This window comes from Carettochelys insculpta, chromosome 8 (genome assembly GCF_033958435.1).
Source record: "Carettochelys insculpta isolate YL-2023 chromosome 8, ASM3395843v1, whole genome shotgun sequence".
NCBI classification, from domain to species: domain Eukaryota; kingdom Metazoa; phylum Chordata; order Testudines; family Carettochelyidae; genus Carettochelys; species Carettochelys insculpta.
Genome location: NC_134144.1, coordinates 27,193,005 through 27,260,606, shown reverse-complemented (window position 1 = coordinate 27,260,606; position 67,602 = coordinate 27,193,005). Strand labels below are relative to the sequence as shown.

The 67,602-nt window shown below is 49.8% G+C and overlaps 1 protein-coding gene across 1 annotated transcript; it reads left to right on the top strand.

Annotated features, from left to right (window-relative positions):
* Positions 1-34,212: 34,212 nt before the first annotated feature.
* Positions 34,213-66,690, top strand: DUSP19 (dual specificity phosphatase 19). Its single transcript, XM_075001110.1, has 4 exons — positions 34,213-34,616; positions 35,261-35,307; positions 37,427-37,579; positions 50,447-66,690. Exons 1-4 carry the CDS (start codon positions 34,391-34,393, stop codon positions 50,666-50,668), a joined length of 648 nt encoding a protein of 215 aa, XP_074857211.1. The 5' UTR covers positions 34,213-34,390; the 3' UTR covers positions 50,669-66,690.
* Positions 66,691-67,602: the final 912 nt, after the last annotated feature.

The window sequence follows — 67,602 nt, the reverse complement described above, 5'->3', positions numbered from 1 at the left end:
AAGGGGATTCTCTCCGGGCCGAGTGTCGGGGCGTAGATGTTGACAAGGTGGAGAGGCAGCCCCTCCACCCGCACCCGGAGATACAGCAGGCGGCCCGGCACGACCTCGACGCTCCCCAGCACCTCGGGCTGCAGGTCTGGGGAGAACAGGGTCGCTACCCCGGCCCGCTGGGCCGAGAGATGACTAAAGTGGACCCCGGTTCCCCACTCCAGCCGCCACTTGGCTTCGGCGGCCGGAGTAGTGTGGGTCTCCTGTAGAAAGGTGACCGAGTACCCGCCCTCTCGGAGGAAGGAGAGCACTCGGCACCTGCGGAGATCCGACCCGCAGCCCCTGACGTTTAGTGTGGCAAAGATGAGCGGCGCCATTTGGAGGGCTGGGGAGGATCCTCGCCAGAGGGAGCGCCGGCGGTTCCAGTGGGGCCATGCAGCAAGCCGTGAGCCACGCCAAAGGTGACGAGGGCGTTGCGGAAGCCACGGGCCCGTTGGTAGACCGCGGCGTCCCTCTTCCTGGTCCCCTTACCCTCCCTCAGAAGGGCCCTCGCGGACTCCAGGGCAGAATGAAAATCTCCCCAGCGCTGGAGGGCGAGAGTAACCTTGTTCTTGGAGCCGCGAACGTCCTCCAAGAACTGGCGCATCTTACCCGCCAACGCGTGGGGTGCCGAGGTCTCGGGCTCTTGAGAACCCGTCGGCCTCGTGTTTTTTGGGCCCCCTGGCCAGAGAAGAGGTTGGGGGAGGGACTGGGGCCTGAGTTTGGGAGGGATGAGGGCGGCGGAGGGAGAGCAGCCCCAGAAGTGCTGGGAGAGGGCAGTGCAAGAGGGGCCTCCTGAGGGGTTACGACCTCGGGGGCAGGTATGAGTGGGCAGGGGTAAAAAGGAGGGGGAGGGATGGGGGCACGGGAGGTAGAGATCAGTGGGGGAAGAGAGGGGTCATGGGGGGGAGGGAAAGGAGGGAGTGGGGGGGAGGAGGAAGGGGAGGGTTTAGAGTGGGGGGGATTGCGGGTTCTGGAGCGGGGCATTGGCCGGGAAGGGGTATGGCGGGGGTGGCAAGCAGTGAGGCCAAGGTGGGAGCAAGGGCGGAAATATGGGCCAAGGAGGTCTCCAGGAGGGGGGCTTCCTGAGGCAATCGCAGGGTAGAGGTTGAGGTGCCGGCACACTCAGCGGGAGGCGCCGGCAGGTCGGGGGAGAGGGTATCGGGGTTTTCAGTTGCAGGGACGAAGTGGGGGTGCAAGGGGAGCCCTAATTCCCCTAGGGCATCCGGGGGCTGGCCGACCTCCGCCGGGGGATTGTCCCTAGTTGAGGGAGGGGTTGCCCCTTGGGACAGCTCAGGGCAGAGGGAGGTGGCAGTCAGGGTATCACTGGTGGGAGGGGTGGGGGAAAGTGGGAGGGGTGAGGGAGAGTCCATAGGCGGCCCACAGGCCTCTAATAGCAGGCCTTCCATGTCCAGGGCCACCGGGGTGAGGCCCAGGGCCTCGACCTCCTGCGAGAGGAGGGCGAGGCCGGGAGCCACCTCCTCCGGGAGCTCCGTTACAGCCGCCTGGGTAGCGGCCGGAGGGGTGTCGGAGGAGGGCGCGGGCACAGGAAGGGCCGTCTCGGCCTCTTTTGGCTCTGGCTCTGGGGCCGAGGGGGTGTTAATGTCCTAGGCCGCCGCCGCGGCAACCTCCCTCGCCCCCGGCAGATGGCTGGTAGCCGGGGGTTCGGCGGGTGGAGTGGGGCTGGCGGATCTCTTGGGTGCCTTGCGCGGCACCTCCACCCCGTCCTCCGGTGGGGTGGGGTGCCGGACGCGCGCACCCCCTTTTTTCCTTTTCCCCCCCACCAATACCCAGCCCTCCGAGGAGGCGGGCTGGGCAGTAGAGGAGGAGGGGCCAGGGGATAGGGCCGACAAGGAGGGAGGGAGGGAGGAGGGGGGTGGGGCGGCGAGGGAGCGGGGCGACCCGCCCTGGGGTGGGCCCTCTTTTGGTCCTGCCGCCGGCCCTGCCTCCCTCTCCTCCACGGGCCCGGCTTTTGTGCCCGCTCGGGCGCCGGCGCCTGCTTCTTCTCTCCCGGTACCATGCTGCCGGGCGCCCTCCGACGCCCGAGCGGCGATGGATCCGTCCGGGCCTAAAAGAGGAGGGGCGGTCCCAGGGCCTGTCGCAGTTGGGGCGCTGCCGGTCTCGTGGCTGACGCCCCCCGGGTCGGAGGAGGTCCCGGGCTCCTCTTCTTCGTGCCGGGCCAGGGGGCAATCCCTCCGGACATGCCCCGCCGCCCAGCACCCAAAGCACCGGGCCTCCCCCAGGGTGTAGAAGACCCGGTACTGGGCCCCTTGATAGGGCACCAGTATAGTCCCCTCCTGGGCCACGCCGCCCTGTGCTGCCGCCGGTGGCAGTTGGACCCGGGCCTGCCAGCGGAATGAGAGCACGTGCCGGAGGGCGGGGTCTTTGCAGCCTAGGGGGAGGGGACTCAGGACCGTCAAAGGCCGGCCCAGGGCGGTGAGGAAAGGCAGAAGGGCGGCGTTGGGAAGGAAGGGCGGGACGGACGAGAACACCACCCGCATGCCCAGGTCTTCCAGTGGATCCAGGGGCACGTGCACGCCCCCAACCGCCAGGCCCCTCTCCACCGCCTCCTGGGCGGCGGCCTCCGAAGCCAGGAAGAAGACGATCTTCCTGAACATCCGGGAGGCCGCCACCACGGCCGCAGACCCCACCACCCGTGCCAACGCCCGCACGTAGGTTTCCACGTGGGGCGAGGCAGCCACCAGGAGGCAGCGGACCCCGTGCCTCCTGGTGAGCGCGGGGAAGGGGCCGCGACTGTCGGGGATGGTAGTCCTGGCGGAGGCGGAAGGAGCAGGGTGCGGGGCGGTGGCCGCCGCCTGGGCGTACGACCTGGGGGCCGAGATGTCGGGGCCCCCAGGGGTGGTGGAGGGAGCAGGGGGAGGGGGAGAAGGGGAGGCTGCAGCGAGTGCTTGGGCAGCCGGGGGGAGAGTCCCCGCCATGGGGGGTTTAGCCTTCCGGGCGGGGCTCTTGCCCTTCCTTTTCCCCTGGCCCTTCCTGCCCTTTTGGGGGGGTGGGTTCGGGGCCAGGTTGCTGGAGGACGCCGCGGCGGAGGTGGTGGGAGCCCCGGAGCCTGTGCCCGCGCCCTCAGCCGACATGGCGGCAGAGTCTTGGGCAGCCCTGGATGAGTGGGCCACCGTTTCGGGGGTGGGAGGGGTGACAGTGGAAGACGAGGGGAGGAGGGGGTCACTGGATGACCCTCCGGCGGGTGTGGGGGTCATGGTGGTGGGTTTGTAAGATGGGGGAAGTTTGTTGGGTGCGGGGGCCTTTAAGAGAGAGCGGGGGAGGGGAGGAGAGTGGAGGGGAAGGAAGGGTGCAGGCGTGGCTGCCCCTCTCCCACCGGCCAGGCTGAGGACCCAGTCAGATGGGGGAAGGGCAGAGCAAGGGCAGTGAGGTCAGGGGAAGGTGAGACCTAAGATGGCCGCTGCTCCCAGCACAAGATGGTAAAATGGCTCCTTTTCTGCACTGGGACGTGAGGGATTAAGGTTTATGCGTGTGTGGTGGGGCTCAGGCGCTTAGGTGAAGTGAAAGTAAAAAGGGGGGGGCGTGGGCACAGCCAACCTGGGGGAAGGGGGGGGTGGGGGTGGGGGTGCCCACGTGCGCCTGAGGGGGGGGGCCCACAGCAGCTGCTGCAGAGCCTTCAGGAAACCAGTGGGAGAAGGAAGGGGCAGCTGGTTAGAAGGGGGCCTAGGTGGAGGAGGGGCCCCCAGTGGCGGCTGGGTGTGGGTGGGGGGGCAGTAAGGGGGGGGTGGCTGCAGGGGTGGGGCAGGGGCACACCCTAACACCCCACCCCTGGCTATGCAGCCACCCTTCTGGAGCCCCGATGGAAAAGAAGGGCTCTGCCCAAACTCACCCCTCCCAGGCCACTCCACAGGAGGAGGCCTGTGGAGGGGGCCCAACCGCCACTTTAAGAAGCCCCTTACCTTTCCTGGGGGGTGAGGATGCAGCAGCTGCTGGATGAGGAGGTGGGCTGCTCAAGTGGCGGGCAGCAGCAGTTCCCCCACACCAGAAGATGGAAGGAGGAGGGGACAGGGAGCTGCCTCCAGAGGCAGGAGAGCAAGCGAGCTTGTCCCTGTCTTTGGTAGTGCAGGGAATGTGGCAGAAGGAATGCAGTGCTGCTGAAGGCCGGGAGGAATGAGTCTCCCAGAGGTCATCTGCATGAGAATGCAAAAGGTGTGCATGTGTGATACCTTTTCAGGCAAAGCCTAATGGGTAGCAAGTAAGTCATGAGATTTGGTCTATTGTAAACGTAGTTGTAAAATCACAATTTAAGCTGACACTTAAAGCGGGAGTTGTGAGATCTCACCAATGCTCTGGGTTGTTGTGGGGGACAGGGCAGTCGCCTTAGCTGTGTAAGACATTGATTACACAGGGCTCCCTGGTTTAAAGCATTGTGAGAGAGAAGGGGAGGGGTATTGGTTGTGCCAGGTTGCTGAGTGCCTTGGCCCTGCCTATGCCTTGGCCATATAGCTATAAGCCTGGCTTGACTAACCCTCCCTACCTGTTGAAAGAGAGAGCTGGATACTAGGGTGTTTGTGAAACCCCACACTAGAGATACCAAGAGCTGAAATCACAGAGCAGCAGTTGAGGCCACACAGAGCTGAAATCACTGGGTTCTGCCTTAGGGCAGTCCCAAGCAGTGGGATTAGGACTGGCAGACAACAGCAGGACCAGTGGGTGGCCGGTAGGCGTGGTGGCGGACGACGGCGACCAGCGGGTGGCTGGTAGGAGCAGCGGCGGCGGACGATGGTGACTGGCAGACGGCTGGTGACAGCAAGGGGAGGCTACAGACAAGTCGACAGCTAGTATTGCCCTGGTGATGTATCTGTGGGCTTTGAGTTTGGGACTGCACTGCAGAGGGTACACCCTGTAACTGTGTGTGGAAAAGGGCCAAGAGCCCCAGCAAGAGACTGGGTTCTACTGCATATGGGGATGGTATCTGGGTAAAAGGGGTTTTGTTTCTTCTGTGCTGAGATATACTGCATCTGTCGCTGTAAACTTGGGGTAGGTTACGGTCATTAAACAAGCCATTTCTATCTCAGACTCTGTGCTTGCGAGGCGGGGGGAGAACCTCCTTACAGGCACCCAGCACGGGGGTGAAATTGTCCCAGGCCACTGGGTGGGGGCTCGAGCCGGTTGGTTGTATCCTTGATAGGAAAACCCCACAAGAGTTGAACCCGGCCCTTCTGGCAGGCATCTGGCGTTAACAGAAGGGTTACATAAGTGGGGGCTCGTCCGGGATCTCTTTTGCTGGGTAGTACCCCTCGCAAGCACACATATATATATAACATTGTAAGAAGCAGTTGTTGTTGCGGGATAAGTTAGAGTTTATACCATGGCTGGCCGTATGCTAGAAGAGTGGTGTGAGGAGTTGGGTATTGACCCTAGAAATTGTCTGTTAGTTTTAGGGATACCTGAGGGTATGGAAGATGGCCCGATTGAGGCCCTTCTAACAAAAGCCATTGATTCTCTAACGAGGTGTCGCATACGGGGGCGTAGACCTCAAGTAGACGACAAAGCATTTGTGGTGCTGTGTGAATTGCCAGTAGCTGTGGACTCTTTGCAGATCCCAAGTGAGATAAAGATTCCCACTGGCACTTTGAAAGTTGTGATCGCCAAGGCCTTTGCAACAGGCCCCGCTTCACATGCTGTATTTGAGGAGAAGATGATAGCCTTCTTGGCACAGGAAGGAAAGACTATGGCTGACGTGTCAAGTCTACTGAGTGCTGAACCATCGGCCGCTGGCCCTTCTATGGATGTATGGGCCAAAGCTTTGGGACAAACATTGGAGAAGGTCCTGCAACCTCATCATAAATCTAGTTTATACCGTAAGTTACGCTTATTTTCGGGTGGTGCGGTCCCAATACCCGGGGAAGAAGCGTTTGAACCCTGGTTAGAACATACCACTGAAATGCTCCGAGAGTGGGCAGCACCTGAAGCTGAGAAGAGAAGGCGACTGATAGAGAGTCTCCAGGGTCCCACGCTGGATGTCATTCGCACGTTGAAGCTGGGTAATCCGGAGGCTAGTGCAAATGACTGCTTAGAAGCTCTCAATCATGCCTTTGGGAGGACTAAAGATTCAGAGGAAGTTTATTGCAAATTCTTGAGCACCAGACAACAGAGAGGCGAAAAGTTATCAACCTATGTTCAGAGGTTGGAGAAACTACTGCAGAGAGTTGTCTTGCATGGAGCATTCACAGCAGAGCAAATGGATCGAACTCGAGTGTCCCAAATTGTGAGGGGAGCGCAATACCAGCACCCAATCCTATTCCACCTTCGGTTAAGGGAACAACTGGCGGCTCCACCCAGCTATTCGCGATTGATTAAAGAGATCCAAGAAGAGGAAGAAAGGCAGGCCACCAGTGAGAGCGGGGACACTCAACCATCCAAACATGGCAGCACGGCCCCCTCGCAACTCCCCAAAACATTGATGGTGAACGGTGGAGAGGAGCTTGCCCAAAGAGTGCAAGACCTGATGGTGCAGGTGGACGAACTGAGGGGTGCTGTAGGTTCAGCCCGGGCACCAGGGAGTGGTGAACAGCTAGCAGCAGCGGTCCATAAGACTGGGCTCAGGACAGCTACTTCTGCAGGCCGGCCAAGTATAGGATCCTTCTTCTGCTACAAATGTGGTCAGGAAGGACACACTGCAGCAAGAGGTCGAAATAAGGAAAATCCAACACTGGTGTACCAAAAGCTGAGGGCCACCTGGGAAAAGTCGGGAAACGGCTACAGGGTCTGGGAAAGGAGCCGCCCACACCCTCGGGAAGCGAGGGCTCCCCTAGAAGAGACAGACCCACGGCTTTCCCACGAGGACTAATAGGACCTAGAGCAGAAGTCAATGTGAAAATAGAAGGGGTGGAATGTACAGCCATCCTTGATACAGGGTCTCAAGTGACGATCATATTCCAGTCATTCTATCAACAAAGGCTTGGGCACCTGCCTATCCAGCCATTGACAGGTCTCGGCCTGTGTGGGCTCAGCCTGAATGAATACCCCTATGCGGGGTATATCATCGTGCACCTAGAGTTCCCAGAAGATGTGGCGGGGGTAAGAGAGGAGGTGGACACAGTTGCCTTAATATGCCCTGACCCCAAGGGGATCTCTGATGTGTCGGTGCTCATAGGGACCAACTCCAGTCTCTTTAAAGTACTGGCAGAATATTGCAGATGACGGGCCGGGGACCAATACCTGAGCACCCTGATGATTCATGCACTTTGTGCTGAAGCCTACAAAAAAATTTGAGGATTCTAAACAGGAGTTGCCTGAACTACCAATGGGTACCTTGAGGTATGCTCCCATAGTAGTGCCTGCAAGGACAGAGCAAGAGGTGCTCACTACGAGTACCTGGCTAAAGAGCAGCGGAGGGACTCTAGCTATGGTAGAGCAACCAGCTGATGGAGGCCTTCCTGAAGGAGTTCTGGTTCCCAGTGGAGTTATAGCCTTACCCGCTGAAGCCCAGGAAGAGGTGACTATACTAATCGCTAATGAGACGAGTCGTGATATTGTTGTAAAGCGAGGGCAAAAGATAGCAGACCTTTTTGAGCCCGATGCAGTGGTAAAGCCCCAGTGTGGTACTCCGGCCCCAACGATAGATCCAGAAAAATTCAACTTTGGAGATTCACCACTGTCTGAGGAATGGAAGACGTGGTTAAGGGAAAAGCTTTGCAAGAGAACAAAGGTATTCTCACTGCATGAGTTGGATGTGGGATGTGCAAAAGGGGTTGAACATAACATCAGGCTGCATGATTCTCAACCCTTCCGGGAGAGATCTAGGAAGATCGCCCTTTCTGAGATGGAAGATGTGCGACAGCATCTTCAAGAGCTGGCAGAGAATGGCATCATTACAGAGTCGCGCAGCCCATATGCTTCACCCGTTGTTGTGGTCCGTAAAAAGAATGGAAAAATCCGGATGTGTATTGATTACCGCACCCTAAATAGCCATACGGTGACTGACCAGTACACTATGCCTCGGATCCAAGATGCCTTAGACTGCCTGCTAGGAAGCCAGTGGTTCTCAGTTTTAGACCTTCGAAGTGGATACTATCAGATTCCTTTGGGGGCAGAAGATAAAGAGAAGACAGCCTTCATCTGCCCATTAGGGTTCTACCAGTTCGAACGCATGCCGCAAGGGATTTCCGGGGCACCAGCCACATTCCAGTGTCTCATGGAGAAAGTTGTAGGAGACATGAACCTACTGCAAGTCTTGGTTTACTTGGATGACCTGATCGTATTCGGAAGAACATTGGAGGAGCATGAAGAAAGACTTCTTAAGGTCCTCGACCGGTTGGAGGCCTATGGGTTGAAACTTTCTATTGACAAATGCCAGTTTTGTAGAACATCGGTGAAGTATGTTGGTCACATTGTGTCCCAGGAAGGTGTGAATACTGATCCAGACAAAATAGAGGCACTGGTCACATGGCCACATCCCAACAATTACCGAGAGCTTAAAACCTTTCTTGGATTTAGTGGATATTACCGTAGATTTGTGGAACATTATGCGTCCATTATCAAGCCTTTGAATGATCTCACTCGTGGATACCTGCTCAACAAGAGCAAGGCTAAGACCAAGGGTAAGGGGGGGCCCTCAAGACTGCCAGGGCAGAAGTGCCGTGGCACTCTAGAGCCTTTTGGATCACAATGGGATGAGAGGTGTGAGAAAGCTTTCCGAGAGATCATTAACTGCCTAACTCATGCTCCAGTCCTTGTGTTTGCTGACCCAAACAAACCCTTTATCTTGCATACAGATGCCAGTTTGAAAGGGTTAGGGGCGGTGTTATACCAAGACGTGGACGGCAAACATAGGCCTGTGGCCTTCGCTAGCCGAGGATTGTCTGACAGTGAGACCCGTTACCCCATGCACAAGCTGGAGTTCTTGGCCTTAAAGTGGGCCATCACTGAGAAGTTTCGTGACTACCTACATGGTGCTAAGTTCCAAGTATGGACAGACAACAATCCATTGACATATGTATTGATAAGTGCTAAGCTGGACGCCACTGGGCAGAGAGGGGTGGCTGCCTTGGCCAGCTACGAGTTCAGCCTACAGTACCGATCGGGCAGAAGCAACATTGACGCCGATGCATTGTCACGACGCCCGCAGCCACCAGAGATTGCTGAGATTCCTCCAGATGGAGTAAGAGCCATTTGCAATGGAAGTTATCACAAGTCCCAGGCCCCTGAGAGTTGCATTGCTGAAACTCTAGGTTTACCACCCGAGAGTGTGCCGTCGGCCTCTGTGAACTATATTGCGTTGGATCAATCACCATTGCCTAGGCTCAATGCGCGGACTGGCAAAAAGCCCAGTTGCAAGATGCCGACATCCGTGACACCCTACTCGCAAAAAGAGAGGGGCAAGACCCTCGAACCATTGTTCCCTCCACTCCGGGAAGTAAAATACTACTAAGGGAGTGGAACAAACTGAGACTGATACAAGGCGTGCTGCACCAGGTCACCGTAGATCCATTGCAAAATCGACGAACACAACTGGTACTACCAACCGAGTACAGGGTTCTGGCCATGAGGGCTCTGCATGATGATTTTGGACATTTGGGTATGGAAAGAACACTTGAGCTTCTCCGTAATAGGTTCTATTGGCCCCGGATGGCTGAGGATGTACGCAGGAAATGTGAGACCTGTGCTCGATGTGTTCAACGCAAAACTCTGCCCACTAGAGCAGCCTATCTGCAGAGCATCACGACCAGCAAACCCTTGGAACTGGTATGCATTGACTTCTTGTCTCTGGAATTGGATAGGAAGAATATTGGAAACATCTTAGTAAACTGATCACTTTACCCGATATGCTCAGGCCTACCCCACACAGGATCAGAGAGCCACCACTGTGGCACGGGTATTGTGGGAAAAGTACTTCTCAGTGTTTGGACTCCCAACTCGGATACACTCTGACCAAGGGCGAGACTTTGAAAGTCAACTCTTAAAGGAGGTGCTAAGAGTGGCAGGAATAAAGAGGTCCAGGACAACCCCTTACCACCCGCAAGGGGACCCTCAGCCAGAACGGTTTAACCGAACCTTATTGGATATGCTGGGGACATTGCGCCCGGAGCAAAAAGTGGCCTGGAGTCAACATGTTGTTTTTTTGGTGCATGCCCACAATGCCACAAAGAATGATGCTACGGGAACCACCCCGTATTTGCTAATGTTTGGATGAGAGCCCAGACTACCAATAGACTTATGTTTCGGGGTGTCAGGGAATGGGGAACGCTATCAGACACATCTGCAGCATGTTTCCCGACTAAAGGAAAAGCTGCGGGATGCCTACCGTTTGGCTATGGTAGCTGCCCGCAGGAACACAGATCGTAACAAACACCGGTATGATGCAAGAGTGCGCCCTCAGGAGCTCCAACCTGGGGACCGAGTTCTCCTGAGGAATCTAGGGGTTGCTGGTAAACACAAGATTGCCGATAGATGGAAGGCAACACCCTACCTGGTGGTGGAAAGACTTAAGGACCTACCTGTTTACGAGATTAAACCTGAGAGCGGATCAGGGCCAATGAAGACCGTACATAGGAATCTCCTCCTGCCTGTGGGAGAGTTGGTTGGTGCATCTGCAGAGATGGACTATGACACACGACCAGGTGCAAGGTCACATCCATTACCCAGCACAGGCAGTGGGTGCAGTGGAGATGATCTTCCCTTATACAGCACCTTCAAGAGTGATTCTGAAGAGAATGAGATTCCCATGGAACACCCTAGAGTGGGAACCAGATCCCAGAGTCTATTGCAGGAACCTGGGGAAAAGGCAACACCTTTGGCACTGAATCCCAGAGCAGAAGTGTTTAGGCCCTGGCCTGGGGACCCTTCTTCCACAACAAGACTAGTCTGGGATGATGAACCTGCCCCAACTGCCGACAGTTTGGAGGAGAACCAGGCATTAGCTGACGGAGATGTTTTTGTCCAGGATATCCCAGTCTGTGAGCGAGAGACACAAGGACCAACGCGGGTGGAGGGGGAGTCCCCGGGTGGATGCCCCTTGCCCCTGCTGCCAGAGGAGAACCCTGCCCCTGTTATCCCCCATCCTCAATAGGCGAGATAGAGCCATAACGCCCATAAACAGACTAACTTATGAGAGACCTGGAGTAGTTGGGGAGGATGTAATACATCTGGCACACAGACTTGTAGAAGCCATAGTGAGCTTTCTCAGGCCATTAGAGGGGAATTCATGTGGATGTTATAATCGAAACAGTGTTTTGCCGGGACGTCAAATTCTCAGCTGGGGGGAGGATGTAGGGAATGTGGCAGAAGGAATGCAGTGCTGCTGAAGGCTGGGAGGAATGAGTCTCCCAGAGGTCATCTGCATGAGAATGCAAAAGGTGTGCATGTGTGATACCTTTTCAGGCAAAGCCTAATGGGTAGCAAGTAAGCCATGAGATTTGGTCTATTGTAAACATGTAGTTGTAAAATCACAATTTAAGCTGACACTTAATGCGGGAGTTGTGAGATCTCACCAATGCTCTGGGTTGTTGTGGGGGACAGGGCAGTCGCCTTAGCTGTGTAAGACATTGATTACACAGGGCTCCCTGGTTTAAAGCATTGTGAGAGAGAAGGGGAGGGGTATTGGTTGTGCCAGGTTTTTGAGTGCCTTGGCCATATAGTTATAAGCCTGGCTTGACTAACCCTCCCTACCTGTTGAAAGAGAGAACGGGATCTTAGGGTGTATGTGAAACCCCACATTAGAGTTACCAAGAGCTGAAATCACAGAGTGGCAGCTGAGGCCACACAGAGCTGAAATCACTGGGTTCTGCCTTAGGGCAGTCCCAAGCAGTGGGGTTAGGACTGGCGGACATCAGCAGGACCAGCGGGTGGCTGGTAGGAGCGGCGGTGACTGCTGGGCGGCCAGTAGGAGCGGCGGCAGATGATGGTGACTGGCAGATGGCTGGTGACAGCAAGGGGAGGCTACAGACAAGTCGACAGCTAGTATTGCCCTGGTGATGTATCTGTGGGCTTTGAGTTTGGGACTGCACCGCAGAGGGTACACCCTGTAACTGTGTGTGGAAAAGGGCCAAGAGCCCCAGCAAGAGACTGGGTTCTACTGCATATGGGGATGGTATCTGGGTAAAAGGGGTTTTGTTTCTTCTGTGCTGAGATATACTGCATCTGTCGCTGTAACCTTGGGGTAGGTTACGGTCATTAAACAAGCCATTTCTATCTCAGACTCTGTGCTTGCGAGGCGGGGGGAGAACCGCCTTACAGGCACCCAGCACGGGGGTGAAATTGTCCCAGGCCACTGGGTGGGGGCTCGAGCCAGTTGGCTGTATCCTTGATAGGAAAACCCCACAAGAGTTGAACCCGGCCCTTCTGGCAGGCACCTGGCGTTAACAGAAGGGTTACACTAAAATTAATTTGAGGCTGTCTGAGACAGGCAGACACTGGTGACTTAGTTATTCTGTTTTCTAATTTCCAAGGCTTTCTTAGCAACCACAAAGTTAGTAGCCACATAGAAAAGTTTTAGGTTCTGACATCATGTCATGTGCCTCAGCAGAGACTTACGCCTTAGTCCTAGAATTTAGTAAAATGTAAATGCTAATATCCACATATTTAAAAAACAAATTAATTAGACAAACCAGTGTGTGCTATTCGTACGCTGAGCTCTTTATGGGGCATCTAAATAATGTATATAAGATGGCTTATATGCACTGCTATCAGGTTTATGTTGCTGTGAGTCATAGCTTTATTACATTCCATAGTCTATAAATACTATAAATACTCTATAAATACCATAAATGTACTATAATATACTATAAATACTATTGCTAATGTGTAATTGTAAAGGGGCAGAGGAATTTAAGGCCAGATTTGCAGAAGTATTTTAGGTACCTGTAAGGGAGTAAGAGGAAGGACAGTCCCATTCTTTTGATTTCAGATTGAAAGCGCACTTTTTAGGTGTGGAACTCAGCAGAGCATGGTGGGAGAGGCTGGTGCTGGGCCAGTGGGATGATGAAAGGTGGCTCCCAAACTTTAGGATGCCAAGGCAGGCATTCACGGAGCTGTGCCATTGCTTTGCACCCGCCCTGCTGTATGTGGGCACCCACTTGTGGCCTGCACTCCCAGTCGAGAAACAGTTGGGGATCGCGATGTGGAAGCTTGCCACCCTGGACAGCCACCGTTCAGCTGGACACCAATTCGGGGTGGGCAAGACTACTGTTGGAGCTGTCCTCCTGGAGGTAAGTCAGGCTGAGGTTCTACACCCCCCTGGGAAGGGAGGAGTGGGCCCCTGGGCTGGGGTCCTTGCAGGGCAGGGGTGGGGAATGGAGGACCAGGAACCACCCCGCTGTGCAGGCCTAATTGTTGATGCCCTCCCTCACACAGGTGGTCCAGGTAATCAATTGTGTCATCCTGTGGAGGGCCCTGCAGCTTGGGGATCTGGACAATACTATGGCAGGATTTGCAGCCTTTGGGTTCCCCAACTGCTTCGGCACCCTCGATGGAACCCAAATAGCAATCTGCGCCCCAGGCTGCTGTGTAAACCGCAAGGGTACCAGTCAGTGGTGCTGCAGGCCCCTGTGGATGCTAAGGACCACTTCACCAATGTCTGCATGGGCTGGTCCAGGCAAGCCCATGATGCCTGGGCATTCTGAAACACCTGGCTGGGGCACCTCATGGAGGAGGGCACCTACATCCCTGCCCAGGAGCTCCCCGTTGGGGCCATCACGGTACCACCCTGCATAGCAGCTGATGGGGTGTACCTACATAGAACACATCACCCCCCAGGACACTTTTAACCACTGCCTCAACCATGCCAGCACTACTGTGGAGCGGGCTTTCAGGTACCTAAAGGGGCGCTTTCACTGTTTGTGCATCTGGACGTCAGCCCCCGCAACATCCCTGAGGTGATCATGTCGAGAGCAAGCGCAGGCTTCATGCAGGGGTGGGCTGCAGACGGCAGCGCCGGCTAAGAGCAACCGGCTGTAGCCCCATGCCGCCAGGCACAACAGGATGGGGTGAGGATCTGGGAGGCCCTGTGGGAGGCCTTCGAACAGGAGCCTCAGGGAGCCTCCTCCTGGCACTCTCCCACACCACGGCCCTCCCTCTGTGCACACACCCTCCACCACTGCCCCATAAGCACAGGGGTCACCAGGGTGCACAAAACAACTCTTTACTATAACAGCAACTAAACACCAACCAACAAGTAAATAAAATGCACATAACAGAATGGGTGTTGGGTTATTTTAACTGGGAGCCAGGTACGGGGGCGAACAGGGAAGAACTATGTACAATGGGGAGGGGGGCAAGCCCCTCGGGGGGACAAGGGCAAGAGAGAACCTATTTCTCCATGAGGGTTGAAGGGTGGGACCCTTGGTGGGGGGCCCCTTCCACCCCAGGTCCGGCGCCCCCATCGGGGTTGGGATGAGGCAGGGACTCCAGGGAGGTAGGGCTGGCCAGGGTGTGCGGGCAATGCCACCACCATCAACAAGGTGGTGATGGGGGCTGGGAGGGGCAGGGGGCAGGATCCCCCAGCCTGCACTGGCAACAAGTCACTGGGCCAGTGTGAGCCAGGCAGCTAGGGAGAGAGTGGCTGGGATGAGGGTGGTCAGTTCAGGGGCAGCAGAGTTGAAGGCAGGCAGGGATGCGGGGCGGGGGGGGGGTGGCCAGGTGCTCTGGCTCTGGGTGGGCAAGGCGCCAGAGCGCCACAGCTGCCTCACTCCAGACCTCCTGCCGCCAGGCCCTGTCCTCCTGCTCCATCTGGAGCCACTGGCAGAGGACGGCTGTTTGCTCCCATATGGCAGCAGTGTGGGTGGCTGTAGCCTCATCTAGGTCATGCTGGTGGCAGCGGTGGCGGGCCCTCTGGGGCTGGGCAAGCACCAGCCTGGGCAGTGGGGACGGGTGGGGTCCCCAGCTCCATTGGAGGGCGAAGCCGGACTGCTGATGCCTGGGACAGGACTGCCCTGGCCCGCAGAGAATGAAGCTGAGGAGAAACAAGGGAGAGAGAGGTGACCTGTCAGTGCTGCCGTCCAGCACTGGGGGCCCCACCTTGGCCCCCCACCAACCATCCCCCACCATCCACTTGACCAACCCCCACCCCGGGAGTTCCTGTGTGGCCAGTGGAGCCATATCTATGGGGTACCCGCTGGATGTGGTCCGCTGCCCACCTCCCTTCCCAGTCAGGAGGGTTGTGGCGCTGTCCATGGGCATGAGTGCTGGGTGCCACCAGGCCTGAGCGTGGGACGTGGCTGGGGGATGCAGAGAAGGGAGCCGCCCCACCAGCCTGGGGTTCCTGAATCACCCGCTACCTACCTGGTGCACTGGAGAACAGATCTGGGGAGACCTGGCTTGAGGAGGCCTGGCTGGAGGTGATGGTGATTACCAGGGGGCCTTCTTCGTCCGAGGCACTCTCCAGCTCTTCTACCCTGGTCTGGACTGATGGTCCTGGCTGGTCCAGCTCAGGGTCATTCTTGGGGCCGGTGGCTTCTGTCACAGCCACTGGGTCAGAAGTGTCTTTTGGCCCCAGGAGTTGGTGTAGCTCCCTATAGTGCTGGCACCTTGGAGCAGCCCCTGCCCCGACCACCTTCCTGAATCTCTGGCCCAGCTGTAGGCCTGCCTCAGTTCTTTGACCTTCAATCTGACTTGATTGGCTATGTGCTGGGGGTGCCCATGCTTCTGGAGCCCCTGCAACAGCTGATCAAAGGCCACAGCATTCCGGGGCAGGCCAGTGCTGTGCTTCAGCACATCTTCCTCGCCCCAGAAGCTGAGGAGGTCTTTAATCTCGGACTTTGTCCAGAAGGAGTCCCTCCTTTTCTAGCCCTGGCTGGCCTCCAGCAACCCCTCTGACTTGGGAGATGGGGGTGTCCTGGGAGTCCCAGAGGTCTTGGGGACTCTCCATCTGCATGGTGGGCTCTTTGGCTGGGGAATAAGAGCAGCTGGAGTGTGTGCATGGCAGAGCTTGTGTTCCTGAGGCTGCCAGCACACTCTCAGCTTCCCGCACAGGGTTTCCAGGTCCTTTCAGCTTTAAGCTGCTGGACCGGGAGACCATAAAGCCCCACTGGGGCTGGCAAGAGTGTCTCCACACTCCTTGGGGCCAGCGCCCCAGCAGACCTGCTCTTTCAAAAGAGCAGGCCCAGAGCGTCTACACATGCCGTCTTTCAAAATTCAATTTTGAAAGGGGCTGTTCTTCCTGAAATCGGCTGGGAAGAGTGATTTTGAAATGTGCACCCCTTTCTGCTGAAAACAATTTCAAAAGAGGCCGTTATGTGTGTAGATGCTCCACTGCCTCTTTCTCAATTAGGTCCCATTTCAAATTGATTTTGAAATATGGGGCTAGTGTAGAAGCACCCTGTAGGGTAAAAATCCCAAGTTCCTGATGCATATTATGGTTTCTGTTGACCTCTCACTTTATGCCCAAATTTCAGAGTCTGGTATAAGACCTAACGAACTGATAACATGTATCATAGTTTACAAATACAGCTAGTGTGAGAAGGACCTTACAAGCAAGGCCAGAGCTTTCTCATAGTGTGGAAAACCAGATAATCACAGCAACTGTGCTCCAAGGCCAAGTCCAGAGGCTGTAAGACATGCCTGAGCTGCCAGGGATGGGATGACCTCCTCCCTTTCAGCATGCTCAACAAAATATTTTCCTAGTTCACTAGCCCAGGCCCCGGATGCAGGAATAGTGTGTTACAAATAAGTGGTGTTTATTATGTACTCTCATTGTTTTACTTTAACTCCTTCAGATATGGACCTGTGGATCACACTCAGTCGAACAAAGGCATCCTTACTCCCATGGGTACATAAGTGGGACTAGAATCAATGTATGTGTAGTTTAAGCAGATGACTAAAGAAAAAACACCTGTGTATTGCATAAAATGTTGCATGTGCATTATGGGGGCAGTCATTGTCTAACCTTTTAGATTATTGGCTTATTGTGCTCAACATGTCTTGGTGCCAGCACTTATCCAGGGGCTTGGGACCTCTCACCCCATTGTATCTCACCACGCATTGATATCTTATATAATCCCTTGTAACCTATTGCTTGACTGTGCTTCACTGAGCCTAGCCTGACAGGCAAGGTAGCACTCTGCCAGTGCTGAGTATAATAAACCCTCAGGTTTCACTCTGCACAGTGTCCAGACTTTGTTCCTACACACCTGTTGTGTTATTTCAAAACATTGTGAAATAGCGGTTTCAAAATATCTTAAAATACCTTAAGTGCTGTTATAAGGGATGGTAATCGGGTTCTTACGTCCGCAGAAGGTAGGACTAGACATCATCCACTCTGCAGCAAGGGAGATTTAGGTTAGATATTGGAAAGTTCTATCTATAAGGATAGGTAGGGACTGGAATAGGCCCCCTAGCAGAGTCTTCTTTTCTCAAAGCTAAATAAACCATACAAAACAGTAGAGTCTCAACATTCACAATGGTTCCATGTTGGGAACCCTCACGAATGTTGAATTTGGTGTTCCCTGCCCAGGGCCCCAGGGGAAGTGGCGGCTGCCGGATGCTTGCAAATAATTGAATTTGTGAACTGTAGATTCGTGGATATTGAGACTCTGCTGTACCATACCATAGGTCCCCTGCCACCAGTGCCCAGCCTGCTGCCTCTGTCTACCACTGACTCCATGTCCATCCCCCATGGCCACCCTGCCTCTAGTGCCAGCCCCGCTGGTCCCCTCACCACCAGTATAGATGGGCTGCCAGCTATGACCGAGGTGTCACCAGCCCCAGTCGTGGCCCTTATCCGCTGTTGGGCTGCTGCCAGCTCTAGATGCTGGCTTGGCTGCCACTGGCCCCAGATGCTGGCCCTGGCCCTGGCCCAGATGCTGGGCTGCTGACATCCCCAGCCTGACATCAGCCCTGGCCCAGCTGGTGGACTGCTGCTGGCCAGGCCCCAGATGGCAGGCCTTTATGCTAGCTCTGGCCCAAGCCAAGCTGTGTCATGCCAGCCCCAGCCCCACAGATGACAGCTCCTCCTGGGCTGCTGGACACTGGCCCTGGCATTGCAGATGCAGGCACCAGCCTTGGCCCAGCTGCCAGCCCCAGACCAGCTGCCAGACTGCCACTGGCCCTAGCCCCAGATGCAGGCCAGGCTGCCAGATGCTGGCCCCATGGACACTGGCCCCAGCACCTGCCCCTGCTCTGTGGAAACAACTCCCAACAGGGTCCCACTGTATGGGTCCCTGTGTCACCAGGTTCCTGCCAGGCACGGATGCCAGCCACCAGCCTCCCTCACATTAGCCTCCTGGCCTGGGGCTCTCTCATCCAGGAACATCCGTGATCCATCTGGACCAGAGAGTCCTGATTTTGGGAGATGCAACCTGTACAAGGATTTTCTAGTGCATGGTTTCCCAAACTGGGGGCCATGCCCCCCGGGGGGTGCATGAATAAATTCCAGTGGGGAGAAAGGTGACCCAGACCCCTCATCTTTCCCCCTACCCCAAGAAAAAGCCAGCCTTTGCTTCCATCTCTCAGCCCCTGCCATTTCACATGGGCGACCTGGCACAGCCATTATGAAAAGCAAAGGTCCACATGGAACTAGCTGCTTCCTGCAAAGGTGCATGAGTGTGGGTGGGGGAGAGGAGGAGGATGGGGTTAGATGGGGGCTGGCGATGCCTGGTTCTGGGGAAGCGGAGGGACTCCGGTGGGTGGCCCTGACAGCACGGGGCTCAGGCAGCTGGCCAGCTTGGGCTACACCAGGCATCCACAAGGTGGGTCCTGTGCAGTTAGCCTGGATAGTCCATAGTTGGTTTCCCTTATAAAGAAAATGCAGCAGCATCTTTCACATTAAATTAATTTGTTTCTGCTGTTAAATTACGTTTTTATTGCATTTTTGGGCCAAGAAAAACTATTTGTGCTTAGTTTTAATTTTAAATAACATTTTTATATCAAGATTCTGTTTATTTTAAATTACAAATTGAATTTTTTGTTAAAAGGGGGTTGGATGATGGTAAGAAGAGGTGGGAGGGTGAGGGTTTCTTAAAAATCAAACATGGGGCATGAGGCCGAAAAGTTTGGGAACGACTGTTCTAGTAGGAATGGTCCATCCTCAGTGAGTGTAATTTAAATCATCCTAACATGAGAGCTAACATTTCATATAGATAAACCATCACTTAGCCTTGATTCTCCTCTTCTCTTCAATAGAATCACACTAATATAAGTGAGGAGAATCAGAGCTCAGGAAAAGAGAGCTGAATGCAGACCAGTGCATTCAGCACCAAGACTGGCAGACCCATAATGTCTCACCAGGGGTTGGAGTCCAAATTACTAAATTTAAGTACTCTTAAATTTGACTTCTAAAACAATTTTCTACAGTCTGTATCTTAAGCTGCTACCAAGAGCAGAGGTTGGCTCCAGGGCCTTAAAAATTGTAGATTGCCTTCCTTCCAGAGAATCATTTGAAGAAGACAATACTTTCTCAGAAAGTTTTGGACCACAGAGGGCTTTAAAAAATAACTTGTTCCCATATCCTTCAGACTCTGGCAAGTAAATACTTGCATTTAAACAGCAGGTGATGGCACTGATAAGGATTTTATTATCTAAATTTAGTACAATTTATGAAACTTCATGCATTTGATGAAATGAGTTTTACCCACAAAACTTTATGCCCAAATGAATCTATTAGTCTAAGGTGCTACAAGACCCATCCTTGTGTTGTTTTGCAAAATCTTACATATTCATCATCTGCTCTTTAAAATACTGTGTGCCTTCATGTACAGGAAAACATACCATACACCTATGAACATAAAAACCTGCCTTTAGGTACAGATATTTAAACACGGTTATTAATCTTTGGAATATGTGGCTATGTCTAGATTATAGAGATTTGTCAGGAGAAGTTTGTGTCAGAAGATACCTTGTGACACAACTCCTGTTGACAGATTGTGTCCAGACTGCAAGGTTGATTGAAAGAGCAATCTGGTCTGTCTACAGAGAGTGGCTGGACTGCTTGGCTGCTTTATGAACAAAATGGCCAACTAGAACCATGTTGGCAGGTCACCAGTTTCTTCCAGGAGCCCCAGTGAGATTTGGCCTTAAAGGGACCCCCCACACACACAGACATCCACTTCCTGCCTGTGCTGCAGGTGTGCCTACTTCCTCAAGGGATGGCACAGCTAACACAGGACTTCACGGGTTTGCGGGAGACACAGCTGGCTCCAGGGAACCATGCCACCAGAGTTGCCTCCAGGCTTGTGGTGGCCCCACACCAAGATTCTGCAGCAGATACTGAACTTCTTCACAGCCATCCTTCTCTTCCTCATGGAGGGCAAGTTCGAGACCACCTGCAAGGACCTCACCCTGGCTTCAGGACATTCACACTTGCATGCTCCCCCCGGTGCACTGGAGGCACTGCACTAGTTCCGACTGGTGGGACCAGCTGGTCATGGGGCACTGGGACCATCAGCAGTGGCTCCAGAACTTCTGAATGTGGAAAGCCAACTTCCTGGAGCTCTGTGCCTGACTCACTCCTGCCCTCCAGAGTGTTGAGAGGTTTTCTTTTGAATAGGTTTTTAAGGTTTTCATAATGGCTTCCGTGTGGCGTCCATTTTGAATCATGGCTACCTGAAGGAATGCTGAGTCATGATGAGTAAGGAGTTTACCTCAGAAAGGTGGGAAACTCCAGAGGCAGGAAAAATCTGAGGTCATGTGACCATGTTGAAATTCTGTATAAGGGTTGCCTGCTTATCTCAGGTTGGGCATGTAGGAACAGGGGCACATCGGAACATAGGCATGTAAGCACACATGCACCCAGAACGTTGGAGAGAAGGCTCTTGCTTCCTCTATGACCAGTTCTCTCTCTCTTCTTCTTGTTAGTTGTGGTTTATGGAGAAGGAGAATATAGAGAAAGTGACACTTCCTATAGAGATTCATATGCTGATACTGGGGAAGTCTGGTCAATGAGGGACCGAGTTCTGAATTTAGTTTAGTTAATATAGATATGCAAGTCTTACCTGCACGCAGGGATTCATTCTATTTTAGGCAGTCCCCACGCACGACAACATCCGGGAAGACTACCAAGATCTGAAGAACGGAAGATGCAACGAAGGAGAAGAAGGAAGACCATAAAGAAGGAATACCATCAATCACTGAGCATTCAGCACATTCAGTCCAGTGGCCGCTGTTTCATCTTAGCTGATCTGCTGTAAGAACCTGGGTATGAATGGACTTTGGGCAGGGGAGACTTGTCATTGATCTATATCTATGTATTATATAGTTGTTGTGACAACCGGAGATTTCGTTTCAGGGTTTAATTGTTTAATAAAGGTTGTTGTTTATCTCATTGAGTGTTCAGTGATGACAGATGCACAATTGGGCTCGAACATATTAAGTGGATTGTGAATTTACTGTTGCTTCTGGTAACAAGAGATACGACACCAGGATTCGGCCCACCATTCCTGTGAAGAAGCATGTCACAATCACCCTCTGGAAGCTCACTACCCGCGATACCTACTGCTCAGTGGGCAACCATTTCAGCATGGGGAAATCTGCTGTCGGGGCCCTTCTCATGGAGGTAACACTCTTGGGCGGCTGTTGCTGCATGGGAGAGGGTGTGTCCTGCCAAAGGTGGACCCTTGTGTCATGTGACCGGAAATTTATGTTGTGTCTGGAAGCCATTTTAATTCCTAGTGTGGCTATTTGGCCCCAAATATCCAGCTAAGGTTGCTATGTGAGGTGTCTATTGAAACCTGATGATGCCCTGAATCTATGTATGCTACTCACATGTCTGTATCACTATGTAGGTAAGGTTATAGATTTTAGCTACGTAGCCGTATTAGAAAATCTTTCAGTGCTAAGCTTCACAAAGGAGGTGCGAACTCAGCCCCAGTCAGGACATAGGCTGAACAATAGGGTAAAAGCCAGCGGCTCAGACACATTCTAGATGCTTGGGACATGTCCATGGGATGCAATCCAATGGTCAAGTGACCTGAACTGAAACAAAGGAACAAGTCTATTTCAGAAATTTGAAACTGTCTCCTGGGATTCATCCAAGGACAGTTTGCCACAACAACCCAGCTGAGTCAGGTGGGGGCGGTCCCTCAAGGGACTATGGGAAGAAGGGACTCAGTCCCTGAACACAAGAGACAGCAACATGAGAACAATGGTTTAGACTTCGCAGTGTCCATCTTGAATCCTTTGGTCTCCCCGGGTCCATGTGCCAGCATGTGGATCCTAGCAGGCTGGACTTACAGTGCTTTGATAACTGAATCTATGTAACCTGAATGAACTTTCAGAGACTTTCAAGAATCAGCAAATAACATCGCTGACCTGCATCAGTAGTTATGACTGATGTATGTAAAGTATGGCTTTAACAATTCTTCTCTCTAACCCAGTTCTTTATTTTTCCATTAATAAATCTTTAGATATAAGATCTAAAGGATTGGTAAGCGTGTTGTTTTGGGTAAGATCCAAGTATATATTGATGGGGGTCTGGAAGAATCTGTGTGGTGTTTGCTGAAATAGGCTTAACAGCCCTTCACCTGAATTTGGGGGTTGTTGATCTGGGCTGGTACAGCAGCTGAGAAGTCTGTGGGTTTGCTTGTGTGGCTTCTGGCTGACCAGTGGCGGCTGGTTGGATTTACCATAGTGAGAAGGAAATCCTAGCCTGGGGCTGCACGTGGCCCAGATTTTAAGCAAAGGTACCCTGGATTGATTTCTCTAGCTGTGCCCAGAAACCTCATCCTATCACACCTTGGGAAGCAGGGTGAGGGGTGGGGTTGGAGTTGGTGGGGAATCCCCATCCCTGGGGGGCCAAGCCATCCTGCTCTCATGCAGCCTGCAGGTGGGCAAGCAGCCTCACAGAGAGTGGCTCCCAGAAAGCTTGGGGGGGGCTGAGGAAATGGGAGGGAGATAGTGACACCCCCAGGGCCCAGGGACTCCCTCTTTCAGTCTCTGATATGTGTGGTTGGTTACCTCCCTCTGCAGGTCATGACAGCCATCAACACAATCCTGCTGTGAAGGGTCATCCATCTTGGAGATATTGACAAAGCTGTGGCCAGATTCACTGCCTTGGGGTTCCCGAATCGCATTGGGACCATCGAGGGGATCTACATACCAGTACATGCCCCTGAGCATAGCATGACATAAACTGCAAGGGCTACTTCTCAACAGTGCTGCAGGTCCTGGTTGACCACCGTGGGCAGTCCATGGACATATATGTCAGATGGGTGGGCCGGGTACAAGATGCTTGTGTGTTCTGCAACTCCAGTCTGTATCAGAGCCTGAAGGTGGGCACATTCATCCTCTGCTGTGATCTGGTGGCTGGGGACATTCAGATGCCAGTCTGCATTGTGGGGGATGTGGCCTACTCCCTCATGCCCTGGCTGATGAAACCCTACACTGGCCAGCTGGACCCCAGCACGGAACTGTTCAATGCTTGTCTCTACGAGGCCAAGATGCAAGTTGAGTATGCCTTCCTTCAGCCACCTCAAAGCATGCTTCAGGTGCCTGCTCACTCACCTGTATGTGGGGAAGCACAACATCCACCAAGATGGATGGGACGGGGGAGGCCTTCTTCCTGGGGTGAGGGGTGGTGGCTGGCCTCAAGGGGCATGCTTATGAGGCATATCAGGTCCATGCTTATAATGCCAGGTCCATAAGGATGGGGTATGGATCTGCAAGGCTGAGGAACAGCTTCTCCCACCACCCCCAGTAACCCTCCCCAGGGTCCCCCCAGAGAGGGCCTTGGGTCCACAGCCCTACTCCTTCCCTACCACAACCCCTCGCTTGACTCCTCCCCCCTGCATAATAACCATGGATGTGGGTGTGGTACAAAGTGGCTTTTACTCAACAAAATAAATACTTGTGCAAAATAAAAACAGTGCAGTTTCAGACTATTTACAGATAAGATGGGCATAACTATTTACAGTGTGGAGGGCTTGGGACAGGGGGTTGGGGGGCCTTGAAACTTGGATGGAGGGCTTGGGATGGGGGTGGGGGGCCCTCAGGACATAAGGAGGTGGGGGGGTCACCACAACTGTGGGGGAACAGGACTCTGTGTGGCATTGGCCTTGGGATCTCCTCCTGCCACAGGTTTTGGGCCCTGGTGGAGCTGAGCTGGGGCCAGGAGCAGAGAGAGGTGTGGACAGGGAGGGGCTGCAGCAAGGCCTGAGGTTCAGAGGGAGCAGGGGGCCTGGTAGGGTAGGGGGTCAGCCATGCCCATTGGAGCAAGCGGGGGGTCCAGAATGTCCTGCGGAAGGGTCAGGGGTGGCCGGACAGTGGGACTGGCAGAGGTGGGGAGGCAGCTGTGGGCGGCTGGGCCATCATGTCCTGCCAGACACTGGTGACAGCATCAAAATGGCACATGAGCTGGTCCCAGGCCTACAACCACCACTCCATGTCAGCCCTGAGCTGCTGCTTCATTGTGACCTGCATGGCTCACTGGAGATGCTCATACACCTGACAACAGCCCCTCCAGCTGCAGGCTCAGCCTGGTGGAGTTGTGGTGGTGGCTCAGCCCTCATTTGAAATGGGTCCAGCTGTCAGGAAGACAAGGACGAAAGACAGTGAGTCATTCATGCAATACAGCCCCTGAGGCTGTGCCCCTTACCATGAGCACCAGCGAGGGGGCTGCCACAGCGGCGGGGAGCCCTTGAGCGCTGTATCCCTGCTGCAGCTTGTCCGGGATGTCCCCTGCCAGGCTGACATGTAGCTCCTGGTAATGGGGGCAAGTGGCAGGTCCTGCCCTGGAGTGCCTGGCAGCATCCTGGGTGCAGATGTAGCCCTGACTCAGCACCTTTACCTTGGCCCACACCTGCTCCATACAGTGAGGGTGGGAGGGAGGGGCACTGGCGCTGTTTGACCAGGGCGGTGGCCACCGTGGTATGGATGGCTGTTTTGTCAACAAAACCCTGTAGTCTAGACATAACCTATGAATCAGAAGCATTTGATAAATAGCATTTGCTGCAGTGTTACATTATTGCTGCATAGTTACATTATTATTTTTAGACAAACTATAAGACAAACTATAAGAGCAACTACAGTAAACTCTGCTTTAACCAGCATTCTATCACCCATAATTCTCAAATATCCAGCATTTTAACCATAAGACCCATCACATTTCATTACTTCATCTACTGTCATCAAAACAGTTTGACAAGCAGCAAATGTAGCAGTTTCCGAGCTATAGCTTGCCAGTCTGCCACCATGCACTATCCCAGCACTGTAGTTTTCTTCCTCTTTTAAATCTGCCATTTGTATTCTGGTTCTGGTATTGTTACATTGTTTGATTCATCACATTGCATCCTTCCATTCATAAGCACCAGAATAGTGAAAGTTAAAATAAACACAGTATACAGTATTGTTTAAGTCAGGGGTCTGCTACTGAAATAGTGAGAAGAGCCATTTTTTCAAATCCAATGACAAAATCAGCCCTTTAAAAGCAGCAACGCATGTGAATACAAGTCAGTCCTTAATAAATAACAGCAAACTGTGCTTTTTATCACCCTTACTTTGAGAACAGTGCACATGCAATTATTTATACCAGTTAGAAAGTTAACAGCAATGAAGGGTCCTGTGGCACCTTATAGACTAACAGAAAAGTTTTGAGCATGAGCTTTCGTGAGCACAGACTCACTTCATCAGATGCAGCTAGAAAGTTGTTACCCCAATCTCCTGGCTTTACTGGCCTCAGCCCCCAAGTCTGTCCCCCATCCCCAGGATTAACTCCTCTGAGCCCCAATCTCCTCCCTACCCCCAGGGTTAATCCCCCAAGTCCCAGTCTCCCCCCTGCCCCCTGATTTAGCCCCTCTGAGCTCCAGCGTCCCTCCCCTCACTCCCAGGCTAAACCTCTCCCCGAGCTCCAACCTCCCTGCTGCCCCCAGGCTTCTGAGCTCCAACCTCTCTCCACCCTCGGCCCCAGGCTTAACCCCCGCAAGCCCCAATCTGTCCTCCATCCCCAGGATTAACCCCTCTGAGCTGCCATCTCCTTGCGGTGCTCTCCACCATCTTCTCCTCCTTCTCAGCACGTCTGCACGACTCCAGCAGGGCAGGCTCGGCTGCCCTCCTCCCGTTTCTCCTGGCAGTTTAGACTTCTGACCACATGGGACAGCTGTCTGTCCAGCCTGCTTTCACTTCTGGGCTCCCTGCTGCAGCTGACTGATCAGCGGCTCTGGAGAATGCTGCCGCTTAAACAAAACTAACCAAATTCCATTAGTCTAACAGCGGGCAACTGAACTGAGATTTTTGTTTAAGCAGCGGCAGCAGTCAGAGCCACAACTGACTCCTCAAAGAGCTGCAGGTTGCCGACCCCTGGTTTGAGTTAAAGATCGAGTAAATTTTAGTGACATTTTCTATAAATATAGAATAGTGAAAGTAAAAACGAATAAATAGAGCAACTACAGTATAAGTTTCAGTGTACAGTACTACTCTTGTTGGTAAATAAAGTAGTCTGCATACATTTTTATTTGTTTTTTAACATCTAATCTAGTTTTTCGTTGGCATTAATGCATTGTTAGGTATACCTCTCTATTATCCAGTATGTCTGAATATATGGCAGCCTCTCAGTCCTGGGACTTCCAGATATGAAAGAGTTTATTGTAATACTGCAAAAATAAACATCGACATTGAGGTAAGTTAAGATATTTTAATATATTTTGATTGTTTTAAATATGTTTCAACATTTATGTCTTAATAGTTTTACCTCAGTCAAGCAGCTCATTAGACAATTCAGCACTCCAAAATTAGCACAATTCAGCACTCCAGCAAATTAAAAGGGGATGATTGCCTTCTAATCTTCTACGTTCTGAACTGCCCTACATGTTACGCTAGCATTAGAATGTGCACTTATTCTAAACAATTCTGTAAAACGAATTTTATGTTTCACTGATCCACTCATCCAAATAGATACAATCAAGATAATATTGCTGTAAACATACAGGCTACATCTACACTAGAGAGTTTTGTTGACAAACTCACAGAGTGTCCACACTACAAATGCTTTCTGTTGACAATAAATCAACAGAATGAGGCATCTTCATCAACAGATGCCTACCTCTCCCCCACGACGCAGAATACCTTCCTTGACAGAAGCTGTCAATGAAAAAGCCATGTGCAACTCCAGGTTGGGGGGGTACCTTTTGTCAACAGAACAGTCTTCCATGGCACCAGTCCGCTGGCGAGTGGGGCATCCTATACACTGCAATCTCAGCTCTATGCTCCCTGCCTCCAGCTACACTTCAAGATGCAGGGAGTCCCAGAAACCCCACGGGAGGAAGCTGAGAGCATGGAAGCAGCAGAGGCACCAAATGCACTCCTCCATGTCCTCACAGCCACTTCCTGAGACCAAGCTTTTACCAATGACTGAAAGCCAGCCATCACCAAGACCCCCGCAGAACCCTCTGGGGAACAGCTGAGGGGTCCCAAGCCCCTCTTTGGGGAAGGAAACACCAGGCCCCATGCTGGACCAGGCTGGAGCTACAAGACCTCCTGAGCCTCTGGCCTGAGGAGGCCACCCTCTTTGACCCCTCCACAAAGAGGTGCAAGGCCCTGGAGTATGCCCACCTTGTTGTAGCCCCAGCCATCCGAGGACACCCACATGCATCATAGAGTAGGTGCAGGCCAAGGCTAAGGTCAAGGAGCTGAGGCAGGAGTACATCTAGGCCTGGGATGCATAATGCAGGACCTGCTCCTTCTATGTGAAGATCCACCAGCTCCTGGGGGGGGGGGGGCGAGGATGATGCCCTCAGAACAGCAGCCATGGACACAGCTGAGGATACTCCCCACTGCCACCAGAGATGGGGCAGAAGCAGCCAGGGACCCTGCTGGAGGCACAGCTGGAGCCCAAGTTGGACTTCGATTCCAGCCAGGGCACACGGGTCATCATCGTGGACCTAGTCTACTCCAGTGAGGTGACATCCAGGGCATCTCTGGACCTCTTTGAGGGACCTTCTGGTGAATACCCCACAGGTCACACATCCCAGGGTGTGGGGGCGGGCACAGACAGGGCACGCCACAAGCCTCACCAGGCTAGCTCAGGCAGAACCACACTCTGCAGTCCCAGCACGTGCAACCATGTGCAAGAAAACGTGTCCCATCCAGACCCATCAGGCAGCCTCTGGGCATGGGTGCCAACCCCATGGGAGACCACACGAGCCCCAGGGCCCTGGGGCAGGGTGTCTGCTCCTGGCACAGCTGGAAGTGGGCCAGCCACACAGGCAATAGCTCAACCCTAGACATGCCACCAAGGAGTGCAGCTCTCAGCTTGTGGGCATGCTCACAGGCAACAGGCAGCACCCACCCCCCATGGACATGTGCCATGTGCATGTTGGGAGGCCCCAGGGAGGATCAGGCTGCACCCAGCACACCTGCCACCCAGATGGGGACCCCTCTGCAGCTGGATATTCCCCTGGGCCACTACCCCATCAGGTGGGGAACTGGGGGTGGGTGCAGCGGTCACCCCCGTTCCTCGAGGTACTGCGGGTCCCTGTGTGGCAGGGTCTGGCATGCAGGGCACACATGCCTGTGCTCCCAGGACAGCCCTGTTCCTTGGCCTAGGGGTGGAGGTTGCTGCTCATGGTGTGTGTGGGGGCAGGGCCTTGGGGACTGTGCAGTGAGAATGACTCACTGTCTCTCCTCCCTCTCCATTTCCCTCTTCCTTATAGCTGCACCATCCGAGGGCCAGACCAGCCCCACCTCACTGCTGGGGCCAGCCAGCCTCGTCCCAGGACTGGAGCTGGCCATCCCAGGAGTGGTACCTCAGAGGGCCAGCACCACACCACTGCAGGGGCAGACCCATGGTGGCCAAACGAGGACACCCTGCAGGCGTATATGATCACCCTCAGGAGACAGACTCACTTCCTGGAGTGGCGGCTGTGGGAGGACCGGGAATGGCGAATGCGGGCATGGGACCAATTGACATCCTGCCTAGATGCATCACCAGTGTCTGGCAGGACCAGTTGGCCCAGTCACCTGTGCCTTCCACTCCACTTCCCCTACCCCTTTGCCACTGCCCCCCCGACCATCCCCCAAGGGGTGTTTAACCTGACATGGTGGCGGGTGGCCATGGCTGCCCCTCTGTTCCTCCCACTGAGCCCAACTCCGCTGCAGCCCCACCCCATCCATACCTCCCTGTGCCGCTGGCCTCAGCCCAGCCTCTATGGGGACCCTGAATTCATGGCGGGAGAAGATCTCAGGGCCAGTGCCACACAGGGTCCCATTCACCCCTGGGGTCACAACACCTCACCCCCTCCCTGGACTGATGCCCCCACTCCCTGTCCCAAGTCACCCCATCCAAGTTCTGATTGCCTCCTACACCCTGTCCCAAGCCCTCCCCGCCACATTATATATAGTTGTCTTTTATGACACCATGTACCTAATTTTTTAAGATTACCTTTATTTTCTACGCATTTATCTTTGTTCAATTAAAGAGTTATTTTTTCACCATACATCATCCCTTTTTATTGGAGAGGGGTTGGTGAGAGGGAAATGGGAGGGGTCGTGGTGGGGCTGGGGTAGGGCTGTGTGCCCTAGGACTCTGCCAGGATGCCCTGGGGAGAGTCATTGGAATCCTTTGGGAAAGCTGTCCCTCAGGGTCTCATGGATCTGCAGCCTGTCCCGATGGGCTTGGTGGACAGGATCTGGACCCAGATGTTCATAACTGTGGCTGGCGTCTGTACCCCACCCTGGGAGGAAGACTTCCTCCTTCCCTTCCACATGTTGTGGAGGGCACAACATGCCCCCACAAGTTGGGGGACATTGTGCTCCCCCACATCCAGTCAGGTAAGGAGGCACCTAAACCTTGCCTTCAGAACACTAATGGCACACTCTGCCTGGTTCCGTACCCAGTTGAGCCAGGCATTAAAGAGTTGCTGGCTCAGGTCCAGGTGGCCAGTGTAGGGTCTTATGAGACTGAGCATGAGGGGGTAGGCAGCGTCTCACCCATGCACAATGGCATGTCCACATCCCCAACCACCAGCTTCTGGTGGGGGACGTAAGTGCCCCCTTCCATCCTCTGGCACCATCCACGGTGGTCAACCAGTGCCTGTAGCACCATGGAGTGATATCCCTTGCAGTTTATGTACTATGCTGCACTATGGTCCAGGGCACTGATGGGGATGTAGGTCCCATCAATCGCTTCAAAGCAGTTCGGGAATCCCAGGGCCATGAAGCTAACCACAACCACATCCAGGTCTGCCATGTGGATGACCCTCCAGAGCAGGAGAGTTTTGATGGATGTCACTTCCTGAAAGAGGAGGAGACCAAACACACACATGAGCGAGTGAGGTAGGGCGTCCCTGGGCCCCAGTGGGCTCCCCCTTTCACTCCTCTTCCCCCAGGCTCTCCAGGTGCCCCCCATGTGGCTATTCCCCCAAGCAGCAGGTCTGTGTGAGGGTGGGACAGTCTGGTCCCCCCATCCCAACACCACCCTCGCACCCCCTGACCCCCCCTTCTTGAGGGTACCCTTGGGTGGGACCCTTCCCTCCCCCTGTGCAGGGCCTGTAGCCAGAGAATGGAATAGGATGGCCCCAAGATGGACTTACTCACACCAAACTGGTTCCTGATGGAGCAGTAGCTGTACAGGGTGGCAAACTTCGCTAGGGCGATAGTGACCTGCTTCTTGAGGGGGATGGTGGGCTGTATCTGGGTGTCCTGTCTGTGGAGGGAAGGGGCGAGCCAGGTGCAGAGCTCCAGGAAGGAGTCCTTCTGCATGCGGACGTTCTGGATCCACTGCTGTTGGTCCCAGTGCCCCATGACCAGCTGGTCCCACCAGTCAGAACTGGTGGTGTACCTCCAGACCCACCTGATCACTATGGGAGGTGGGCACGGGTGGGGTCCTGCGGCAACAAGGATGTGCTCCTCGGTCCTGGTGTTGAGTGTGTCCCCGCAGAGGACGTGGAAGACGGCTGTGATCAGGGTGATCAGCAGCTCAAGGAACTAGGAGTGTGTCCAGCACAAGCCTGGGGGCTGCTCTGGCACCAAGGCTACCTGTAAAGTGCAAACTTTCACAAAAAGCATATAAGGCCTGTGGTAACTATGCTGTCCCTCAACAAGGTGGGCAAGCCCCAGCAAGGGCAGGGAACATGGGTGGGAGGAGTCCATTTAAGGGCACACTGGCTGGGGCTCCCAGAAGTGATTGCTAGACATATGACCCTATCTGACAAGGTTCCGGGGTCTGTTCCGTCAAGAGACAGAGGCTTTTTCAATCTGCTTTTGTAGGTGGATGCACTCTGTCGACAGAAGTTTTGTTGGAAGATATTCCAACAGTAACTTCTGTCAACAGATTGCTCTAGTGTAGCTATAGCCACAGAGAAAATCCAATCAACAGAAAATGTGACAGTGAAAATGAGTAACCCAGGTGAAAATGAAACAAATATGAATTACACAACTGCTAACAGGCATTGTTGATATTTTTCTTTTGCTGGTTCTCACAAGTCCAATATAATTTATTTGGATCAGCCAAGGTTTTATGGGGCATTTTAAAGCTGTTTTTCTCCTTGCTACAATGAAAGGCTAATCTTGCAAAGTGATTGCAGCACCCACTGACTTCAGTGGGAGTTGACTGCATTTATCAGCTTGCAGAAACTGTTCTGCACTTCAAAGAATTAGACAGTCTGCAAAAACTGGGTATGGATTATTGGATTGTTTATGGACTTTAGTTCACAGAGGCATGCAATGCAGCAACAGTTACCATAGAGATACCACATTTTGTATGACTCCAGTGCTCATGATGCAGATATCAGAGAATGACAAATACATACTTCACATTCACTTTCTGAAACATATTCAGCCCTTTTGGCAAGATGAAAATAGCAAACAATTTTATGTATAGTGCTGACCTCTGGTGGCTCAGGCAGCTGCAACAATGCCATACATTCCTCACAATAAGCAGGCCTTCAATTAGTCAGCTAGGGATTAGCGGATTTTATGTTGAGAAAAACCCCAAATGCCTGTACTTCAAATGGAGACTCTGAATCAATTGTTAAGCTTGGATTGTAAACAACTGCAGGATTTTTGTTTTGGTTTTGTTTAGTTCTGTCAGAATGATATAAATTTAGAAGATTTAGGGCCCAATCTTGCAACTCACATAAACCCTCACTGTAACTCACATAAACCTTTACACACAGGTCAGATGCCATAGATCACCCAGCTGGATAACTAGAAAGTTGATTTTTTTAAGGGACGCTTCTGGCCCAATTCCTCGCCCAGAGGGTTTTTGTCTGACCCATACTCCATGTGATAAACTGGGACCAGGAACCAACACACCAATACAATGTAGCTGCCCAGCCAACTCCCCAGCACAGCTTTTGAGGATGGAGATTCCTAGGGCAGGCAAACATCCAGCTCCAGCCTTACTCCCAAAAGCCTTTCCATTAATTTCAAAGGACTTTATTTCCTGAATTAGTCTGGTGTTACAAATACTACCCTGTCCCAACCACAGTCACTGGTAAAACCATGGTGTACAATCTTGTCCCCGAGGAGAACAGCTCCACAAATGTCCCCTCTACAATCAGAATTCCTGGAAGCATGTGTGTATTTTTACATGTATGAGTGTGAAGGATGGGTCAGAGATGAAAACCCTCCATTTCTATCTCTCCCTATGATTATGCTTTTTTTTTGTGAGGAGGTCAGAATCTGACCCTGCTCAAGATTTTGGTGTTGGTTGCATAACATTATGGAGGAAATACTGGGGTATAAAATCATTTTCCATAATCTTAAAAACTGCCATTTAGGTGGTTTGGGTTTCCTTCTTGCAGCCATAGGGTTTTTCAGTTACTATAGCTGAAGTTTCAGTGAAGACTACTTATTTTTCACACACTAGGTTATACTAGCACTTTCTGAGCACTTTTGCACTGTCTTTGGCCACAAAATGTCCTAAATAATTTCACTTTAAAATTGTACAGATTTTTTGGACACACACTTTTGCAATCAGGGTAACGTTTACTGCACACAAATGGGAAATTTGGCATAAAAGCAAAAATATATCTGCAGCCAACCATTTACAACAACAAATGAAACAAAATGGTATTCTAAAGAGATTGGATTTTTCTGTTTTTATCCCATATTTCCCATTTGCATGCAGTAAACATTACCCTGACTGCTAAGGTTTGTGTCCTGATTATATTCAAGTGACTGCATTAATCTTACTCAAGATATGTGGCACACACTAGTGAGTGGGCACTGGTTGGGAGTTCACATACCTGGCCAAAAATTTTCATTGGAAAAAAAGAAGAGGATGTTTGTGAAAAAGGAAATTTCCAGAAGAAATGCCTAGTTGGCACAACAAAAAATAGAGTCCTCTGACCACTCAAATCTGAAACACGTCAAGTAGTCAGACTGAAGTTTTCACTAAAACCCAACATTTGACTGACCCAAAACTTTTGGCTTTAGATCTCTGAAAACTTGTTTGAAACAACAAGTCCTGTGGCACCTTATAGACTGCCAGATATTTTGGAGCATAAGCGTTCGTGTGCAAGGACGCACTTCATCAGATCTTTGCCCACAAAAGCTTACGCTCCAAAATATCTATTAGTCCACAAAGTGCCCCAGGACTTCTTTTTGTTCTCAAAGCTCCACACTAACTTGGCTACACCTACAAGACTTGTTTGAAATAACATGTTGTGGCCAAAGCTAGGTGAAAGAGTTTCACAGAGAAAAAGTGAGTAATTTTAGGGGGGGAAAAGCCACCACAACGGTTTTCTCCCCTATCCAACAATGGGCGGGGGAGCCCAGGCTGCTGCAGGTTGGGTCCCTGGGGCAGCTGCGGAGGGTCAGGCTGTGGCATTTTGGGTGTGCAGGGCTGGCGGGGGTTCAGGGTGCAGCGGGCTGGAGTGGCAGGGAGGGGGACAAGGCTGGTGTTAGCGGGGGAGTTCGCTTGGCCAGTGAACAAAAGGTAAGTATGTGCGTCCCGCGATCCGCGCGGCGCGTTCGTGTCACGTGTTGAGCTGCTCAGGCTTGTCAGCTCTCCTGCCGGCCTGTGTTGCAGGGCAGCCGCAGACTCCGCCATCCCGCGGGCACGATTCGGGCAGTGGCCAATCCGCCTTCGCCTGGCGGTGCGTAAGATCAGTGGGTTACACTTCACGACCTAACGCCACAGCTTCGCCAGGTGTTTCAAACCGCCTCTTCTACCGCCGCCGGCGTCTCCACCGGACAAACAGCCCCGCCGCGAGGAGAGCGAACAGGCGTGGGCAGCTCAAAGCCTGACACTAACACACCGCGGTTTTTCATTGGGCGGGAAGGCAACATTGCTGTCCAATCGGAGAACGCGTTTGTTTGACCAATCGGAGGATGTCTTGCACAGCCGACTGAGGAAAATGAGGCTGGCTGGCTTCCTGCTCAGCCGCTGCTGATTACCTGCTCCTGTGTGCTCGTTCTGGGCATCCTGTGCTGTGGGCGGCCGGGCAGAAGGGAAGGGATTGGGCTTCCCTGCGGGCATTGCAGGCTAGTGCGTGTGCCTACGCCGGAGAGGAGCTGGGAGCTGACTGCTCGTGTGATGCACTCGCTCACTCAGGAGATCAGAAGCTTCTCCAGAAGAAATCTGCGGCAGCAAAGCACGAGGGTAACCACCCTTACGGGGAAGAGACTTGTAGAGACGTGGAAAGATGCCCGAATACAGGTGGTGGAAGAAGCGGACCCTAGCGATGGGTACGGTTGTGGGTACGTGCAGGACCTGAGCTTGGATCTACAGGTTGGCGTTATTAAGCCCTGGCTGTTGCTAGGTGAGTGTGTATGTGAATTTCAGTTTGCATCCATATTGGATGCCTGCTCCTGCAAAAACAAGAAGTCCTGTGGCACCTTATAGACTAACAGAGATTTTTGGAGCATCAGCTTTTGAGGGCAAAGATGGGTCTTTGCCCAAGAAAGGTTATGCTCCAAAATATCTGTCAGTCTATAAGGTGCCACAGGACTTCTTGCTGGTCCTCTGATACTTGCCCATACGAGGTCCAGAGAAGTCACTGGATGTCCTTTAGCTTCCATGACAATCAGCTGGAGATGCGGCTGATGCATAGCTTCCATAAAGTGCTCAGCACCATCTAGGAGTGAGAGCTAAGAAGTTCCCATCTTTGCATTTATACTAAAAGGTGACTTCTTCATGCTTGCCTGCTTGACTTCCTGCTCACATTGTTTTATCCAGTTAAGTGGATGGAAGGTGTGGTTTATTAAAGTCAAATGCAAAGTTACTGTTTGCAATATAAAACATGTTTATATTTAACTATTAAAACAACTGATTGTTCCCAGGAAAAGAAAATTCAATTAAATTAAAATGTTAACATCTTTTAAAATTAAGTTGAGTTTTTGTTTTGTCTGTTCATGTTTTGACAGCCCTGTGCAAATAATGTGATAGACTCCTTTCTTTTTACAGGATCACAAGATGCTGCTCAGGATCTGGAGACACTGAAAAAATATGGGGTAACAAACTGCTATACCGAGGAATATATGCTGTCTCATATTTAGCATTTGCAAGTAACAGCGCTTTTTTAGTAAATAGAAAACGTTATTTTTCTGACTTAAAACAAAGGAGCTATATTCTATCTGTAGCTCAATGAGGTTGCTACTTGAAAGCTTGCATCTCATCCATAGGTTTCACAAGGAACATGAAATATCTGTATTCCAAGAATAGTTTTGGTTTACAGTTTGCTTTCTTATAGGGCAGATTGTCTGATATGCATATAATCTGCTCCGTATTTTTGTGGGAGATATTTAAAGTGGAGAGGGGGACCAAGATCCTGAGTCTTTTTCCAACTTAGATTCAGTTTATAGATCTCTTTTTATGTGATGAATGGAATGCCTTCTGGGGGGGATTCCTGTGCTACAGGTCAATATTTTGGTAGCATTGGGATTGGTGGGTATCTTGTGGAAGATTGCCATAATTTATAGTAGTCCCCAGCCAGGCCAGAATTCAAAGAGTGTAAAAATGGGGGAAGACCACCTTTTCCCTCTCCTGCTTTTAGTCTGTGCCTGCTGCATCATGAGGCCCCATGCTCCAGTAAGCAATGCTGGTGACTTAATAGGCGCACTTTTAACCAGTTTCCCAGTGTGTCAGCGTAAAGCTAGGGGACATTTGCTGATGGAGATGTTGCCTCCAGACAGTGCACCCTGAGAACAGAAGACCCTCACAGTTTTACATTAGATTTGGGCCTACTTTGTTGGGAAGTTTTCTTCTGGGGCCTTTTTGCAAGGTATCAGTCTTCCCAAATTCAATTTGTTTAATCCAGTTCTACCAGCCTAAAAAATTCCAGTAGTAGTTTGTTGGATACTAAATTCTTCATATTCTTTTATTATCTATTATAGTGCCTATGCACAGTTAATAGTACAGAGTATACATTTGAGAAATAAGTGAGGAGATTCCTGTAAGTAGTTTGCAAAGGATTTTGGGTGCCTCCTTAGTGAAAGGAGCTAGGTAACCGAAAATGGAGACTTTAAGCTGCAGCAAGAGCAACTCTTAAGATTGTGGCCACACTATCCCCCTCCTTTTGGAGGGGGCATGGTAATGAGGGATTTTGGCAGATACTAATGATGCTATGACTATACTGCGCCTCATTAGCATAATAGTGGCTGTGTGTGCTTCAAAAGTGCCACTTTCAAAACACATGCTGCCTGTGTAGCCCATTTGGTTTTGGGAGAAGGGGCTTCCAAAATCAGGGTCATTTCGAAAGGCCCCTGGCTACATGGGTGGTGTGCATTACAAAAGTGGCACTTTTGAAGCACGCATGGCTGCCACTTTGCTAATAAGGTGCTGCATATTCATTGCAACGTCTCATTAGCATCTGCCGAAGTACCTCATTACCGTGCCCCCTCTGAAAGGAGGAGACTACTGTGGCCACAGCCTAAAAGATTCACATTTTCAGAAGCTTGAAGCATCATCACTAACCTAATGCTTAATTCTTTTGTTAAGATGGACTGAAGAAAACTGAAATGCTGCTTTGTACATTATAACACTTGATAAAATCTGAAGGGGATTTGAAAAACTAGTCAAGTAAGAACACGGGCTGTGTCTGCACTAGCTCCCTACTTTGAAGGGAGCATGGTAAGTAGGGTGTCAGGAAATTATTAATGAAGTGCTGCATAGGAAATTATTAATGAAGTGCTGCAGTGCATATGCAGCACTTCATTAAGCTAATTCTCCTTTGCGGCAACTTCAAAGTGTTAAACTTTGAAGTGCCAGCTTGCATGTAGCCGCGGAGTAAAGGAACTTCAAAGTTGCCCAGGCACTTCAAAGTACCAGTGGGTTGGCTGTAGCTACATGCAAGCCAGCACTTCGAAGTTTAACACTTCGAAGTTGCTATGGGGGAGAATTAGCTTAATGAAACGCTACATGTACACCACAGCACTTCACTAATAATCTCCCGAAACCCTACTTACCATGCTCCCTTTGAAGTAGGGAGCTCGTGTAGACAGAGCCAGAGTGTCTGAATAAAATTGACTGCTACTATTTGATGTTCCAGTTGGTATCTGCTGAATGAATAATGCTATTTTTGTCTTTGTTCACTTTGCTTATCTTTGTAAACTACCTTTTTTTTGGGCTTAGGTTACTCATGTCCTAAATGTGGCATATGGAGTTGAAAATGCCTTTCCCAATGACTTTATGTACAAAAGTATTTCTATACTGGATCTCCCTGAGACAGACATTACATCGTATTTCCCAGAATGTTTTGAGTTTATTGAGCAAGCCAAGATGCAGGTAAATCAGTATTTCGTACTGTTAGTTTTCCTGGGTATGTGTCAATAACTTAAAACCATTTCCTTTGGTTAAAAATAACCTATCATTCAAGCTTTTCTTAGCGAGATCAAATATTATTTACTATTTATTAAATAATTTTAGTGCAGTATTTCTTAATTCAATATAGAGCAATGGGCGACTTGTTGATAAGCAACTCTTAACCTAGGTCTAGAACCCTCATTTAGGAGTAAAACTTATAGGGGAAAAGGAAAGCTCTATAACAAGGGTCAGCAATCCCTGGCACAGGTGCCAAGAGTGGCATGTGAGCTGATTTTCGTTGGCACATGAGGTGGGCGCTCAGCCTCGCCTTTCCTCCTCCATGCAGCAAGGAGCTTGTTCAAAGCCATTCCGTGCCATGCCACCTGTGGATTAACAGAAGACCAGCTAATGCTGCAAACCACCACCTAAGTGGTAAAGCTCTGCACCTTAATTTATTTATTAATGGAGCCGTTTATATGCAGGACTTTTAAAAGTGTTACCGGCACTTGGAACATGGAGGTCAAAAGGTCAAATTTTGGCATTCCACCTCGGAGAGGTTGCTGACCCCTGCTCTGTAAGCTTCCCATTGTAGAGTTTCCACTAGGGAGACAATGTTTTGACATACCTGAGAAGAAGCAGGAAGTTTGGCAGTATCCCTGGTAAGCAGTGGGGTTTTGTTGGTTTTCTCCAGCTGCCAGTGTGCTGTTGTCCCTTAAACTCTCCCAGAAAGGTGGAACACAGTAAACTATAAATTTGACATAAAAATAATTAGAGCAGATGTTAGTAACTATAGAGTTACCCAGTCATTTTGAGGGTAAAAGCATGGGCTTTAGATACTTTCCCCATATCCCAACATCTTGATTCAGCAAACCATCCCTGTTCAGCAAGTATTTAGTGAACAACAGCAATACACATAAGCATGTGTTTAACTACTTTTTCTGACTTGTACCAAATTTCATAGAAAAATTCATGTAAAAAAACAAGTAGGAAACAGGACAAAACACTTAAGGCTGCATGGCAATTTGCATTTCAAATATCCTGTTTTGTGTACATGCACAAAATTGAACTTATTTCTGCAGAAGTGTGAGGCAAGAAAATCAGAACTTAGATCTGCAATGCAAGTTTGGGAATAAAATTTTTCTATTTTAGGTGAATTTCTTTTTCTACAAGAATTAAATCAATGTCAGGGTAGAGGAGGAGGAAAAAAGATGTAAAATGTCATGCCAGAATTATTAAAAAGCTTGGCAGTCTCTGCACATAATCAAAGTAATCTCTTGTTACTTGCGGATTTATTATTTCATTCAGGTCACTGACTTTAACAGTGCAAGAGAAAATGCTTTGCTGGTCAAACCTGGTTCTGGATTATTCCACCAGCTCACCATGTTTATTATTTACATAGTTTAGGATGAAGAAAGGTAACATTACCCCATCCTCTTTTGTGTCACATAGCATTCTTTTTCTTCTAGCATATCGTTTACAAGTTACCTGAAACAGGGTGTCACTTAATGACCTCCTTTAGGTTTCCAGTTACAATTTCCACTTCATTCCTCTATGAGACTTGCAAGCTTAGTGTGACTGTTCCACTGCAGCAGTTTAAATTCCCAGTTCATTCTCTGTAATCAGAGATGTTGTTATAAAGCCTTGAATGGCAGTACTAATATTTCTGTACTGTTACTGAAAGATGTTTGAGTGCTAGACTGCCTGGAGATTAGTTTTTGATTAGATTAAAACAGATGTTTTCAAACTGGGGTCTATGGAGCACTTGCTGGTAGTCTGGTCACATAGTGCTAGATCCTCCTATTTTTATCAGCAAAATAGCACTAAGAGGTAGCTAAAACATATATTAGAAATTCTCCCAATATTGCTTTTCCACATAAGCCTCCCCCTAGTTCTACACCAACCATCAACACCAAAGAGATGTTGTTTTGTTATCTGGGGGAGGGAAGATGGTTCATGAAACCTTAATGAAAGGGAATTTGAACTATGAGGAACTCTTGCATATGAAATTATGTGGAGACAGTGGCTGTGTCTACACTTGCATTCCTCTTTCTAAAGAGGTAAGCAAATGAGGAAAATCAAAAATGCAAATGAGATGCAGATTTGCATATCTGGTACCTCATTTGCATATTCTATTTTCAAAAGAGCTTCTTTCGAAAGAAGAAAAAACCAATGTGGACACTGCTCTTTCGAAAGTAAACCCCATCTTCGAAAGAATCCTTCTTCCCTTTTTTCATGGAGAAGTGGAGAAGAATGTGGAGAAGTCTGTTAGGCCAGATCGGTGCTGCCCTGTGGGGGTCTTGGGGTGGAGATTTCAGGCAGGCTTCCCTTGTGAAGATCTCTCCACATAGTTACATGAAGGAAAAGAATCTATATGAGTGCCAAAAAACAAACCAGAGAAAATCCTTAACAAGGGTTCTGGCAGGTGCTATCCATATAGTCCTTTACAAAGGTATTTATTGTGGTTGCAATTCATAACAGCTCTTAGCTCAGAATGAGCAGATTCATACACCATTAATTCTCTTTATGCAGTTTGGGCCTTGATCTTGTCCTCATGTAACAGGTAATCAGCAGATAAAGGTCCTTTCCTCAGGGAGGTGCTTCCAGGGCTGTGTTCCAGTAAAACTGGTGGATATATTTGCATAAACCTCATCTTAGAGGTGTCCTAGGAAATCTCTTTTAACTTTGTCCTAAAAGTTTATTCTGTTCTGTCACATGGTTACAATGGTACTTTGAAGCTCATAATATTTCTAAGGGCTTACCCTGACCATGTCTCCTCTAGGTAAGTTACATATAATCCCACAATACTACATGAACTTTGCATTTATGATACAATGGATTCCAAAGCTACTTAACCTTAATTGAGTTGGATCTCCCAAAGATATTTCAGGAAATGGCTTTGTATGTCATATAAGAGGGCCCATTTCCAGACCTGATTGGAAGACCATGCCCATCCATATAGCTTTCCCATGCCTACATCTACTAGTTAGCTATGTGATCTAATAAAATAGAATATTAGCACAAAAAAGAAAAGACAAAATCTCTCCATGAGTCATCAACTACCTGCAACCTTTATTTTTTGCTAATCTCTGTAGTTTTTTTAATCTGATTCTCGGTGTCTGCTTTTTCCCCTTTTTTCATTGTTTATTTTTGCCAACTTAATTCCTCATAACTGTCTCAAAGCCTTGTGGTGGATACTGATCTCAGTTAACCTGGTGTAGATCTTGAATAGCTCCACCAAATCAATAAGATTATTCCCAATTAACTGGTGTAACTACATTAGAATATGGCCTATTTGAATTATGATTGAGCACACTTGAGCAAAAAAAAATGTTTCTTTAGCAATGAAATGCAAGTTTTTAAATCTCCTAAAATCTTTTAAAATAGTAACCTCATTCATATTTTGCCACAGACATTCCTAGTGCATTTAGACATATATCTTTTAAAAATAGCTATTTACTACATGGCTACAGTGCATGACCAGAAAGTGAACGCCTGTGAATATGAAGATATTTAATAAAGATGGTATTTACAGCAGTGCAAATAGGATGTGAATTTTGCTGTGATCAAAAATGATTTGGAGTTTGACAGTAGAATAGAACTCGTGAGATTTAGATTAAATTCCCCGCTATGCCATAGGCTTTTTGTGTAAGATTGGGCAAGTCACTTAATCTTTATTGTTTCAGCTCATTCCCTGTACAGTGCAGATAATTTTACTTTCTCCCACTTCTTTGCTTATTTAGATTGTATACTCTTGTGATGGGTGGGAGGGCTACTACTCTTTCATAGACATCCCAGTATTCAGTTAACTAAATTGCCTGAAAAGGGTTAAACCCAGTGATAGTGGGTCCCGTGTTGGCAAGCAGGCAGATGAACTAATGGGAAGAGAAGGGGATTTTTTAACTGAAGCAGTGGTCTGCTGGGTGAGTCCTTTGCATGGGCAGAGAGGAGAGATGGCGATAAATTTAGACTGGAACCAGGCTTGGAAGTTTTCAGTAATATCTTCATCTTAAGAGCAATCTTGGAATAACAGGTATGTGAGTAGAAAAGAAAAGTTTATTTAGATGTGATCAGGTTATTCTTTTTAATTTTGGATTAGTTGTGGGACTTCTGAGGCTGGCTAATATTTTCCCCTGTACACTGTAATTTTAAAAATAAATCCCAGAGCCATTCACTCTTTGCCACATTCCCTTGTCTTTAGCCTGATTACAAAACACAGTTAATTTCTTTTCTATACTGCACATCAGAACCATACTGAAATTGGCAAGCCCTTAGTTTAAAAGGGGAAGAGGTTGGTGGCAGGGCAGAGCTCCCTTGGCTCTGGAAGTAATTATCAGTGCTTAATCTTTTAAGTTACTCTGTAACACCTAGTAACCAAATATACTTAAGTATGTCTTCGTTTTTTAAATAAAATCACCACCTTTTTAAGGCAACAATTTAATTCTTGTGTCCTGGAGGGTAAGAGGAGGTCTATGTATGCATGCCTTAAGCTCAGAGGTTAGCTATCAGAGCAGTTTGTTTTCTCTTTGTTTTCACGCTCACCCCTAAGGGAGGGTGAAGAGCTTGGAGTTACCCAACGGGAGACATCCCAAGTGTGTGTTCCTAGGTTCTAAAGAGGGGTTTTCTCACTTGGGTGGGGGCAGCTAGCTCCCAGAATCAGTTTATCTGTGATCTTGGGTAGCTTTCAAGTAGAAGCCTCTAGAGGTAAGGTGTTTTTAAGGTCTCTTGTGGGCCCCCACCTTCTGAAGTCAGAGTGGGGAACAGCCTTGACAGCTCTTTAGAACAGGGACTAATTTTGTGTGTATAGCATCTAGCACAATAAATTCCCAGTTTTGAGTGGGACCCTGAAGTGATCATTTCTTGAATGGAGTCTTGCCATTTACTAGATCTTCTTTCCCAATGAAGCGTCCATTGACTTTTTACGTGTTAAGGGCAATCAAACCAGGCCTCTGCACATTTAGCATATAGATTAATTACAAAACAGGTTGCACCTTCCTGGTCATGGCCTGACAGGTTCCTAATGAGAATTTGCTGAACTAAGGGAAGTCCAGGGGTGTAGCCAACCAGGCTCGGGTTCCCCAGAGACGAGGCTGCGACCAGAAGGCGAGTGCTATATTTGGTTTATTGAAAGCGTGTGACACCCGCAGCGGGAGCCCCGGAGATGCTGCAGTCAGCTGTGGGGGAAGACCCGATGCACCAGAGCTTTGTTCTGGGAGAGGCTCAGTAACAGGCCTCCTAACGCTAGCTGATAAAGCTGAACTCATTAACATAAGATTGTCTAAAATTGCCTATGCATTCCTTATCACTATCTCTTGTGGTCTACTGCCAGCGTAGCCTTGAAATCTTGGCAAGCGCGGCTTGTTCTGCAGCTGTTCTCATGGCAGTTATTTTGCAGCTTTTCACCTTGCACAGACTGGTCTGTTTAGAGTCTCCTGAGGATTCACAGAGGGGTCGATCTGCTCTCATGAGACTGTTACAAACTCTTCTCGCACCCTACACTCCTCCCTGCGACCCCTTTGTGAACACCAAGGCTAGTAGGAATCAAGTGAGGTGGTTGATGCTCTTCTGGTAACACAGCGTGCACCTGTGGAACAGACTTGACAACAGCATATGAGAGCAGTGAAAGCAAAGTTACACAAAAGGGTATAGTTTTGTAAGAGAGCAGGAGTAGCGCTGACACTTATGAAACAGGTGTCCATGAGCTGTCCCACGGCCATGCTGTGGGGCAGACAAAGGGCAGACGTGTTGATAGCAGTCTGTGCCAACGTTACCCATACGTGGGAGCGGTCACTGATACGTGGGCCCCACTCTGAGGCCGTTGCTACAGCAGTCCAGAGGTACCAGCACCACAGCCAGGCCACGGTTACAGGGTCCGTAGCATCAGCCTGCGGGAAGAAACGCATTGAGGAGAGTCCTCACCTTCAGGGAGGACCACGGCCATGCCCGAGCCTTCTGCTAGAATCGTAACTGCTTCTATAGCCCCCGAAGGCGCACCACGGTACCAGGTGCTGATCAAAGGTGCACTGGTTGCTGGTGCGGGGGCACACTCTATGTGTGCCGTTGTGGGCGTCACAGGGACCAGCTCGACTAGGGGTTGCCCCACTTCCCAGACAACTGGCTGGTCGGTGTGGTTGTAACACTGTAGTTCAGCCAGTGGTGGGCCAGGGACTGACCAGTAAGTTTGGACCCAACTCAACCCGGGTACTCGGGTATTAACAGCAAAGAGGATCTTGGGGGTACACTCAAGTACGTCCACTCCCGCCCAGGGTTCGGCAGTGGTCAGGAGTGCTACAGTTTCTGGCGTCCCAGCAAGGAGCACCACCCAGTGTCCTTCCACTTGCACCTGGCCCGGGAGTGAAGCCTGCCTGACACGGACTACAACTCCTTGCTCAGGGGCAAGGCGCAGGCGCTCACAGGGTGTAGTGGGTCCAACAGCACGGTGCATCACCTCCCCCCACCCTTTCAGGGTGTTCGTGGGCATTAGTTTGTGGATTTGCTCTTTCAGGAGTCCATTCATCCGCTTAGTTAGCCCACTTGCAGTGGGAGTATAGGGCATGTGAAATGTCCAGGTTACCCGTAGGTCAGCTGCCCAGTCGCGGACGTGTTGGGCGGTGAAGTGTGTGCCTTGATCACTCTGGATCTTTAGTGGGACACCATACCATTCACTGAGCTGTGAGTGCTGTGATCGTAGCAGCAGCGTCCGCATGCTTGCAGGGATGTACAAACAACAGGCCAGTATAGGTGTCCACGGCGGTCAGCGCATAGAGCCACAAGCGTGATGGAGGTAGTGGTCCAATGTAATCGATTTGCCACTCACTACAGGGTAGGTGCCCGCGGTGTACGCTTCCTGTGGCTAGCGCTAGCGCTACTGGGGTTAGCTTGGTGCAGACGGTGCATTTCAGTTGGGCCGCCTGATACGCTACCAGGGGGAGGTTTTCACCCTTGGTTAAGCCATATTTGCGGGCTGCGTGAGTGCCTCGGTGCCCTGACTCCACCTGTAGGGCCATGGCGCGTTCTGTGATTGTGTGTCCTGCCATCTGATCCATGGCTGCGTTGAATTGCTCCTCCAAAGTCGTCAGTTTGGTATGGGTGTCAACGTGCCGCACCGCCAGGGGCTGCTGCCGGGCAAAAGCTAAGAGTTGTTGCCACAAGTCGGCGCCCCAGAGGGGGCGATCTGCTATCTTCCACTCCTTGGCTTCCCACATTGTTAACCAGGTGCGCAGACCTTTGTAGACTACCCAGCTGTCAGTATAGATAAAGGTCTCCGCTTGCCCAGCTTCCACCACCAACGTCACTGCCTGCAGCTCTGCCCATTGGCTCGAGTTAACTGTTCCCCCAGGGAAAGGCGATTTCATCCCTGTAGGGGGTGTATGCGACTGCTCGCCATTGTCTCTGTTCCGTTGCAGTGTATGTAGCAGATCAATCGGTTACCCAGATGCTGCCTCTCCTCTCCTCAGGCACGGTATCCAATGGAGGTGCCTCCGCCACCGGCGAGGGGGCTACTGGTGGGTCGACAGCAGGTAGCTCATCCGCTAGCTGGGGATCATGCTGAAAAATAATGGTTCCCAGGAGAAGGGCATGTGGAACACTAAGTGTGGGGGCTCCCAAGCGCATGCGCTGCTGTAAGTAGTGTTTCCACTTGAAGTGGGTAGCTGCTTGGGCCATGCCTGTATGTGCACGCTCAGAGGTATCCGTGACCCACCCCATCAAGGGGATCGGGGTCTGTACAGTAACAGGGGCAACGCCTGTGACCCGCTCAGTGTCCTGCAAAGCCCACACCACTGCTAGGATCTGCTTTTCTAGGGGGGTGTACCCACCTTCTGCTCTGCGGAGGGTTCGTGACCAGAAGCTGATAGGTTCTTTTCGCTGGGTTCCTACCTGCTGCCACGGACCCCAGGACACCACGTCGCCAATGGTTGTTACCTCCAGTTCAAACAGTTGGCCTTGCAGCGGTGCAGTGAGGTGGGTGTGTGTCACCACCGCCTCCTTGCGGAGATCAAAGGCTCGTTGGTGCTTCTCTGTCCAGTTCCACTGGATGGCTTTGCGCACAAGCTCCTGTAAAGGATGCATAAGAAAAGCAAGGTGCGGAATAAAAGTACGCCAGAAACCGAGAAGGCCCAGAAAGGTTTGCAACTGCTGTTTAGACAAGGGTGTGGGGAATGCCTGGATGGTATGCCGCACTTTCGGCGGAATGCATTTGTCCGTACCCATCCACAGGATACCCAAATAGACCATACTGGTGCCTGGTCCCTGCACTTTCTTGGGGTTAATAGCCCACCCCAATTCTTGCAAACCTGTTACAACGGTGTCTAGGGCAGCTTGAACAGTTGGCTCATCTGGTCCCGAGATTGTGATGTTGTCGATGTAGTGGTAGCAGGCCGTCTGGTCAGGGAGGTCCAGACCTTCCAGATCGGCCTGCACTAGCTGATGGCAGATCGTCGGGGAGTGCTTAAAGCCCTGTGGTAACATGATGACCGTGTACTGCTTTGTTAGCCACGTGAAAGCAAACTGCTCCTGACTCTTGGGGTGGATGTCGATAGAGAAAAGTGCATTGGCCAGGTCTATGACGGCATGCCACGGCAAAGCCGCCACGGTGATGCGCTCCAGGATGGTAACCATGTCCGGAACTATGGCCGTTAGCTCCGGGGTTACCTTATTGAGTTCCCGATAGTCCACTGTCATGCGCCACGATCCATCCGGCTTCTTCACTGGCCAGATGGGGCTGTTGAAGGCACTCAGTGTGGGGCAAATAATCTCTGCCTGTAGCAATGCAGCACTAGTGTCACTGATCTCCTGTTCTCCACCGGGAATGCGGTACTGCTTGACTGACACCGGGGTCTGGGGGACCGGCAGGTGCACAGAGTCCCATTTGGGATGTCCCCGCAATAGGGGCTCCACAGTTCTGATTGCCCGAATGTATCAGGGGTGCCCAAAGGCAAACGGCCCATACTGCCTATCCACACACCGGCCACGCAAAACATCCATGCCAATGATGTATTCACCTAAAGGTGCAGCCAGCACAGTCGCCCGAAAGGGAGGGGCTTTCCCCAGCGTGAGGGTGACCTCCACCGAATAAGCGGTGGTCTCCGCTCCTCCGAGGCCCTGCACGACCACCGCGTGACCCGCAGTCTGGGTAGAATGCAGAGTGGTCACCTTGGCTCCAGTGTCTAACAGAGCTAGCACATGCTGCTCCCCTCCCCGTGGCCACCTGATGGTTAATGGGACGAATGGGCGCCGGTCCCCTGCTACATGTTGCACAGCCACAGCCCGTACCGCAGGGGCCCCGCCTCCCTGTCACTTCCTAGGGGGTAGAGTCCAGTTGACTGGGGCGCTGGGCTCGGTCCTCCCCCCAGCTCCTGTACCTTTCTGTGGTGCCCGAGACTCGCCAGTCCTCTTGGAGGCACCCACCTCCTCACTCTGCTGAGTAGGCGGCAGTTGTATCCAACGCTTGTATAAGTCTGGTGTTGGCAAACCATGATCTCCTCACGGGGCACTCCTGCCTTCAGTAAATCCGTCCACATAGTTCTCTGAGTCACCTTAGCATGTCCTTTTTCCTGCCCAGAGGCTCCCGCCCGGCCACCCTTTCCTTTTGCGGCATGGACTGCTTTCGTGCCTACGACCGTCTCTAACTGCATCAACGTTCCAACCAAATCACCTACAGTCCCACCCACTGCCATGACCACGGCCATAAGGGAGGTCTTCCGCTCGAGAGGGGCAAGGCGTAACAGAGTAGCCTTGATGGATTTCTGGACCGCGATGTCGTCCGGTCCCATGTCGAGGGCCACAGCCCATGCCATGCCCAGCTGCCGCAGTGCACTCACCCCTTCTGGGATCGTATGCCAGGGCCTCACCTGTGCTTCCAGTTCCCCCGGGGAGGGGTAGACATAGTCCACCGCCACAGCCAACCAGTGGTACAGGGACGGCGCTTCTGTGGCATTTCCCTGGGCGTCGTTCAGACCTTGTATGGTCTGCAGCACCTGTCTGACTTGTGAATCCTGGGACAACACACCCATCTGGTGGAGTTGATCAGGCAGTAGCAACGCAGAGTTGCCCGCGTTGTCCCATACATGCACTAGCCAGGCCAAAAGGCCTTCCCCTGGCTCCTGTTTAAAACTCTTCACCATCTCCTGCAACTCACTTGTCTTAAACGTCCACCAGACCTCACTGCAGCGACCTCCTTCTGCCCTCAACTCCCGAATGGGGCACGCCTGTCTCGGGTCGCTTTGTACAGCCTCCCCGTTCACCTCCTCCTCCTCCTCAGACGAGGAAGAGCTCCAAATGTTCCCATCGCAGGTCTCGGGGTCCCAAGTGGCTAGCGCAAGGACCGCACGCACTTGGGCTATTGACACCAGTGCTTTCCCTAATTTCACGCACCGCCGATTCGCAACTCTCACTGCCAACACCTCACAATGATGGGTTAACTCTTGCGTCCTTTCAGACTGCGAGATAACCACCTCCTGCGCTATTGCCTGCGCATCCGCCAAATCGCGACATTCCTGCTTCTTCCCCGCCAGCACCTTCTGCAGGCAGAGAAGCTCATCATCCAGGGCCCGGAGGGCGGTTAGGAAAAGCCATGCTACCTCTCCCGCTGCCCTTTTTTCCATCCCTGGCTGGCGGCTCAGCCGCAGCCGACGCAATGCCCCTTCTACCTGTACTGGCGTCACGCCTGCCGCCTCCTGCAACTCCGGCCAGTCTGCTGGGGCTGCCCAACAGGCCACCATCCGCGTTACCGGCCCCCATCGCTCTGTCGAGGGCCATCCTGGTATGCGCTGCAGGGCCAGCGCTGGCTTCCCTGCCTCCCCCGCTTTCGACCAAAAAGGCATCATACCTGGAGAACCCTGCTTGCTGCGCCAATTGTAGCCAACCAGGCTCGGGTTCCCCAGAGACGAGGCTGCACCCAGAAGGCGAGTGCTAATTTGGTTTATTGAAAGCGCGTGACACCCGCGGTGGGAGCCCTGGAGACGCCGCAGTCACCCGTGGGGGAAGACCCGATGCGCCAGAGTTTCGCTCAGGGAGAGGCTCAGTAACAGGCCTCCTAACACTAGCTGATAAAGCTGAACTCATTAACATAAGTGCCTAAAATTGCCTATGCATTCCTTATCACTATCTCTTGTGGCCTACTGCCAGTGTAGCCTTGAAATCTTGGCAAGCGCGGCTTGTTCTGCAGCTGTTCTCATGGCAGTTATTTTGCAGTTTTTCACCTTGCACAGACTGGTCTGTTTAGATTCTCCTGAGGATTCACAGAGGGGTCGATCTGCTCTCATGAGACTGTTACAAACTCTTCTTGCACCCTACAAGGGGTTCTGCTGCCAGGCAGCCCTGTGATCTTGGGGGTTGCTGCAGCCCCAGCCTCATGCTCTCCAAGGATCCCAGCTTTGGCCCTGCACTCCCCAGGGCTGCCACAGGGGTACAGCTCCATGCTGCCGCAGGGCAGTCAGGGGACTCAGAACCTGAATTTTACCCCCATAACAAACACCTGTGAACTTGAGGAAAGTTCAGATATGGATCAGGGTCAGGATTTTGCATCTCAGATCTCTCTCTAATTATTTATGCCTAATCAAAGTGCAATATAGAATAGTAAATGTATTCCTATGTGTTACACATATCTTTTCTAAGATCTGTTTTAACATTGCTGTTCATGAGTCTGACTCTGCATATCCAAAGTCCTTGCAGTTTGTACTGTGCTTAGCACAACAGTGTCCTGGTCCACTTACAGACTCTGAGCCATGACAGTAATATAAAATAATGAATGAGTCTTCAGTGTTCAAGGAATACAGGGCTGGACCTAAAGGATTTTCACTGTTGCCTCTGTTATTGCATTCACTCTTTGCCACATTCCCTTGTCTTTTGCCTGATTACAAAATGCAGTTAATTTCTTCTCCATACTACACATCAGAACCATACCGAAATTGGCAGGCCCTTAGTTTACAAAGGGAAGAGGTTGGTGGCAAGGCAGAGTTCCCTTGGCTCTGGGATTTGCTCCCCACAACACCATTCGCTGGAAACAGCTGCATTTCTTAACTTTTAGGCCAAGCAGCAAGGAATTTATTTTAGGGAGTGCAGAGGAATGGCATGAGGGAACTGGAGGCAGTTGATTGCTAGATCTTAGTATAGAATGGGAGGTTCTTCAGAAAAGGCTACTTATGTTTTTACTTGCCTCGCCGTCCTCGAGCAAGCTGGAATCCCAACCATGCACACCCTCCTCAGGCAGCGTCGACTCTGCTGGCTTGGCCATGTCCACAGGATGAATGATGGAAGGATTCCAAAAGACTTCCTGTATGTTGAGCTATCCTCTGGCAAAAGACCTCCCGGACGCTCCCAGTTGCGTTACAAAGATGTCTGCAAGAGAGACCTCAGAGAGGTAGACATCGAGCTGGACAACTGGGAAGAACTAGCAGACGACTGCAGCAGATGGAGGCAGGGGTTACACAAGGGCCTTCAGAAGGGCGAGTTGAAGATCAGACAGCTAGTAGAGGAGAAGCGAGCGCACAGAAAGCACAATAAGGACTTGCCACACACCCACTATATCTGCAAGAGATGCGGCAAGGACTGTCACTCTCATGTGGGTCTTTATAGTCACAATAGACGCTGTAAATGAAGTCCTCAATTGAAACTTTAAAGGGCGCGATCCATAGTCTATGCAGACTGAAGGATGCCTACTATTACTGTTGTGAAGCAGTTTCAGTAAAGTTTTCAGTTTGTCCTTGTTTGTAGGTAGTGATATTTATACAGTTGCTTATACCCAGACAAGTTACTTTTCATAAACCTAAATAAATAGTAGAAAATATTGTATGAAATCTGTAATTGCCTGTAGAATAGACAGTAATAGACTGTTTCATTTTTCTCTTGCAGGATGGAGTGGTGCTGATTCACTGTAATGCAGGAGTTTCTCGTGCTGCTGCAATCATCATTGGCTTTCTAATTCATTCAGAAGGACTCGATTTTGCTAGAGCATTTTCTTGGGTGAAAAATGCCAGGCCTGCTATCTGTCCTAATCCTGGCTTCATGGAGCAGCTTCGCAAGTATCAAGAGTGCAGTAAGAAGGCAAATGGAAGCGTAAATGATCTCAAATGAGAGAAATGCAGCAATCTGTGTGGTTATACTGGTAACAGAAGTGTTGGCATAGCATCCCTTAAACTGTCATTTCTGAATTTAAAGAGCTATGTGGGAGGAGAGGGTAAATTTATTTTCCCCACAGTTGATTTTTCAGCTTTTTATTCTAAATGGACTCTTACTTAATGTCTGGATCAATTATTGTAGGTTAGAGACCAGCTTTTTCCCTGATATCCTTCCATTGACTTCAGAGATAATTTGGCCCAAGGATACTTTTTTGGTAGCATGGTGAAAAAACGATGAAGGAGGTTCCGGTTTGTTTGTAATATCTAGACATAATGGTATGTTTCCCCTGAACTGTCTACAGAGGTATAAATAGGAAAAAAAAAAGATAAAATGCAGACTTAGATAATTAAGTTATCCCATTTACTTAAATCCCAAACCTGGTCTTTATCCATTCTAATTGGTTGTAAATTGTTCTTATAATTAAATCCCTTGGTGTTTTTAAGTTGATCTTGCAGGACAAGACAGATTTTATTGAATTGTGTGGGTTGGCCAGACAGTAAGGAGCCTTTCCTTCCTGTTCAGGGGCCAGCCATAAGCCTGCTTAATAATAAAGAAAGTGTTTGCTGCTGGAGACTTTCAGTGATACTAGTCATGGAAGGAAGAAGTGAAAACTTACCTCTCCCTTTTATCCCCTGCAACAGACAGTATAGTTAAGCCTGCTCAAAAAAGAGTTCACTGTTTCAAAGGGCCCAAAACTGCTGTTCCAACATGCTCTCCCTGAAGCTGTCCACTCTGTGTAAGCCCTGGACTATAGCTGAAATCCACAACATTGTGTACACGTTCATAGAGGACAAGAGCAAAATACTACCTTCAGTTGCATCCATTCAAACCAGTAATGTAAACTGATTAAAAACTGAATATGGGGATGATCTAAAGTGTCAGTGTCAAAAACTGAAGGCTGAAACTGAGCTACCTAAAAGAGGAAGGATGGTGGAATTGTTAGTAGTTTCTTTTTTTTCCCCCTTTAACAGTTACATATGGAGCTATGTATCTAATAGAGCTTGAAGAGACCTTGGAAGGTCATTGAGTCCAGTCCCCTGCCCTCTTGGCACGGCCAAGCACCATTTTTTTTTAAATCTCTTTGTCCCAGATCCCTAAATGGCCCCCTCAAGGATTGCACTCACAAGCCTGGGTTTAGCAGGCCAGCACTCAAACCAGTGAGCTGTCGCTCCCCCCGCATCTTCAGCTCATGAGATCTGGCAAAATCATCATAATTGAGCTGACCACCTCAACGTGAGAGTCCAGAAAAAAAGTGCAAGCTTTAAATGCTAAGATTAATTTCTTTCCCACAGGCAGTATTGTTCATTTCATGATTCAACATTTCTGATGTTTTAATTTGCAGTAGAAATGACAGAGCACTGTATTTATGTGGGTTAAGTAAGTCTGTGTACAATGAGGGACAGTGGAGAGGTCTGGTTGTAAATATATAACAATGCCTGCTCAAATTCTTTTGCTAATGAGGAATCAGTATTGTTGAGAGGGGGCCTCTTGCTCCTCCTGAATGTACAGAGTGACTAAACATAAAACTCTGTAAACCGTAAAATGAAGAGTGAAAGTAAAACAAACTTATATGTATGAAAACTAGGAAATACGAAGTTAAAATATGCGTCTTAGCTAACATCAAATTGCAAGATGGCAGTAACCATTTGGGACTTGTTCATTAAGGAAAGAGTAGCAAGCTCGTTATGGAAGGGATGGATTCTTCATTTGTTGATGTCTTCAAATCAAGACTGTGCTTGCATCAGTGACAAGTTATGAGGCTACAGAAGTAACTGTGTAGGATCACCTGGACTATATAATACAGAAGATCAGAATAGATGATTTCAAGGTACTCTTTGGCTTTAAAATCTGCGAAACTACAATGAATAAATATATGGAAGGACTCCGAGAACATGCCACTGTCTGTGTTTCACAGATTTTAATTCCAGCATTTATCTCCTTGCAGTTCAGCTGTGTTCACTTTGCTAGTTGTACTTGGGTTGACTGGTGGAAGAAATAGTTGGAAAAACTTGGCAGAGCTGAAGCATGTCCAACATTCTTGGCTGAGCCCTGGGCAAGATGGCAGGGGTGGCTCTGAGCACACAGAAGAGATGGGCTCCCTGGTGAAAGGGGTGGTACTGGGGGCTAGCCTCCACCAGCCAACCCTTCAGTGCTGCCTGGAACTCTAATAGCCAGGGCAGTGGTCACTAGCCCCTGCCCCTTTTAAATTGCCAGGCCCTGGGACAGCTGTGCCATTTGTTGCCCCCATCATCAGCCCTGCAGAACTGTGACTGTGATAGGAAAAGAGATTTATCTGGAGAGATCAAAGATGCCTCATTTCACTGATGAATTTTTCTAGGTTGCGTCAGTAGTGTTTTCTTGCCCTCAGGATTGTCAGCTGTCTGGTACCATACACAGAGAGCCAAGGTGTCTGAGATCATATCTTTTATTGGCTACCAACTTCTGTGGGTGAGAGAGACAAGCTTACGCAGAGCTCTTCTTCAGGTCTGGAAAAGGAACTCGGTGTCACCTAGAAACATACATGACAATGGTTTCCTGGGCTTAGTGAGATTTAAGTGGAGAAAAAAATGTCTCAGAAGAGTGAAGTAGTACAGCGCTAGTTCAGCACTCTCTCATCTGGTAACATCTGTGGTCTGGCTTGATTTTTGTTAGCCAAACAAAAATGGTTGTGGCCAAGTTTCCTGTAGGCCCATAAAATTTGTTCACAGCCACCAGTTGTGGCTCTGTGTTCTGTACTGTTATTTAGCTGTAATTTACCCCTAAATATCTCCTAAGAGCCCAATAAGCAGTGGAAGTGTTGGTAATGCTGCTAGACAATATGGGCCACCTATGGTTTGACAAATCCTCTCATTTGGCACTGATCGGGTCCTGAGGGTGCCAGGCTAGAGAGGTTCAATCTGTAGTAACATGTAAGAAATGTAGTTTGTGTGGAGAAGGCCAAGGTATATCAGTACTGCAGTAGAACACCATCAGCTTGCCTGTGTCTGCTGACTTGGACTTATGAATATTTTATTGCAATGTAGAGATGCTCTAACTGTTTGGGTGTTGACCAGGCATGGGTATCTCGTGTTTGCTACATCTGACCTTAATTTAAATTGTGCCTTAGCAAAGAGATGGTGTTAAATTGCATTCTGCTCACTTCTGAAAGTCTATGTTAGCACCTGTGGGGGCAGAGGGTATGGAGTATTAATTCTTTGATGAAGGATGCCTCAAGTTAGTAATAAGAAGAGGGCATAAAACATAAGCTACAGGCTGGTATGACGCCTGAAGCCTAGGCAACAATGGTCAATATTTTGCTAATATAAACCAAAGTTAAGCTGTGGAAGACAGGCAGGTCCTGCTCACAGAACTTTGCAAGAAGAGGACTGAAATTGCAGGAACATTAATACCTAATAGATACTAGGCACAGGCCATAAAAACAGAATACATCAGTAAGAAACATCTTGGTACCAACACACTCCCCACAGGCAATGTTCCCTGTAAGCTGAGTGCTTGAGCAGCTGCCCAGGAGATATTTAGGTGCCACTCAATTGATCAGCAGAGTGCCCACAGCACCCACACCATCAGCATAGGTGGTGCACATTGCCACCTGCCTTGGTGCACAGAACAACATTTATTCCACCCATGGATGGAAAAAAATTAGACTGCCCACCCCTGGACGAAAGCCACCCCCTTGCTCTCTACAATGTTGTGGAGCGTGCAGCACATGCCCACAACCTGGGGGATGGTCTGGAGGCTGACGTCCAGGTGGGCAAGGAGGCACTGCCAGTGGCCCTTCAGATGGCTGAAGGTCCTCTCCACCATCTGGCGGGCGTGGTTCAGGTGGGCATTGAACCACTCGTGGCTAGCGTTGAGATGGCTGGTGTATGGGTGCATGAGCCAGCGCTGGAGGGGCTAGGCCATGTCCGCCACGAGGCAGAGGGGGGCACGGTGGTGTTCCCAAGAGGGATCTACTTCTGGGGGATGTAGGTCCCTGCCTCCAGCCGGTGGCACAGGCCCGAGTTCCTAAAAACACAGGCTTCGTGTGTGCAGCCGAGCCAGCCCACGTACACATCCTGGAAGCGATCCCGACTGTCCACCATGGCCTGCAGGACCACAGAGTGGTAGCTCCTGCGGTTTATGTATCTTCCTCTGCTGTGGTCCGGGGCGCGGATGGGGATGTGGGTCCCATCCAGGGCCCTGAAGCAGTTCAGGAACCCCATGGAGGCGAATCCGGCGATGGCTGCGTCCAGGTCCCCGAGTCGGACAACCATCTGGAGCAGCATGGCATTGAGTGCATGGGACCACCTGTGGGGAGGGAACACAGGCGCCCATGAGGGTGTGCAGGGTGCCCCAGGCCCCCGTCCCGCACACTTCCCCGGGTATCCCCCCGCCCAGCCCAGCTACAAGGAACAAGATGCATAACAGAAAAAACACGAATCCTATATCCATTCTTAACATAAATAGCAACAGGCAAATACACAGCATAAACAATAGAACAAACACATCCAGTTGCTCATACTGCTGTGAGACCTAATGATTTTCAAATACCTCTTCTCTCCTGCTCTGTGGTCCGGGCGCCGGGCCCGCAGGTCTCTTCACAGAGGCTGAGAAAGTATGACCCTCACGGCGCGCTTGTACGGCTGCCGCGGACAGGTCAGACAGGAAAGAGAGGGGGAGGAGAGAAACCAGGAGGAAAAGGCCAACGCGGTTAACAAAAGCCTCCTGGAATTAAAGACGGCCTTGATTTTTCCGCCACCGGCCTGGCAAGGGTGGATGACCGAAAGGGCAGGGCCGCTTCTGCGGCTCACCCGTGCAGGGCACCTGCCGGCGCGGACTGCCGAGTGAGCCCCCCCGGATAAAATCACCGGGGCCTTTAGAGTGATTTCAGCTCTTATACGCTGGAGCTCTTCTCTTCTGATCTTCTGCGGCCCACGACAGCTAGCGAGTGATGATTGACACGTTGCTCAGCTTCAGCTCTTTCTGCCGGCAGTCTTCAGCTATGGGCACAGTCCAGCTCTTATCTCAGTCCTTTTTGGTCTTCCGGTCTGCTTCCTCCCGAAGTCGTCGACGGTCTCCGACATCCTCCAGCAGACTGACTGGCTGCGGGGTGTGCCCCAGAATTTATGGAGCCCGGGCGGACCTGGTTGGACACTTCTACCTGCCAGGTCCGCTTCCCCGTTGCCCCGGCAACCAGATTGCACCTGCTCATCGCATATGCATGAGCATTTGAAACCTACCTATCAGATTACAGTATTTCAAACCTGAATTTATGAATATTAATTATCCTTATGAATATTCACTCTAACCGGCCTTTCCAGCGGCCATCCTATATACCTTACATAAGCCTATTTGTATAACCACCTTAACACTATGTTTTTGAGGTAAATTTCTTTTAATTTTTATTTCATTTTGGTGCGGATTGATAGGGAATAAAGTTTAAAGAGTCAGAGTAAAAACTTTTTGTTTTTAAAATGCTTGGCTTCTTGAGGCGGTCTGGAAAGGATAGTGGAAGGCACACAAACCTCACAGCCCATGGCCAGGGACATGTTCTCTTAAGAGAGGAATTTACAACATGCCCCCGTGGCCGTGGCCATGGCCATGGGATGCATGACAACTCACATCCTACGCAGGTACGACCCATGAGACCCAGGTACGGTGACATCCGGCAGCAGACTCACTCATCCCGCTCTCCCATTACTGGGAACCAAGTACAGTGACACCAACAGCCATGGTGCCTCTCATCTTGCCTCCCTAAGGAGTCCGGGTACAGTGGACCACTAAAGACATCACCCATCCTGGGTCCCTACGGTCCATCCTCCGCCCAGACAGAGATATATGGTGTTAGGGGGTGCAAGCACAGTCGCGCTACATAACCGCACACGCGGACACCTTTTTATAGTATGCCCCCGTGACACGGACAGAGGCAGCACGGCTCACCCTGCACCCAATCACCTGCCAAAAGATCCAAGACTTTAGTAGTTCAAACGACTAATGCCAATTTTTAACTAACAATACTCCCGATCAATTCCACTTTTACTTAGTTCATTTAATACCATTGATCTTGAGGCATGGGCACTTTTACCACTACCTCTTTAATAACCACCTTTTCCTTTGGTTAACAATATAGGATACAAGCCATTAAAACCTTTACTGATACATAGATGACTAATATTGCTACCACAATGACAAAACACAGCGCCACACCTTTTAGAATTTGAGTGCCAAGGTATCCCAATTTCCCAGTCACCCACGACTACAGGTCCCACATAGGTGGTGCCGGTGGAACGTAGGCAACTTTCATAATATGATTTGCACGGTCAAAGATTTGGTCTTTTTTGTCAGGTATATACACGCAACATTGCTTTCCAAAAATCGCGCACACACCACCCCTGTCTGCTAAGATCATATCCAGTGCAATTCGATTTTGCACCACAACTTGCCGAATCTCATGCTGCTCAGAGGCTAGATCTTTAAGGGATTGACCAGTCTCATTGGCAACCACTTCTGGGATGGATTGGAACCTGAGGACTGCTCCACCGACCTTAGCTACGCCAACAGGTGGTAATAAAGCCCAACCTATTGTTTCTCCCAGGTTAAGGGGTTTTCTGTTCTTTATATCCTTTAAAGCTTGCTCTAGATCACGCTTGGTTTTACGCCGTCCATGTTGGTCTTTTTGGAAAGTTAACCTGGATTTTGCAATGTTCATTGGTTTTGCCTGGGGGGCCGTGACTTTTCGCCTTGTTGGAGGATACGGTGGTGTTCCTCCCAATACTAACTCTGTCATCCTGGTCACTGGTACCAGGTACTTCTTTCTCATCAACAAAGCAACCATGGTGCTCTACACCAAAGTCTACCCCCAAATGACCTAAGGCATATGGCAAGGCATTACCTATACCTCCCCTTGGAAGAGTTTTTCTTATATGCAGGGATGGTAACAGGTAAGCCAAGTAGCAGGAGCCATGCCAAGACGAAGGAAGAACTTTGTACGCCTTATCGCCACTAACCCAATAGTGGCTGACAAGCGCGTACAATGGCTTGAGGCAACCCGAAACACCCTCTTTGGGCTTAAATTTTAATGATTCAGCTGCTCCCTCATAATAACCTGAGAAAGGCCAACGATACCCGTTAGTGGGTGTGCAATTCCACAAGTGTGTGTCATTATTTGTATACAGCTTTTACCAGCATTGTTGTTTTCAGACCAATAGGATTTTACCGATGTAAAATGCATATCTCCCCATGATTGAGGAAGGGACATATAATCACTCATTATGTAGGTTTCACATTCACTACTACCAACATAAATATCCTTGTGATCTACAACTGTCCAATTAAACTCCACTCTTGTAGCAGCATGATGAGAACTTTTTACCTGCCTTGGATTTTTGCTGTATACATCGGACCCATTACACACAAAGCACCAATGTCCCCGTCGTTTTTCCACTAACAAATAGTCGGAGCTTTTTTAGTCGGCACTCCCCATGTTGCGTTTTGCTGTCCCATGCATTTAGTCATATTTTGGCTGGACAATGGTATGGGAATCATAGGGATACCTACACGGCTCGTGGCGGGAAAAGCAGTACATATCCAACAATCTGTCTCGTTTAAGGCTTTAGCTACCAAGTTTGCAGTTTTAATGAATGCATTGTTTTCCCAATTTTGTAGCTTCCCCATTACATTACCAGTTATTGTTACCAACATTACAACACATACCTGCAAGGAAAGAAAGAATACAAATTATCTCTTGTATTTGAGACAAACTTAAACTTTAGGCTCGCTGATTCAACCAATTGTGGTGGACCAACATATTATTAGGACCCAAATGATAGGTGTTAGGGTACTCCCCAATTGCTTGGATGATACTAGGGAAAGGATCACTTTTACCTTCCCCGGGAAGAGTAACTCACACTCTCTGACCTTGGTGGTACATTGGCTTCCAAGACTCTTTAGTTTTAGGTGATATTTCTGGCCACCTTGACACCGCCCGCTTGATGTTAATCAAAGCATTATCCAAGTACGTATGCCAGCCTTTATAATCAACGTTGGGATTCAAAATTTTAAGCTGGGTTTTTAACACTCCAATTTTCCTCTCCACCACCCCATTGCTTTGCAGGTGGTAGGGAGTATGGAAATGCCAGTGAGTGTTCCAGATTCTTATTTGCTGGTCTATTTTTTTTGAGTTAAAAGGCGGGCCATTGTCGGACTGTATTTCTACAGGGATGGACCAATTTGCTACGCACTTTGAAAGTAGACGGATAACATCCTTGGCAGTGGTCCTTTTTGCAGGGGCCGCCCACACTTGGCGGCAACCCAGATCTACCACCACCAGAGCTTTTGGAAACATTCTAGCTCCTGGTAGCGGTCCCATTATATCCACTTGCCAGGTTGTCCCAGGGGCAAAGTAAGCTGGATTTAAAGCATTTATTTCTGACCTTGGCCGGTTCATTTTCTTATGCGTTTTACAAAGTAAACAGCCTTGGCTGACTTGCTGCCAGGTCTTATGTGAAACATAGGGGTTGCCCATCTCTCTCTTCCACACCTTGTTACAGACCTTGGGCCCCCAGTGACCCCATTCCTGATGGAACCATCTTGCCAGATCTAAAGAGTCACCAGAGTTACCCACAAATTTGTTTGTATTAACCTCTGGGGTTAATCCTCCATGTTGCTGGAGGTGTTGATCTAAAAAGGTATGGAATGGATTTGAGTCTGTTTTATGAGAAGGGCAATGGACTAAGAACCACGGTCTAGGTTTTTGCTCAATTCGTTGGAAAATAGATTCCCAGTGGTTCGGGTAGGCGGTTGGCTTGGCCTCCCCTGAGAGGACTCTGATCACGTACTCCGAGTCGATGCCCAGGACTGGAGCTTCCAACTTATGCTTGTCATTAGCATGTTGTATGGCGTACAACACCCCTTTAACTTCTGCCTCTTGAGCAGTAGTCTTTGGTTTTTCTGTCACTATCTTTAAGTAGTGACATTTGGTGCAATAAATTCCTGCTTTTGGGAAGTGTTTGGTTGAACCGTCACAAAACAACCAAGGCTCCTGATCATTTGTCCTGATGATCAGAGCTCTGGGTTTGTTTTCAGCAGGAATTGGGGTATTGACTAGTAACCAGGACGCCCACCATGACTGCGCCTCATAAAGCAGTTGCTGCCATGTGGCTGTTTCTCCTCCAAACTCCAGTGGATATTTAGATTGCAACCACTGTAAAGAATTTACCACTGGGCCTTTAACAATACCATGATGATAACTCCAAGGTTTCGCTTCCTTCAATGCTAATAGCATTTTTCCATATACCCCGCAATTATGCTGGCTAGGCTGTAACTTTTTAATCATTCGGCCAATAGGTTGTTCTTTCTGAGTTACCTCAATTACCAACTGGTCAGCCGAAAAATCTATCAGAATCTCTATAGGGTCCTTAGGATCAATCCGGGTCAATGGCTGAGGGTTTTTTAGAGCCTCGAGCAGCATAGTGTATGCCACCCGTTGACCCGGGGTCCACCGAATCTTGTCTCCTTTTTTTTAGTTTATTTTGTAACAACCCTAAATTAGGGGCTAGCTTGGCAGGTATAAGGAACCTATGGTAGTTTAAATACCCCAAAACCTCTTGCACTTGTTTCTTGGTTCAGGTAATTGAGTCAACCATTTGTCCAATATTTCTACCTCGGGCTTAGTAGACCAAGTATTAGCTGTGATATTTATCCCCAAAAAACTAAACTCGGTTGTAGGCACCATTTGTGATTTCTCCTCGTTTACCCTCCAGCCATCCTTTTTTAACTGAGCCACAACTTGTTGAGTCAATTTCTGAATGATAGCTTTATCTCTCCCCACTACTGCAAAATCATCCACGTAGTATAGGAGCTCACAATTTGGAGGGATTTTTGTATTTTCTAAAGTTCTTGCTAGGTGCTGAGTAGCTACAGCCGGGGAATTTTTATATCCCTGGGGAAGAACTCGCCATTGGAACATCCGCCCAGCAAACTGGAAATTCAGGACGCCATTTGGGTCACTCATAGGCACCTGATAAAACATATCCTTGAGGTCCAGTGTGCAACCCCAAAGATAGTTTTTATTGCTCAGTACTTCTTCTATGGCAGGTCTATCCCATTTTACAATGTAAGGTACTGAAGCAACATGGTCATTTGCTTTGTGATAGTCGATGACCATTCTGTATTTTCCTTGCATAGACTCTGAACCAGGCTTAGGGATCCCCCAAGCACTGCTAATATACTTTGACTGATGTACTCTGATTAACTTTCCTTCTTTTATTAGCTCATCCAAGAGCTTATTTATGGCCTCAATACCTTCTTTGGTTTTGGTGGGTATTATGTTAAACTTCCACGTTTGTGGGTTTAACAGTTCTGGCTTATGGATATTCGCTTGTTCAACAATGGAATCCACAGGGAGTGCTGATAAAACTGGTTGTAATTGCAATTCCCTAATGGTATCAACTCCAATTAGGTTCCTCGCACCTAATATTGCTTTAAACCCTTTAAACCTTCCTTCAGGGGTTTTTAATATCGTTTTTACCAAAGGGGCTTCTTTGAGCTCGTTCACCCCTTGTACCCACAATTTTGTATTCGTGGTTTGATGAGCCACATTTGGAGACACTACATTTATCTGAGCTCCGGTGTCAACCAAGAACTCATGGAGCTGATAACTCTTATCTATTAATGTAACATAAGGCCTCGTATCGATCACTTCTTTAATCTGGTTACGCTCAACCAGGAACGTCAGTGCGATTTCTGATTTTTCAGGCCGCGTTTTCTTTCGTCCCCGGGAGCGGCGCCACCCAAGGACACCTAATCGTTTTTTTGGAAATTTGGGTTAGGTCGCCGGGGCCGGCTGGCCGCCGCATATGTCCACCACTCAGGTCTCCAGCCTAAATCAATTGCTTGTTTTTCTAATTGGGCATCCGTCTTATTTTCCATTTTATGTAAATCTTGGCCTTTATTGAACAAAAATCATTGTAAGGCTTGTCTGTATTTTATTACCACTGAGGCTTCCTCCTCCTCTGTCTTTTTGCCCCTTTCCTGCTGGGGAAATTTCGGACGAAATTTAAACTGAGGCTTGTTAAACTCGCCTTTGGAGGGTTTAGGTTTTGCCTCTGTAGTATAGACTTGCGTTTTAAACCTGAAAGTATTGTTTTTGTCAAATTTCTTATTGGGTCTATCATGATTGTAACCATCATATTTGTCCCCTCGTTTGAAAAAGGTAGGCAATACCCCTTCTAAGTCATACAAGGCACCCAATGACCTTCCTTCCAATGCTCTCAAACATATTTTTATAGTAGGTGACTTGTAAGGCAAGCCCGATGCCCCTGCCTCTATAGCCTGATTAGAGACAGGGATCTTAGTGAAATCCACTACATGAGCATACCAATGGGGGTCTTCCACATCAGATTCCTTTAATTGCACCAGGCCTCCGACTATAGGGGTCCAGGAGATCACTGAAACACCTGCTATGGCTCATATCAAGTCTTTTGTACTTGTAATCGAACTAGGGGGGATTGAGTATGCCTGCCAAGTCTTTTTAATAAGGGCCAAGGCTAAAGCTGGTATAAGCAAAGGCCAACTAATCTGCTCCAGCTGCTCGGTGGATCCTTCTCCACCTCTCCAGCTTGAGTTGCGTGCCACATAGTATGCTTCTTTTTTGTTAACCCATTCCTGGCCATGCTCTAAGACCAGGCGGCCTACCCACACCATTAAAGGTTCTTTTTCTTTTCGGCGGGTGTCCTCGACTAGGGCTTTTAATTCCACAGTTGTGCGGTCCTTCTCTACTATTGTATTGGTGGCCTTACCCTTTTCATTCACCACAGTTTTAGACACCATTATAGGGAAAGCCTCAACCTGATCACTACCTTCCTCAACACGAGTTATTGGTATAGGAAATTCTATCACCTCCATCACGGATCTACATAAAGTTTTTTCTAGTACACCCTCTAAACGAGTTAACCTATTTAAAGTTTCCAACCATAGCCGCAGGAGAGTCCCTGCTACAGCCTTTTAGCTATAGGTCACTCCCCCCAGCAGCTTCTTCTTACGTAACTGACTTAATTCTTCCTTTCCCTTTTCTAGAACTTCTAAACCTCTTGCTCCTGGTTTGAGAAGCATAGGTGTTTTTAACATTGCAGCATCTAAACCACTTTTCTGTACGATTTGTTTTATGTCCCGGAGGGTCTCCTCTGGGGTCCCTTCTTCGGGCTTCTTCCTGTATTCTATTTTTTGAGTCTCCTTATCTGTAGGATAAAAAGTTAAATTTTTGTGTACAGTAATCAAACAGGCTAACCCTGAAATTGTAACTGCCTCAGTGAGGCTCCTGACATTCTCTGCTCCTTCGAATCCGAATGTATATTCTATTTTTTGTTCTCCCTCTTCTTGGGAGTGAAATAACAAATGGGAAAGTTCTCTGCCCTGTACGTGCCCATCTTTCCAGGGTTACGGAACAGCTTTTGACATCACAAATCCTGTCCATGACGCCATAATGAGGTTTGGACAGGAAGCACTGATGACGTAATCGAAAAATGAGATTACTCAAAGGCGTCCCACCAAGGCAACTGGCTCAGGTTTTACCCTGCGACCTGCCTCTATGTCCACGGGGATCTAGTCCAATGGGATTTACAGGGTTGTGACAAGCTGTTCCGCCCCCAGAAAAGATGACAGACAAGGAAGATAAGTTTGAACTGGCAAGAAGATTTATTAGGAGCAAAAGTATCTTTTTGTTTTTAAAGGATTAATTTTTTTCTATTGCACTAAAAACTACAACTACTTACTCCCTCTACCTTTCTAGTCCTAGCACAGGATTTTTATACTTATAGACTGGTAGCCTTTAAATAATGTATCACTGCAATAGCAGTAATGTAACTAACCCCTTGTACTACTTACTTTGTATCCAAGGGTGCTCATTCTACTCTTCTTCGCGTGCTGCGAAATGGAAAAATTGTTACAGAGCTGTATGTAATATTTATTGTATCCCTGGTTCTTCCTTAGGTTCACCAGGGTCGCTCAACCCTAGGCCGAGTTACCTTGGGGAGCAGATTTTATTAAATGGGAAAATTTTACCTATGCTAAGCTACAGGTTATCCTTTTATATTAAGTGGGTTGCCCTGCCGGCCAAACAGGGGAGAGCCCAATACAAACGGGGATTTACCAAAAAGGTTTTTCCCTCCTATCAAATAATATGCGGGGTTATCCTACTTTAAAGGTTTTCCCCTCAAATATGATGGGGTTTTCGTATTTTAAAGGTTATCCCCTTAATCACCCTTAAAGGGTATAATACTAGGGTTTTCCCTTTAATGGGTTTTCCCTAGCTGCTCTACCCCTCCTGAATAGGGGGGGAGCTAACAGCTCTGTATGCTTAATGATAATAATACTACGCCAACCTATCTAATCTTCTATTTGAATGCAGTATTCTTAGGCTAGGTCAGTAAGACCAGCCTCCTGTGCTTTACAATTAGTAACTAGAAGGTATGGGTTACAAAATATAAGACGCGTCTAGACCTGTTGGATTTCTTTAACCCCTTTGTGCACAAAACAACAATAAAATATTATGAACTTGAGTACAGCTACAAGGAACAAGATGCATAACAGAAAAAACACGAAGCCTATATCCATTCTTAACATAAATAGCAACAGGCAAATACACAGCACAAACAATAGAACAAACACATCCAGTTGCTCATACTGCTGTGAGACCTAATGATTTTCAAATACCTCTTCTCTCCTGCTCTGTGGTCCGGGCGCCGGGCCCGCAGGTCTCTTCACAGAGGCTGAGAAAGTATGACCCTCACGGCGCGCTTGTACGGCTGCCGCGGACAGGTCAGACAGGAAAGAGAGGGGGAGGAGAGAAACCAGGAGGAAAAGGCCGACGTGGTTAACAAAAACCTCCTGGAATTAAAGACGGCCTTGATTTTTCCGCCACCGGCCTGGCAAGGGTGGATGACCGAAAGGGCAGGGCCACTTGTGCGGCTCACCCATGCAGGGCACCTGCGGGCGCAGACTGCCGAGTGAGCCCCCTGGATAAAATCACCGGGGCCTTTAGAGTGATTTCAGCTCTTATACGCTGGAGCTCTTCTCTTCTGATCTTCTGCGGCCCACGACGGCTAGCAAGCGATGATTGACACGTCGCTTAGCTTCAGCTCTTTCCGCCGGCAGTCTTCAGCTATGGGCACAGTCCAGCTCTTATCTCAGTCCTTTTTGGTCTTCCGGTCCGCTTCCTCCCAAAGTCGTCGACGGTCTCCGACGTCCTCCAGCAGACTGACTGGCTGCGGGGTGCGCCCCAGAATTTATGGAGCCCGGGCGGACCTGGTTGGACACTTCTACCTGCCAGGTCCGCTTCCCTGTTGCCCCGGCAACCAGAATGCACCTGCTCATCGCATATGCATGAGCATTTGAAACCTACCTATCAGATTATAGTATTTCATACCTGAACTTATGAATATTAATTATCCTTATGAATATTCACTCTAACCGGCCTTTCCAACGGCCATCCTATATACCTTACATAAAGCCTATTTGTATAACCACCTTAACACTATGTTTTTGAGGTAAATTTCTTTTAATTTTTATTTCATTTTGGTGCGGATTGATAGGGAATAAAGTTTAAAGAGTCAGAGTAAAAACTTTTTGTTTTTAAAATGCTTGGCTTCTTGAGGCGGTCTGGAAAGTGTAATGGAAGGCACACAAACCTCACAGCCCATGGCCTGGGACATGTTCTCTTAAGAGAGGAATTTACAACAACTCCCCCGGTGCCCCTCACTCCCCAGCCCCGTACCCGGCCCCCTCGCCCCCCAGTGGGTGTGTGTCCAGGTCTCCTTACCTCCATGATGACAGCCCCGACCATGGCCTTTTCCACTCCAAACTGGTGTCCCACGGAGCGGTAGCTGTCTGGAGTGGCCAGCTTCCAGACGGCTATTGCAACCCTCCTCTCGATGGGGACGGCGCACCGCATCCAGGTGTCCTGGTGCCTCAGTGCGGGGGTGAGCCAGTGGCAGAGCTCCAGGAAGGTCTGCTGGTGCATGCGGAAGTTCCGCAGCCACATGTCGTCCCCCCACTCCCTCATGACCAGCTGCTCCCACCACTCAGAGCTGCTGGGTTAGCTCCACAGGCGGGGGAGCAGCTGTCGGGGGAGGAAGAGGGGAGCCCAGTGGTTGGGGCATCCCCGTCTGCCCCTGGGGAGGGCTCCTCTGGCAGGAACCACTGGGCGGCCTCCTGGGCAGCACCTAGCAGGGCTCTTGCTCCCTGGATGACTACCTGGAGGGCCTCCTCTTCCTGCTGCTGCTGCTGGAGGTTCATAGCTGCTGTAACTTGGTCTGAGAGAGTGTGGAGTGTACTCTGCGGACCTCGTACTGTGCAGGCCGGGTGTGTCTGGGAGGGGCCCTTTAAAGGAGCAGCTTGCTGTTGACCTGTAAGGGCTAGTCTAGCCTGTGACCCAGTTCGCAAGCTTTCCTGGCCCCTTATTTCAATGGGGAGCACTTGTGTGTGTGGACGCTCCGCATTTCCTTCCGGGGTAGCTCCTTTCGATGTTCCCCGTTGGTACTTCGATGTTGAACATTGACGGCACCAGCCCTGAAGGATGTGTAGATGATACGCATCGAAGTAGCCTATTTCAATGTCCTTACTTCGAAATAGGCTACTTTGACATAGTGTGCTAGTGTAGATGTAGCCATAGTGCATTACAAATCATTGTGTGTGCTGTTTTTGTAAAATAGCAGTTATGAAAAGTATGGTTTGACATTATTTATTAAGGACCGTCTCATATTCACATGCATTGTGGTTCCTGAATTATTGACTTTTTTAATGAATTGGAAAAAAAAGGCTTTTATTATTTTGGTTGCTGACTCCCGCAGTAGAGCCAATAATTCATTTTTATGAGACTGTGAGTATATATGTAGCTTGTTGTGATGAGATGTAATTTTAACCATTATTTTTAAATGAGAAATGTAGCCTTCTGTGGATGACTTTAAAAAAAACTAAAAACCCGATTGAAATAAAATATCTGATTTGACTTTTTTTAAATCACCAATTTTATTCCCCTTGCCTTGAAAACAGAACTAAGTGACTTATTGGGCCTTGCCCCAAAAGAGTTACTTGTGCATTTCCAACCTTCTGGAATAGGGAAATGTTCTCAGCTATGCATTTTACAGGATGCAGCTTTTCATTCAGGTTAGAAGCATCTGGATCTCTGGTTTAAAGCTGCCAGGTAACTCCCTAAACTGGAATAAAGGATATTCTAAATGTATGAATACAGACTGGAAAACAGTAAAATACACACATACTCACTCTTTCACTTCTCCAGACAGCTAGGGTGAGATATCTAAAGGGTATTTACAGAAGGAACCCATCACCCTATTCACATTACACACTGAGTATAGTCAGTAATTAATATGTAAGCTCCCATGATGTTGTGGTGCCAAAGTACAGTACCAATCTACTTTGATAGTCTTTCCCATGAAAGCTCATGACCCAATAAATAATATGGTTTCACAGGGGAGTGGGTGGAGTTGTTTGGTGCCTTACAGACTCACAGGGCAGCAGGGGGGTTGTTGGGTGGGTTACAGGGTCATAGGAAGGGGGTTGTTGGGTGCGTTACATTCTCACAGGGGAGCGGGAAAGGGGATGTTGGGTGGGTTACGGTCTTATGGGAGAGCGGGGAGGTGGTGGTTAGGTGTGTTACGGTCCCACAGGGAGCCGTGGGAGTTGTTAGGTGCGTTATGATAAGAACATAAGAATGGCCATACTGGGTCAGACCAAAGGTCCATCTAGCCCAGTATCCTGTCTGCTGACAGTAGCCAATGCCAGGTGCCCCAGACGAGGTGAACCAAAGACAATGATCAAGCAATTTGTCTCCTGCTATCCATCTCCTGCCTTCGACAAAAGGCTAGGCACCATACCTTACCCCTTGCTCATAGCCA

Bases quoted from the DNA above. Each gene is read 5' to 3' on its own strand.
- DUSP19 (XM_075001110.1), top strand. From the start codon at position 34,391: ATGCACTCGCTCACTCAGGAGATCAGAAGCTTCTCCAGAAGAAATCTG. The intron at 34,617-35,260 runs GTGAGTGTGTAT...TTCTTTTTACAG, and splicing joins TAAGCCCTGGCTGTTGCTAG to GATCACAAGATGCTGCTCAG. The intron at 35,308-37,426 runs GTAACAAACTGC...TTTTGGGCTTAG, and splicing joins AGACACTGAAAAAATATGGG to GTTACTCATGTCCTAAATGT.